Below are 52,584 nucleotides of genomic sequence, written 5' to 3' on the forward strand. Positions count from 1 at the left end.
GGCAGTCTCACATGCACATGCAGCGGTATGCTTTGATGAGATAATGTCTACACACGACACCAACTTACTTCACCCTCCTTTCCCTTGCTCGAATCCCTTTCCTCTTCTCTAATATCTCCCTTGAATTTTCATGACTCATTTGCCTCATAGAGTCCAAGTACAGAAGTTCTATCTGATTCCTTTGAGTCTGTGCTTCTTTGCTTATTTTTACAGACTAACCTCAATTTTCACCACGCTATTAACACTTTTACTTCTCACACCAGAAAATCTCTTCCTGTTATTCATATGGAGGGGGCACAAAACCTCAGAAACCTCAACAAAGTGGAAAAGTAATCGCACAGCAGTACTCCCACTTCCTTATGTCGAAATTTACCACAAACTTGATCAGAAGAGTATGACAATATGCCTTTCCGAGGAATTAAAGATATATGCAATTAAACCCTTATTTATGTGGTGTTATGCACAGCACTGTTACCAACTTCACCCAGTAAGGAAGCAATCACCTTTCAGAAAGTGCTGCTGGGGAAACTTGACATCCACATGTTAAACAGGGAGCTTCAAATGTCTCACAGCTTACAAACAGGAAATATATTTAAATGGACCAAAGACCTAAGTATAAGAACAAAACTTTCAACACCCAGGAAAGAAAACATAAGGAAAAAAACTTCAGTAAAACTTGATTTGACTGTGATTTTCTTGGTAGGACGCTGAGAACAGGCAGCAAAAGCAAAAATTAGATTTTCTACGGTATTTATTTTATGTGTATGAGTGTTTGGTCTGCAAGCAGATCTGTGAACCTCATGCAAGCCTGGAGCCCATGAAATTCGGGAGATGGTGTCAGATACCACAGAACTGGAGGTGCAGGCAGTTGTGAGCTACCCTGCGGGTGCTCGGAAGAGAACTGCATATCTCTGCAGGAGCAGCAAATGCTGTCAGACACCAACCTCCCTCCTCAACCTTCCACCCAGGTAGGTTTAACTTCATCAAAGCTTAACGCTTATTACAACGAAGGGCGTATATATTCCTGTGAGTTGTTGTCAGCAAGGTTCCAGGAGCTCTCAAAACAATGCAGATGATTGCCGTTGCTCTTGCCTGCACTCATTAAGAGTTTATTATTCAAGGTGTTACACAATTAGGTCACAGAGTATAAAGAAATCAAGGTGGAGTTGAGCTAGAACCTTTTTCTGGGCTGGCTACCCTTCACATTTCCAGAAGGCGCTTTGCAGGTTACTGGTGGAGAAAAGTCATTGGAGTTTTACCCGGTTATGATTCTTGCCGTCTTCAATAATGATTTGATTGGCAAGATGTGATTTCCTGCTAACTAGTGGCATGACTGTTAGGCCATGACCAATTGTTTCCACAGGAAGAACACAGGCTGGTTTTATAAATCTGGTCAAGAAGACCCTGTGGTTGGGAAGGAATTTACTATTGGTGTTTAGGTAAATGTTCTTTTTTATAAATCTTTTTTCTTTTATTGGATATTTTCATTTACATTTTAAATGTTATCCCCTTTCTTGGTTTCCCCTCCAGAAACCTGCTCTCCCATCCCCTCTCCCCCTGCTTCTATGAGGGTGCTCCCTCACCCACCCACCTACTCCTTCCCACCTCCCGGCTCTGACATTCCCCTACACTGGGGCATTGAGCTTTCCTAGGGACAAGAGCCTCTCCTCCCATTGATGCCTGACAAGGCCTACATATGGGGCTGGAGATATAGGTCCATTTCTGTGTACTCTTGGGATGGTGGTTTAGCCCCTGGAAGCTCTGGGGAGTCCAGTTGGTTGATATTGTTTTTCTTATGGGGTGGCAAACCTTTTCAGCTCCTTCAGTTCTATCCCTAGCTTCTCCATTGAGGTTCCCATGCTCAGTCCAATGATTGTCTACAAACATCTGCCTCTGTCTTTGTCTGACTCTGGCAGATCCTCTCAGGAGACAGCTATATCAGGCTCCTGTCAGCAAACACTTCTTGGCATCAACAATAATGTCTTTTAGAAAGAGACTACAAGCACTTTGTTTTTAATATTGCAAAAGAATTCAGAGATCTGCCTGCCTTTGTTAAGCACAGACAATAAGATAGCTGAATGGGACCCTACCCTCAAATTGCCATTCCTACAGTGCCTGGTCCTGAACTCAGGAAACTGCTTGCATTTCTTTGTAAGCATAAATCAAAAAAATTAGTTGGGTTGTATCTCGCCTTGTGATCACCACTCCCTAAGCGTCCTTCCTTAGTATCTTTCTGACAAGGTGGCTCCTAAAACAGTTGCCTCTGTTTGTCTAAGTCCATGAAGCCCCTCATATAATTTACATTGCATCCTTATATTTTTATATTTTGCATAGTTGAGTATATATATATATATATATATATATTTGAACTTATGTTTTCAGTATTCTTTCCCACAGACTTAAAGGCTGTCTTGAAGTTCTCAGCCTTTACCACTTTTGCTGAGACACAGACACACCCTCAATCTTGGACTCATGCTGTTTGAATTGTTGTGGAGTCATTGATAACTTTGATAGAGAGGACATTCCCCAAAAGAGGAACATAAAATAATGTGTGTGTGTGTGTGTGTGTGTGTGTGTGTGTGTGTGTGTGTGTGTGGTGTGTGTGTGTGTGTGTGTGTGTGTTGTGTGTGTGTGTGTGTGTGTGTGTGTGTGTGTGTGTGTGTGTGTGTGTGGTGTGTGTGTGTGTGTGTGCTGTGTGTGTGTGTGCTGTGTGTGTTTGCTGTGCATGTGTGTGTGTGCGTGGGTGTGTATTGCTGTGTGTGTGTGGGTGTTGGTGTTGTGTGTGGGTGTGTTGTGTGTGGGGGTGTTATATGTGGGGTGTGTGCGAGTGATGTGTGTGTGTGTGTGTGTGTGCTTGTGTGTGTGTGTGTGTGTGGTGGTGTGTGCTGTGTGTGTGGTGTGTGTGCGTGTGTGTGGTGTGTGTGTGTGTGTGTGGTGTGTGTGCTTGTGTGTGTGTGTGTTGTGTGTGGTGTGTGTGCTTGTGTGTGCGTATGTGTGTGTGTGTCTGTAGGTTTGTGTGTATACAATCAAGGCTTATCTTACAGCATCCATCGGCACTCCTGGAGGCTCACGCTCTGCTGGTTCTGTTCCAGGGGCAGGAACCATGTTACACTGTCCCTGCCGTGGCTGAACAGGACTCAGCCATGACCAAGAGGGAACCATGAGATTCCAGGCCTCCCTGAGGCACTATTGACAACTCATGGCTCTTGAAGGAAGGACTGCCATGTTCTTCAGTGGTGTAGCTGTTGGAGACTTGTCCTTGCTCAGACAAACTTCCACCCGTGTTGAGGAAAGACATCATAAAAGTAGAAGGGGTAACTGTTGGGAAGAAAGATTTTATAGGATGAAGGAAGAAGAGGAGAAAAGAGAATAGGGATAAGACATTAAAATTAATTATATAAATATCTGAAACTATTAAATAATAAAAAAAGATGTTCGGAAATGTAGAAACAAACAGTCAAATGACTTTTTCACACCAAAGAAGACTATCCAGGGTGTCCAATGGCAATTCATAGCATAGATGAATATCCCCAAACATGTATATAATGAGGGATCAGTACAAAGAATATGAAAGATCTTTATTAATATAATTCCAAAAATGTCAACCTGCCAAGTTGTTTATTTGCAAAAACTTAAGATGTTTTTTTTAAGAGACAATGTTCAAGTTATTAATGTTCTATTAAAAAACTATGAAAAAGAACAACAAAATCACAATGAGATATAATTTTGCGATTATTATGAGGGTACTAAAAAAAAGGCTACTTAGAGAATGTTTCAAGTGAATAGAATTTATGTGGACAGATGTTGGAAATGAAAAGGGGTTCTGTTCTGTAATGAGAATCATTCCTGATACCCATACTTTGGGTTTTGATTGAGCTTATTCTTATATATCAAGAAGGAGAACAAGACTAAAACATTTTTAAAAAAAGATTTATTTATTTATTGTATATAAGTACACTGTTGCTGTCTTCAGACATGGCAGAAGAAGGCATCAGATTGCATTACAGATGGTTGCGAGCTACCATGTGGTTGCTGGGATTTGAACTCAGGACCTCTGGAAGAGCAGTCGGTGCTCTTAACCACCGAACCATCTCTCTAGCCAAAGAATAAAACTGTAATGGGAAGATGAATAGAGAATGCTAGATCAGACCCATCATGAATCAGGAACAAGTGGGCAAGTGACTTTTCTTTCTTCTTCCCCTATCACTGCGTAGAGGACACAACTCATTCCTAAACAAGCCATCTTGGAGAACTCTTAGAGACAAATGTGGTCAGGTCACAGATCCATGGGGTCAATACTGTCTCCAGACCCAGCTTCTCGTTGAGCTTAAGCACCACATGACAATTTAACAATATAATGAGTATTACAGATGTCACAGTGTGAGGTGATCGATCTAACATATACATGATCAGATTCTTCCCCTGGCCTCCTCAGTTTTGGTTACCAAGAATAATCTGTTGTTTAATTTCATTCAATAGAATTACTGAAATAAATAATCCTTGAGCCTTAACTTGAGAGGTGTCCTCCTTAGTCTGGTGAAATCGGTGCCAACCCTCTCTGTTCTGGGGGACTGAGGAATAGCCTCTTCTTCCATGTAAACAACTTGTGTCTAAGTCACTTACTGGCATGTTGCTTTCAGATGACCTCGGTGGTATTTCAATGGCTGCCTTGCAGTGACATTGGTTTATTAGCTTAAAACATTTCACCATTAAAGTGCTACCTTACTCACTTCACCGTGTTATCATGCAGGCATTGGCTTCTTCTCATGTCACAAAAACCAGTGCAGGGCAGGAAATTAGGTTTTAGAAAAAAAACCCCAAACTTACTTCACAATGTGCTTATACTCTATTTTGTGAGCTACCCTTGCTAATTTGTTTATTTATTTTTTGCTTAATTTTCAAATTAAACTTCATTAAAGGTTGTGGTATCTGCTCTAGAGATCTTATTATCCATTCCATAAGAATATTTGGCGAATATTATAACTAGATATACTATCATTTGCATATATGAAACCATTTCATGACTAAATTGTTTGTGTTTAAAAGATGATGTTCTTGTGAAGGGAAATGAACTTTGCTCAGAAGACGAAGTAGTAACTACTACACAAGACCATTGCTCACCTAGGTATATATTCCAAAAAGATTTCAAAATAGGGACTAAAAGAGATATTTGTATGACAAAGTTCAAGGCAGCCTTACTTAAAAACCCAAAATACATGGAAAATATGAACATAAAGAGAATTAGCAATATGGTAAATAGAGATGTTTCAATAGTAATCAATCTTACGAAGTGAAGAAATTCAGACACCGTTTGACAACATCAGGACATGCAGGTATTTTTCTGAATTGAATACTTTTTATTAGTGTGTAACAATTTTGCAGAACATAGATTATAGTTTCGCGAGTGAGGTTTCTGTTGAATACATACAGCACACACTCCTGTTATCCTAGATGAACTTTCCCTTCCTTCCTTTCATTTGGATTTCTTTCCTCTCATCCAATCAGCTTTTAACGCTTATGACATCTTCTCCCCTGACCTGTTGATTCTGTCAATTCAAAAGAACATTTGTTTCTTTTTGAGTCTGGCTAGCCTCACTCGTCTGAACAGATCAGCTTTTGTCCCATTGCAAATGATGTGCCACTGGGAAGGGGGCGATTCACTGGATCAGAGTAGATATGAAATCTAAAAGAGCAAGTGGAGTGGAGGAGGTTATCTGGTGGTACGCCATCTTCCTCATTTCACAATTTGCCCCGGACTGGCAGCATACATACATCAGATGCATCCATCTGTAGAGTTGAACAGAAAAGGGAGAGATAGACTGTCACACATGTGATATTCTGTTTCTTGACATTGGTGCTAACACCATTCAACAGGGAGGGAACAACTGCTTTGAAAACATCACAGGAGAAACCCTTATATCTACAAATAAAGTAGTGAAATTGAAACTTTCCCTCACAGCAAAAACACAAGTTATCTCTCAGTGGATTAAAGACTTTAAAGAACAAAACTCTAACCTCCATAGGAGAAAATAAGAAAAGAAAACAGTATTATTTTCCATCTGTTTTCATGAAAATGATATAACGGTATTCTTCTTTATGGTTGACTAACTCTATTGTATATGCATTGCACAATTTTTCGCCCACTTATTTTTGGTGAACATTTTTTTTTCTAAACTTGGTTCTTGTGCATAGCACCCAAATAAATACCAATATATCTCTAGTGCAGGTGGATTTTGATTCATTGGAATATATACTAAGAAATTTCAGAACTTTTTAGTAGTAGGTCTTTTTATTTATAATTTTTAGATGTCATATGTCTATTTATATAGTTAAGAAGTTTGAATACATGACATAACTCCAACATAACTCCCTACAAAATAGTCCTTAATGTCAAGAAACACCTGATTCAAGTCCCAAGACAGGTAGAGCCCAGGACCCATTATAATGGTTGAGGATCTGAATCTCACATGGGTTTAAGAAGGCTGAAGAGAAGACTGTCCCAAAGGGGATATCCAATTAGAAAAACTGAAATCTACACAAATTTTTATTTTAACACTTAAAAGAACTACATAATTATTTGCAAAAGGTTTTTGCAGCCTGGTGACCCAATAAGCTATAAATACACTCAGGCAATTAAAGGCCAAAACAGAGGTCATCCATCACTAGGGAAGCAGGGAAAGTGGTAACAGTGAGACCCCAACAGTGACACCTTGGGGGCATAGGCCTTGGGGATAGTAGCAGTGGAAACTTCCCTCCAGTTTACTAAACCAAGAAAAGCAACATGGCTCCTGGGGGTTGGGCAATGTCTCATGTACTCAACTGTGTCTTCCTGGAAGTAAGGCCTGGATGTAAGGTCTCAGAGATTGATCTCATAGCAGCTCTAATTTTATGGTAAAATTCTGGGCTGATTTCCTTAGTGGCTGAACTAATGTAGATCCTTATGAATAGAATCAAGGGCTTCGTTTCCTTGCACCCTCTGAATTATTTCTTGTATATTAATGAAAATGTCAAATATAAAGAACATAAACAAAACTATAACAGAAAGTTCCACGTGACCATCATTGAAGTTCTAAGATCATCTACATTCATCAAAAAATTAAATTAAAAAAAATCCCATGTGCACACAGTGGTAAAATGTACGTATCAAATAATATTTTAAGAATTATTTAGTGTTGTTGGAAATGTTTTCAATGAGTATTGACTCATGGAAATATACTAAATGTGTTCAGGAGTGAATCATGTTTAATTCTTACTATATTGATGGTCAAGAGGATCAAAAAAAAATCAGAGACTAGTAAAGTATCTGCTTCACATGTCAGATTCTTCTGGAATGTAAAAATGGTTCTTGCTACTTTAATATACAGATGTGCAGAATTTGCATTTCTGTCATGATAGAGTTTAAACTAAAAAAAATGTTAACTTTCTATTCCCTTTCTGAAGCATGTGTCCTGCCTACATTCTGTCCTCTCCCATCTCATAACACTATCTTATCCTGGTCTCTTCTCTAAATTTTGAGATTTCACCCATATTTACATCTGATTATATATGTGCATGAATATATTATAGGCTACGGTCCCCCTGAATTTGCGTCACCTTGCTTTGTGTAACACTTTCCCAATCCGTCTATGTTCTGGTACATTTTGTCTTTTGTTCAGCTGAAGAATATTCTATTGTTTGTATGTACACAATCTTGCTATCTGTTCATCTGTTGGAGGACTTCTAGGCTGGCTTTATTTCCTTGCTATATCGAATAGAGCAACAATATGTCTAGATGTGTAAACATTCTGTTTATCTAAACTTTTATCCTTATTGTCCATCCTTTTCAATCATTTTCAACTCAGTTTTTGTAAACGTTACTCTTCTAGAGTACATATATCTAGTCTTGATCAATTAGTATCCCATATAATCTACAATCGGACACAATCAAGACACATGGCATTTCTATCTACCCCGAACATTCTGTATTCTTACTGAGACAATGGCTACTCATCAGTGGCTGGCTACCCTTTGGATTGCTACTTAGCTTAGCTTAATATTTTTTTCAGAGGAGGGCACAGGAAGCTTCATTATGTTTTATTTAACAACTGTGCTAAATTCACATTCCGTAGAACAGTGTATTATCTATTTTTATTTAGTTTACAGTTTGAGAGGCGAAAGAGCATGGTGATGACATGATTCATCTCTGATTAGGACCACATGTTTGATAGCTCAGCGTGGAAAAATTCTTACGCAAAGATTCCAGCACTGACAAGAAGCTGAAGAACAGCTGTGGACCAGCGATGTAATTTATCTTAGAGTTCACTGCCAAAGGTCTTACCCTAACACTAGATCCCACCCGGACAACTACCTCCTTTCCCTTGGTCTGTCTGTCTTCATCTCTGTTTCTCTGTCTGTTTGTGTCTGTGTCTGTCTGTCTGCCTCTGTCTGTCTGCCTCTGTCTCTGTCTCTGTGTCTCTCTGTCTCTCTCTGTCTCTCTGTCTGTCTGTCTGTCTGTCTGTCTGTCTGTCTGTCTGTCTCTCTCTCTCTCTCTCTCTCTCTCTCTCTCTCTGTGTGTGTGTGTGTGCATGTCTTAAATCCCTAAGTGGGCCCAGAAATCAGAGTTTTCGTTTTTCTCGTGAAGAAAATAAAAATGGTGAAATGAAATGCCGGCTATGTTAATTAGTTTGACCAAATACTTCTAAAATGTATACAGAGTATACAGAATAGTATGCAGTTATTTTCTGACAAAACTATGTATTTCAAAATGATTTAATAGGTGGGTATGATGGAGCTGCTTTATGGTTTTATTTAGGAAATATCTTTGAGGACTTTTGACTAATTAGTGGGTTTTACTTTAAAACATCTAATAATACCTAGCAGACACCTTTATATGGCACAAACATTAGTGTGTAAGGAATTGCAGTTACCCGGCATAAACTATGTCTCTCTCTCCTGGTCTTGACTTAGCTGCCCCCTTACATTCTTAATTAGTTCTGAAACAGTATGAAAGGAAGATACTGGAGTGAGATCCAAGTCCAATTAATTTATGGTCATAGCACCGCACTGCTAGCTATAGAGCGTGAAGATATATTTGTTTCATTGGTGCATGGCTTGTCTCTCTAGTTTTGTAACAGATAAGAATAATTGCAGCAGTTTTCCTCTACAATACAACATTTAATCTTTGAAATCTGGGAAAGCAATTTATGAAAATTTATATTCATTGAAGTTAAAATCAGAAGATCTGCCACAACCCAGTACTTACACATCATTTCTTCTTTTCTTTCTTTCTTTCTTTCTTTCTTTCTTTCTTTCTTTCTTTCTTTCTTTCTTTCTTTCTTTCTTTCTTTCTTTCTTTCTTTCTTTTTACACTCCAGATTTTATTCCTTTCCTGGTCTACCCTCCTACTGTTCCACATCTTATACCTCCTCCCTACTCCCACTCCTCACCTCTCCATGAAGATGTCCCCACCCCACTCACCCCACCCGACCTCTAAACTTCCTGGGGCCTCCAGTCTCTTGAGGGCTAGGTGCATCTTCTCTGACTGAACCCAGACCTGGGAGTCCTCTGCTGTGTATGTGTTGGGGGCCTCATCTCAGCTGGTGTATGCTGCCTGGTTGGTGATCCAGTGTCTGAGAAATCTCGGGGATCTAGGTTAATTGAGACTGCTGGTCCTCCTACAGGGTCGCCCTCCTCCTCAGCTTCCTCCAGCTTTTCTCTAATTCAACCAGAGGGGTCAGCAGCTTCTGTTCATTGGTTGGGTGCACATATCTGCATCTGACTCTTTCAGAGACTTGTTGGGTTAGGAGGGCAGCCATCATAGGTCCTGTTTTGTGAGTGCCCCATAGCCTCAGTAATGATGTCAGGTCTTGGGACCTCCCCTTGAGCTGGATCCCACTTTGGGCCTGTCGCTGGACCTTCTTTTCCTCAGGCTCTTCTCCATTTCCATTCCTGCATTTCTTTCAGACAGGAAGAATTATGCATCAGAGCTTTGACTGTGAGATGGCAACTCCATCTCTCACTTAGTGCCCTGTCTTTCTGCTGGAGGTGGACTCAACAAGTTCCCTCTCCTATGTAGGGCATTTCATCTAGGGTTTGCCCTTAGAGTCTGGACAGTCTCTCACCTCTCAGGTCTGCTGGTACATTCTAGAGGGTCCTCTACCTCCTTCCTCCCGAGGTTGCCTATTTCCATTCTTTCTGCTGGCTCTCAGGGATTGAAATCCTTTACTCCCACCCAATACCAGATCGTGTTCCCCTCTCCGATCACCCCCATACTTTTTCCCTCCCTTCCTCCCTCCCTCCCTCCCTGCTTGTGGTTGCTTTCTTCTCCCTCCCAAGTGGGACTGAGGTGTCCTCATTTGGGCCCTTCAGCTGTTGACCTCTTTGAGTTCTGTGGACTGTACCTTGGATATTCTGTACTTTTTTGGGGGGTGGGGACTATATCCACTTATTAGTGAGAACATATCATGCATGTCCTTTTGGGTCTTAGTTACCTCACTCAGGATGATAATTTTCTAGTTCCATCCATTTGCCTGCAAAATTCATGATGTCCTCATTCTTAATAGCTGAGTAGTATTTCATTGTGTAAATGGCCCACATTTTCTCTATCCATTCTTCTGTTGTGGGACATCTGGGTTGCTTCCAGCTTCTGGCTATCACAAATAAGGCCGCTATGAACATAGTAAAACATGCGCCCCTGTGGCATGGTGGGACATCTTTCGGGTATATTCCCAAGAGTGGGAATTTCTGAGTCTTTAGGTAGGCCTATTTCTAAACAGGCCCATAAAAGAAGTTGTTAAAAACCTCCCAACTTAAAAAAGCCCAGGGTCAGATGGATTTAGTTCAGAATTCTACCAGACCTTCAAAGAAGACCTGATACCAATATTCCTCAAACTATTCCACAAAATAGACACAGAAGTCACAATTTACTCTGATGCTCATCATTTCTTAAATGTTCTCCATGTTAGGAAACCATTCATAACTAGGAGGCCCTAAGTTTGAACATTCTAGAAGTACATTCAACACTAAGCATGGGATGCCAATGGGAAAAGGTGACAAAGGAGTTGAGTGATCAGAAAGCAGAACAGATAAGCAAAACTGACAGGTGACATGTAAATGTGTCTACTCCCAGGTAGGGCAGAAGGAAGGGGAGTTGTGGAATGCCCTATATATTTTGATACTAAGCCAAGTTCTGACGCATATAATTGAAGACGCAGGACAAATTCAGAAGATTTAAGTGTTGTTACCAATACAGAAACAGCAAAGTTAGCAATGGGAGAGGGTGGTAGGAATCACCATCTAGTCCTACTACAAAATGAAAACTTCTCTGATTAAAGTTTAAAAATGGGAAATAGATTGCTTTGCAGATACTTGGTCAGGCCAATTTCATTAAAGTGTTTATAGAACAGGCTAAAATTCCAAACATCACTATAATTACAGTTTACCTTTCAGAACTGGCTTTTGTTTTAAATTTTCTATTAATTTTAAAATTGCAGGTAATTTCTTATGTGTCCCTGAAGCATACTTACTTCTTTGCATGCACAGTGACCTTGAGAAAAATATCATTACAAAATGTAAGAGTTCTTGTAGAATTGACACTGGGAATTGGAAAGATGACTCACCAGTTAAAAGCTCTTTCTTCTGTGGCTGAGTATTAGAGTTTTATTTCCGGTGTTGGCACAATGTGCCACCATTGGGAACCTTGCTTGGCTACTACAGCTGGCCAGTTCAGACTACCATCCCCCTTTTCTAGGAGTCCTCACTAGAATCACCCTCATGGATTCCAAGAAGTTTCCAGTGTACTAGGTTTCGACTCCCCTCCTAAATGTCCTGATTCTGTTTTTCCCTGAATTCATTCCGTCCATCCCACCCCACACTGGATCCCCACCACTTGATTCCCAACCTGCTCTTAGTCCACTCACAATATCTATTTTATGTCCCTTTCCCAGGGAGACCCAGGCATACCCCCTAGATCCTCTTTGCTTAACTTCTCTGGGTCTAAGGACTTTAGCTTATTTATTTAATTGCTAATAACCATTAATGAACAAATAATATCATATTCGACATTCTGGGTCTGGGTTACTTCACTCAGGATGATTTATTTTCTAGTTTCATCCACTTGGCTTGGAATTTCATGATGTCATTTTTTTGAACAGATGAGTAAAACTATATTGTGTAAATTTAAAGAATTTTCTTTATTCATTATTTGGTTACCGGACATCTAAGTTGTTTCCCATGTAAAGCCACGATGAACATAGTCAGTTGAGTAAGTGTCCTTGTGGTAGGATAAAGTGTCTTTTCAGTATATGCCCAATAATGGCACAGCTGGGTCTTGAGGTAGATACATTCATATTTTTCAGAGGAACTGCCAGATTGATTTCTAGAGTGCCTGTCCACCAGCAATGGAGGAGTTACTCCGCGTCCTTTGATTTCATCTCTGAATTTTCTGAGGCAGTGATGGCTGTGTGTTGCCTGTTTTGTCTCCATGCTCAGCTGGTATGTTCACAGGGAATACATGCCTGTGTTTGAGGCTGGGCTGTAGCTATAACAGGAGAAGGAGGTCAGGAGATGGATGGTCTATTGGATCAGAGAACACAGAGTAGCTGACAGACCACCTGATCTTCTGGAACACATGACCTGCGGTTGAGCCTGAGATGTTCACATGAATGGTCAGTGATGGGTGGGGGTTGGGAAGGGCTCATCTGCAGGATCCATAGGAGATGTAGGCAGGGGAAGAGAGGATGCAGCTGGTGTTCTGTTACAGTGCCAGAGATGAGCTTTGAGCTTTAGGGATTGGGTCTATTGGGGAAACAAAGAGTGTCTAGCAACCATTTATTTGTTCAGTTCCAAGGGATCTTGCATCCGAGGTCTCCTCATTAACCTGCACACATCACACACACACACACACACACACACACACACACACACACACACACACCCCATACATACATATGTATGGAGTGCTTTTTGTGGTCCTGTCAACTAAGATTGGGAGCAGTCTTAGCACTCCACAGTTTTTCACTATTTAACTTTTTATTGATTCCACGTGGTTTTCGTATTATGCACCTGAACCCACTTATGTTCTCATTCCTTAATACCTGCCCTTTGCCCTTGCAACCTCCTCCCTAAAAGTAAAAAACAATTCTTGGGGAAGGTGTATTGTGTCATGGTATGTTCCATAGTGTACATTCTCTCGTACCTATTGTTGGGGGATTGGAAGGGATTCAGGTGGTATGACAGTTTGAAGGGTGATAGAGGTGTAAGAATCCAGGAAATAAAACAAGACTCCAACAACAACCCCTTCCCCACCCTTCTTTACCTGAAAATGTGCTTGGGGTCCTGTGTTAGTTGTGCTTTTCCATATTTCTCCCTTTACTCCGAGGTCCCATCCCCCACCATGTATTCTTCCTATTCTACTTTTCCTCTTATTTTTTCATAACACTATATCCTTTCCCCCTTTCTTTGGAGATCCTCTTCTCTCCCAAGTTTGTTACTAGCTAGCTAATTTCTGTAGTTGTTTGGGTTGAGACATATTTTAAGCTTAAAGGCTGACATCCATGTATAAGGGAAACATAACCATCTATGTCTTTTGGGGTCTGTGTTAATTCATACAGGAGAGGCGTTTTTATTTCCATCCATTTATCTGAAAATGTCATTTTTGTTTAGAGCTGAATAATATTTCATTGTGCAAATATACCACATTCTTGTTATTCATCTGTTAGTTGATTGACTGCTAGACTGCTTTTTAATTTCCAGCTACTATGAGTAGAGAAGCACTGAACACGGATGAGCTAGGATCTATGTAGTAACGTGTAGAGTCCTTTAGGTATATATCCAAGATGGATATAGGTGTATCATGAGGCATATCAACTTTCAGTCTATTGAGGACCTGTCAAACTGATTTCCATAGAGGCTATACTATATAAGTTTAAAGTCCTACCCACAATGAAGAAGAGGACTCTCTGTTTAGAGTTATATCCCACTTTTAATTGAGTTATTTGTTTTCCTGATGTTCAGCATTTTTGTTGTGGCTATTCTTTATATATTCTAGGTATTAACCCTCTATTAGATGTATAATTATTACACATGTTTTTCATTCTATAGGTTCCCAACTTTGCTTGGTTGATAGTATCATTTGCTGTATAGAATATTTTAGTTTCATGAGGTCCCATATATTAATTGTTCTTTTTAATTAATTAATTTTTACTTATTGACATTACATCCTTCTTACTGCTTCCCTCTCAGTCACCTCCTCCCACAATTCTTCCCCTATACACTCTCTGCTTTCTCTCTGAGCAGGTAGGGTTCCTCCTTGGTATCCTGCCACCCAGGTACTTCAAGTCTCTATGAGGCTAGGGTGCATACTCTTTCACTGTGGCCGAAAAGGCAACCCAGGTAGAAGAACATATTCCACATACAGCTTTTGGGATAGCCTGTGATCCAACTGTTTGGGACCCACATGGACCATGCTGCACATCTGCTACATTTGTGCATGGAGGTCAAGGTTCAGCCTGTGTATATACTTTGGATGGTGTTTAGTTTCTGAGAGCCACAAGAGTCCAGATTAGTTGATTTTGTTGGCCTTCCTGTGGAGTTTCTATCCTTTAAGGGGCTGCAATATTCTTCTCACTCTTATGTTCCAATTATGTCATTTAGAAAGTCCTTTCTTGTGCCTGAGAGTTCAAGCTTATGTCTTACTTCATCTCATATCTGGTAAAAGAAATCCGGTCTTATGTTGAAGCCATTGGTTCATGATATACAGAGAGTGAGGGACCTTGTAAGAGTCAGAGAGGAGCATGACTTTAGGGAATCTATCTTCCAGACACAAGACTGGTACACATGTGAACTCACAGAGACTGACTGCATATAGAAGACTTGAATAGGCTCAAACATTAAAAAATTCCAGCACTGAGGAAAGAAATGGACACAAAGTCCTACCCAGAACCAAAACCCTATCTGCAATTGTTACTTGCTGGGAAAGGGGAAATAAGTTTTCTCCAGTTGAATATCACCTGACTAACCACACTCCAAAATAGTTCCCATGCCTAGGTGGCCCAAGCAAAATGGACACCATATTGGATGCCATGTGATTTTGGGTTTCCACACAGGCGTGTGTGTGTGTGTGTGTGTGTGTGTGTGTGTGTGTGTGTGTGTGAAGATGCACACATGTATACATTTTGTTGTTTTGATATTTTTGTATTGTTTTTTTAAAGTTTGTTGGTCTGTTTTGTTTACACCCCTCTCTGGATTTTTCTTTAATTTTTAATTTTGGTTAGAGAGAGATAGAAAATGAAAGAACCTTAAGTTGGGTAGGTGGGCAGTAGAGGTGATCAGTCAATAATTGAAGGACAGGAAATACTGCATGAAAACATTAAAAACATTTTTTTAAAAAATATAAAAGACACAGTATACTTGCTTTCCCCATGGAGTCTGGAATTTTGGTAGAAGTTAGGCACACAGTGCTCACATGCCTAATTTTGAACAAAAGACTGAACCCCGAGACCCTACTGACTTTTCTCTGTGGACATTTAGCATTCTCAAATGCTGACTGCAGAGGTTAAAGCAGATTGTTTTGATGTCCTCAGAAAAGAACTGAGTGTTTGTGTCTCACCTATTCAGTGTTTATGACCACATACCTTTGTTTTTCTTTGACCTCATAGTGTTCTTTCAGTGCAAAATCACCATTTCAATACTTTTGAGCCTTGGTAACAGATACTTATAGTAAGTAATTGAATATACGTCTATGTGGATATCTTAAGGTTGATCATCAACTAGTGGTCCTTTGAGACTGAAGGAATTTCTAGAAGGGAAAACTTATGGTTAACTCTCCCAAATTTCCTTCTGAACTGGGATAGGAACCTTTCACCAGTATAGAAATACTCAAAGAAAGGATGCTGGGAAGATCATTGCATATGACATGAATCACCGAGTTCAGTGGGTAAAAAACCATTTTGATTCCATCTACAATTGGATTCCAAGAGTAGCCAAGAAGTTAATAAGGTAGTTACTCATATTGACTTCTGCTACAATAATTCTTCCTGTGCATATAATGCAGAATATATTGGTTGGGCCCTTAGCACAAAATGACAGATGATGTGAGAAAAAGTGAAGACATATTCCATACTTCAAATGCCTCTTTACGGAGTATGTTTGTGTACACATGTGTAAAACATGATTTTGCCAACCTAACAACTATATTACTAGATCAGTAGTTCTTTGTCCAGTTGTGGTTGTTATGTAAATTTAATTCACATACACTCATCTATTTTAAACTTAGAGTTTTATAAAGAGAGATGATGTCTTCCTAATTGTTTGTGTTCAAATACAACTCATTTAAGTTCTCTCTTATTTTAAACTTTATTTCCTAGAAGGCAATTTATTTGAAGCCTTTCTACTTTAAAATTTGTTAGCAAATGTTATCAGTGAGTCTTCTGTCTTGCAGACACAGAGGCAGTCCCCAAAGTTATCCTTATATGCATTCTTTGTTTCCAGCTAGGAATTTATTGTCAAAATGCTTTAGTATATTCCTAACCAGTAAGTGAGTAGGACCCAGCATCATTTTCTACAAGTGCATTAGGGATGTATCCAAGAATAACTGTTAGAAGGAAAGGGGCTGCCATATGAGATCTCCTTTCTCAGTCTTCATTGCATGGGAACTTTCCCCATATATAGTACTGAAAATTTCACATCATGAACAACTACTTTGTTCTTCACAGAAGTAAATTAAGGTTTATTGCTTACATGTACTGAAAGTTGTCCTGTTTGTGACATGTTAAATTATGCCTCACAACAGTTTACTATATCTAGCTTAAATACTTTAATTTTTCTGCCAAGAAAACAACCAAAACCTAATCAAACCAAAACTGTTGATGAATTGTATGACTTGACACTCTCTTCTTTCGGGTTTAGTATTTTATTTTACTTTGTGTTATTGGAAATCAAATTACTATTATGTTGTAGAGTCTCTTTAGTCACATATCATCAGAGTTATAAATATCTCTTGCTTATGTTTATGTCTTTTTCAGGATTTGAGAGATTTTCTTCTATTTCTTTGTAGAATATATTTTGTATGACCACAGCTTCTTATTTGTATCCCTCACATATAGTGATGGACTAGACATAAGACCGTGTGTGTGTGTGTGTGTGTGTGTGTGTGTGTGTGTGTGTGTGTGTGTGTATGTGAGAGAGAGAGAGAGAGAGAGAGAAAGACAGAGAGACAGAGACAGAGAGGAATAGAGACAGAGACATATACGACAGTAGAAGCAAGATGTCAAGTTGTTTGTCATTCTTTAAGCTCTATCCACTTTTCTTTGATCCTCTCTCATTGGCCTGTAGCCTCCAAATGAGGCCAGGCTGACTGGACAACCAGCTCCAGGTATCCTCCTATCTCTGCCTCTAGAGTACTGAGATTACAGGCAGGTGCCTAGACCTAACTTTTTTTTTGCACAATCATTACTCAAAACAGAGTAGCACTGTGCAATCTGTCTTAACTCTGAGGGGAAGAATGTCAATGAAGATATACAAACATATCTTCTTGTTATTCAGTAAGGAACTACAAATACATGCCTCACAGTGGCCAGGTCACAGGGCAGAACAAAGACTAAACTGTGGTCTGCAAGTTTTCCTCTAGATTCCAGTTGTTCTCACTCTTCCCAAAGACTTTTCACATTAGCCTGCTGTTGTGGGGTGCCCTGGCTATCTTTGTATTTTGATGCTAATTCTGCTTCCTCAAGATAGGCTGCCCAGAAGAGTTGTGGATCACATACTCAGTTGATTCCATGTGAACCTTCTTCCCGTTAAGTTAAATAAAGGCTAGAGCCTGTGATTGGGCAGTGGAAGGAAAGGATGGGACTGGAAGTTTTAGAGAGGGGAGAGAGGAAGGGGAAAGGAGAGACAAGGATATAGAGAGGACAAAGGAAGACAGAGGAAGAGGAGGTGGAAGGACTCTATTTTCCATCAATAGATTTATTCCCTTTGCTCACACCCATCTTCCATTTCTTGCTTTCTATTTTCTCTAGGGTTCTTGAGAAAGAGTTGTCCAAAACATAAGCCACATGGCTCCTACCAACCTCATAGTTGTAAGGGGGGAATTTGGCACATGACCAATTCATGTTACACTTGTCACTAGAGGATTTTGTCTGAGTAACTTGGAAGAACAAGTCCAAAGAAGTTAAAAAATTCCAAGTACAAATAGGTTCTAAGAAGAATTCAAACAGTGAACTGTAGGTTAGAGAGGCCAACATCTTTGATCATGTGAAAGAGTATGCAGAACAGGGCTCAGAGCATGGTCTGGTGGGGACAAGAAGAGTGCCAATTGTGCCCCAGCCCAGCATGAGTGCTGCACCTTATTGTGTCTCTCAGCAGTTGTCAACCATAGCAATGTCCAAAATTTCTACACTGGGACTGAGGAGGTAGAATCATTCCTAGTACCAAAAATACTGTGGAGAATACAGGAAAGATCCCTCAGAAAAATACCCCTGTTTATTACATCAACAGGAGGTAGTGGGTGTTGGGAACAAGCAAAAAGCAAGGTCAATAAAAACAACTTGTTCTAAATACTGCCATTTTGTTTTCAGACTTCATTTATTCACAGGGTGAAACTAAGTTCAAGGTCCCAGGCCCTAGGAGAGTTGTGAACTTTCCAATAGCTGAAAAGGCTTCTGTTGTAAGAAGACAGTTATCTGAGTCCAGCCTTTTCAGGGTCAATTTGTAAGGAAACAGTTGCCTAAGTCCAGCCATCTCAAGGAAAACTTCCCTATCTTCCTGTCAGGGTTAAATAAGTTCATCTTCCCAGGCCCAGGAACCAACTCCTATGCTGATTGGTGGAGAAATGTAACAATGACTTGGCATGGGTGTTTATGATTTGCAAGCTTAATATTCTGTGATATGTTGGCTCCTTGTAGCAGTTCATCTTCTGAGTCTGTTCTGCAGCCCTAATCAATCTGTGGTGTCTTGATTACCACATTTTTGTCATCTGCATTGACCTTGTGTTTGAGTTATGTAGGTTTTAAGGAGATCTCATAATAGTGTGTGTGGGGGGCAGGAAAGCTTGGCGCAGGCATAGGAGTCACCAAACAGACTCAGGGGTACTGGTTGAGAATATCTAGGACAGCTCAGAAAGCTGGGAAACCTGGGTCACACTGCACACTGCACACTGCACACTTCACAGAAAACTCTAGAGAGCATCCTTTCCAAATGACTCTGGTCTTAATCTCTTCCAGGTAGCTCAACTAGTTTCTGCTTAGCTGATCTGGTCTCGGGTCTTTTGTTTGCAGCTTTTCCTCTCTGAGAGCCTTCTTGGCAGTTCTATTTCTCTAGTTTGTGAGAGAGACTATCAGCTCTTATTGCTTACTATGTGTTGGGGGATAGTGAATCCAATCAGTTTAGGTGACTTCCTGATTCTATTTTAGTTTGTTTGCCTTCCTGCTTAAAGAGTGTCCCAGCAGGGTGGAATACTGAAGTCTTGGAGGAAACAGTTACACAACAGAGACTGTACCTCAAACTGTTACACAACAACTGTACCTCAACAAAGACCCAGGCAGGCTAAGGAGCTAGATGACCACTTCTATTAAGGAAGACATAATAATGATGATAGCCTCCTGGATCTGCCGGATGTGAAGATATCACATATCCATGTGGAATAGCTCTGTGGTTCCACTGGCAACTGGAGAGGCATTAGATTTCCACTCATCTAAAGGCAAGATAGCCCAAGTATGGTCCCCAGATGCAAAAGCTCTGGACTGAAACAGGCATAACCTGCATCCAAATGTCCCCAGCCTTGTATACATTACTAAACAGAAGAAAATGAGCCCAAGGAGTTGGCTTGTAGTCCACTGCTCATATCCTAGACACATAGCATCGTCCAACAGAAAGGGTCCCACAGTCATGCTGCTGAACCATGAGGTTACAGTACTGCAACCTCAGAAATATGCATAAGTACCTGGGAGAATCATCTATGGTTAGATCATATCTGACTTCTAGGCCTCCAGACTCCCAGTGTTATCCAGGGTCTCTAGAAGAGAGTGCTTCTGTACAACACTATTCTCCACGGTGTCGATTGCCTTGAACTCAGTGTCTAGTTGTCTTGCTCACCTCTGGATAAGGTCACAGAACAGATCACCACTAGGAGAATAAAGAAATTAGGATGTTTTGGACACAGAAGGAACACCCATTCAGAGCCTGCCCCACATGTGGCCCATACATATACAGCCATCCAATTAGACAAGATGGATGAAGCAAAAGAAGTGCAGGCCGACAGGAGCCGGATGTAGATCGCTCCTGAGACACACAGCAAGAATACAGCAAATACAGAGGCGAATGCCAGCAGCAAACCACTGAACTGAGAATAGGACCCTGTTGAAGGAATCAGAGAAAAAATTGGAAGAGCTAGAAGGGGCTTGAGACCCTTATGAACAACAATGCCAAGCAACCAGAGCTTCCAGGGACTAAGCCACTACCCAAAGACTATACATGGACTGACCCTGGACTCTGACCTCATAGGTAGCAATGAATATCCTAGTAAGAGCACCAGTGGAAGGGAAGCCCTGGGTCCTGCTAAGACTGAACCCCAGTGAACGTGATTGTTGGGGGGGGCGGCAATGGGGGTAGGATGGGGGGGAACACCCATAAAGAATGGGAGGGGGAGGGATTAGGAGGATGTTTGCCCGGAAACCGGGAAAGGGAATAACATTCGAAGTGTAAATAAAAAAAAATCAAGTTAAAAAAAAAAAAAGAAATTAGGATGTTTTGGCTTCTTCATATGTGCCTTCTGAGCAATCTGCAGAATCCACAAAATTGGATGTGGTGTTCTTGTTGATATCCAAGAAATCTAAACAACCATTTATCTGGAGTGGCTGTGGTAAAGGTTTGTACAAGTCAGGAGCTCAGGAGCTGAGACAGCTCTTTTAGTAACTGGAACACTGGATTCTTAGAGATTAGCTTCATAAACCTCATCTCTTATTACTCAATGATGGCGTCAGAATATCTGATGATGGTCTACAAGCTGCTGAATCAGGAAAGTTGGTGGTGTAACTCGACCTGAGTCTGAGTTCCTGGGAAAGTGAACCTTTGTTGTTTGAAGGCAGCAGAAGAGGGCTGCCCTCGCTCTAGAAGGCAGAGACTGCATCCACCTTTTTAATCTGAGTACTAGAAATTAAATTTAGGTTCTCTTGCTTTCAAGCAAGTGCTTTACCAAATAAGCTACTTCACCAGTCTATGCACAGTCTTTTAATAATGTCCTAGAGATCTTTTATGTTCTCTTTATTCATTCTGAGAGAGATATCTAACTAACCATAACACACACACACACACACACACACACACACACACACACACACACACTACTGAAGTTTTTTTGAAAGTAATTTTTTGAAGAATTACCTCCAGTATCTAATATTCATTGTTCCATTGTTGTTGACTTAAACTGGAATTTTTTATTGCACTAATGAATTCCATTATTTCTAAAATTTCTTTTGTTTGTCCTTCAATATCTCTCTCTCATAAATTAATAATTTATATATTGACTGATGTTGGTGTTAGAGAGAGAAGCTCACCAAGATGCTAAGCCTTCATTTTTCTGAATGAACAGAGGAGTATAGCCTCTCAGGGAAGACTGACACCAAGGTGGCTCACTCCAGTTACTCTATGTGAACACTATACAACGTTAATTGGGGCGGGGAAAAGTTCCAGCTACTAAAGTTATCTTGCCCTTTGATGCTCATGAGAGCCAAGAACTTACATGAATCTTAGCCCCTTTTAAAACCATAGCTAGCTATAATAAAACGTAAGGTTTCCCAGGAGTGTCTTAGGACCAAGAGTAGTACAGCTGCAAGCTCTTGTGCAGCACCAATGTAGACGTTCAAGAGAGACAACATTTCTTCAAGGTTTAAACAGTCTCTTAACAATTTCTCAGCCTCTACTGATTGACCCAGACATAGAAAAGACATTGCTGGAACATTTTATTCAAGGCCAGACACAAAGGCTTTACTCTGCAGTTCACTTAAAGGCAGAAATAAAGGCTTACTATAAATATTACTGTATCTTCTTTCTTTTTGTTTCAAACATATTTGTTGTGATAGCCATTACTGTTGGAGAAGCATAGAGTTGTATATTAAATACAGTCTTTTGCCTATCTCGTTGTATAAGAGTTTTATGCAAATATAGCAACATACATTTTAAAGCCAGTAAAATTATCACTACAAAGAGAACTATAAAAAAATCACAAGAGCAAGAAACTTATTAAAATGATTCATGGGACAAAAAGAAGTTACAACATCTAGAAGACATTTTTTAATGTTCTTCCCTGTTATTTTAGGCAGTTCTTTGAAAATGGCTTTGTATATTTTTTGAAGCAAATCATAAATCATTTAAGAAGAGTTAGGATGATCCAACAAATGCATTTTAACCTTTTCCCAATCTTGTTTGCTGTCATTGAATCTTAAAGGCATTATTCAATAAGAAGTAACATTTCAGTCACATTTGAATTTCATTTGTTCCTTTAATAGTTCTAATCGATATTCAATGAACGTGACTGCTTGTCTCAGTTTAGCTATTTAATCAACTATTTTTCTGTCTGTCTTATTTTATTGAGTCCAAAGTTCATGAGACTGCATGTACCAGTCTTTAACAAATTCAGCAGTTTTGAACTTTTTTATAAAAAGCATCTCCAGTTTTGGTAGCCAATGTGATGATTCCTGGAACCATAGCAATTATCATTCCCACCATCCAAAGAGGTATTTTTTTAATTGGATTTTTTTATTTACATTTCAAATGTTATACCTTTTCCCAGTTTCCCATCCATAAGCCCCTTTCCTTTTCTTCTATAAGGGTGTTCTCCCTCCCCAACTACACCCTTCTTGCCTTCCCATACCAACTTTCCTCTACACTGAGGGGGGGTGAGGTCCAGCCTTTGCAGGATCAAGGGCTTCTTCTCCCATTGGTACCCAACAAGGCCATCTTCTGTTACATATGCAGCTGGATTCATGGGTCTGTCCGTGTGTACTCTTTGGGTAGTAGTTTAGTCCCTGGGAGCTCTGGTTGGTTGGTATTGCTGTTCTTATGAGGTTTCAAGACCCTTTCAGCCCCTTCAATCCTTTCTCTAACTCCTCCAATGGGGACCCTGTTCTCAGTTCAATGGTTTGCCACTAGCATTCCCCTCTGTATTTGATACCCTCTGGATGAGCCTCTCAAGAGACAGCTATATCAGGCTCCTGTCAGTATACACTTCTTGGCTTCATTAATACTGGTATCTGTATATAAGGGCTGGATCTCCAGGTGGAGCAGGCTCTGAATGACCATTCCTTAAGTCTCTGTTCCAAAGTTTGTCTCCATATCTCCTCCTATGAATATTTTTATTCCCCCTTTTAAGAAGGACTGAAGCACCTGCACTTTGGTAGTCCTTCTTCTTGAGCTTCATGTGGTCTGTGGATTGTATCTTGGGTAATTCGAGCTTTTGGGCTGATATCCACTTATCAGTGAGTGCATACCATGTGCTTTCTTTTTTTATGATTGGTTTACCGCAGTCAGGATGATATTTTCTAGTTCCATCTATTTGCCTATGAATTTCATGAAGTTGTTGTTTTTGATAGCTGATAGCTCCATTGTGTAGATGTACCACATTTTCTGTATTCATTCCTCTATTGAAGGGTATCTGGATTCTTTTCAGCTTCTGGCTATAATATCACTATTTGCAGATGATATGATAGTATACTGAAGTGACCCCAAAAGTTCCACCAGAGAATTACTAAGCCTGATAAACAACTTCAGCAAAGTGGTTGGGTATAAAATAAATTCAAAGAAATCAGTAGCCTTCCTTTACTCAAAAGATAAACAGGCTAAGAAAGAAATTAGAAGATCTCAGAAGATGGAAAGACCTTCCACGCTCACGAATGGCAGGATTAATATAGTAAAAGTGGCCATTTTGCCAAAAGCAATCTACAGATTGAATCCCATCAAAATTCCAACTCAATTCTTCATAGAATTAGAAAGAGCAATTTGCAAATCCATTTGAAATAACAAAAAACCCAGGATAGTGAAAACTATACTCAACAATAAAAGAACTTCTGGGGGAATCACGGTCCCTGACCTCAAGCTGTATTAGAAAGCAATAGTCATAAAAACTGTATGGTATTGGTACAGAGATGGGCAAGTAAATGAATGGAATAGAATTGAAGACCGAGAAATGAACCCACACACCTATGGTCACTTGATCTTTGACAAAGGAGCTAAAACCATTCAGTAGAAAAAAGAAAGCATTTTCAACAAATGGTGCTGGTTCAACTGGAAGTCAGCATGTAGAAGAATGCAAATTGATCCATTCTTACCACACTGTACAAAGCTTAAGTCCAAGTGGATCAAGGACCTCCACATCAAACCAGATACACTCAAACTAATAGAAGAAAAAGTGGGGAAGAGCTTTGAACATATGGGCACTGGGGAAAGTTTCCTGAACAAAACACCAATGGCTTGTGCTCTAAGATCAAGAATTGACCAATAGGATCTCATAAAACTGCAAAGCTTTTATAAGGCAAAGGGCACTGTCATTAGGATATAACGGCAACCAACAGATTGGGAAAAGATCTTTACCAATCCTACATCTGATAGGGGGCTAATATCCAAAATATACAAAGAACTCAAGAAGTTAGACTCCAGAGAGCCAAATAACCCTATTAAAAATGGGGTTCAGAGCTAAATAAAGAAGTCCCAAGTGAGGAATAATGAATAGCTGAGAAGTACCTAAAGAAATGTTCAACATTCTTAGTCATCAGGGCAATGGAAATCAAAACAACCCTGAGATTCCAGCTCACACCAGTCAGAATGACTAAGATCAAATACTCAGGTGACAACAGATGCTGGCAAGGATGTGAAGAAAGAGGAACACTCCTCCACTGGAATTGCAAGCTGGTACAATCACTCTGGCAATCAGTCTGGAGGTTCCTCATTGTAATATCAAAGTGGTCTTCTTAATATTCTTGCAGCAGGCTTCTGTGCTAGTATCATAACAAGTGAGTGGGTCCATGGTCTCCGCAACCTTACTGACCTTTTCTGAAGATGATTATCCATCTAAGTTTGGGATTGGCTTATGGCTGCAACTTCTGGACATTTCTTTCTGGTAGCCGACAGTGTTGTTAAGTGGAGGAGCATCCACCCAAGTGCTGCGAAGTTGAGAGATTGATGCCCAGTGCGACAAAACAAATAAACAAACTCCAATGGGGAAAAAAATTAACAATAACAGAAAAGACGCATACAGATTCCAGGCCTAATATTTGATTTAAAAGGAGTACAAGCAAGTTCTATGGTGGGGAGCTTACTGGGGCCCTCTTCTTGCACACTTCTCTAAATGGGTGTACTCCCTTTCTGCCATCTCTAGTAGTGTTTCTCTGCCTCAAGTGCTGGGGTACTCTATGAATCTTGAGGTTTCCCTGTTTTACGTATGTGTTTCACTTCTCTTTTTCTTTTTTTCTTTCTTTTTTTTTTTTAAAGATTTCTTTATTTACCTTATGTATGTGAGTACACTGTAGCTGTCTGCAGAACAAGGAAAGGAATCCCATTTCCCATATAGTTGTGATCCACCATGTGGCTGCTAGGAATTGAACTCAGTTCCCCAGGAAGAGCAGTCAGTGCTCTTAACCACTGAGCCACCCCTCCAGCCCCATGTTTCCTGTCTCATTCACAGCTTCCCACTTCTGCATTCGGCTGTGTGTCTGTTGTTTGGTTCTAGGTCAGGGAGAAATGCTTTAAGTTTGCTTACTAAATTTAAAGGGTATAATTGTACATTTTAATGGAATGCACACTTCCAATCTATGAGGAATATGGTTTTGATTTCTAGACCAGTTGTTGGGATTCAAAGAGAAACAGTGGAGGAGGTGACCTTAGTTGCTGTGGTATTTTTAAACCTTGTGGCTTTTTTGTTTCTCTATTGGCTTATGGGGGTAGAAGTAAGACTCATTGCCACATGATGAGAAGCTTGCTCAGCCTCCATCATTAGTCTGAGGAAATGTCAAATAAGCCAGATCTGGGACCGAAGCTATAACCTGTATTTTGCCCCCAAGTTATAAAATACTGTTGGAAGTTTATGATTGTTACCACCCTCTCATTATTCTGGTGCCAGCTTAAACCTCACAATAAAGAACAACCACAAACAACTAGGACTTTGTCTGAGTATGTGGGTTATGTTACGAAAAGGCACACTGCTGCTCATTGCAAACGTGGGGGGAAATAAGGAACAGACACCCTCATACATGTGCTTGCATCCCAGTACCTGTATTTCTCAGGTTCTACTCCTGTCTCTGCTCCTTTTAAATTGCCCTTCATTAACTCACTCACGGAGTGTCTCAGGTCTCACTTCATCAATGTCCATACTAACCTGCTTATTTTACAATCTTTAGTTTCAGGATGTCTAAACTAGAAATTATGCTCCAACCGACTCTAAATAGGTGTCATTGGCATAGCTGTAGCCTTACCCGACACACTGTCCTCTTATGTACTCAGGTGGCCTCCTGGAAACTAAAATGTAGTGTGTGTGAAATTCAACTCATCATCGTCCTGGGAAAATGTGCTCTGTTCTCATCCTCTCATCCTTCCTTTTCTGGTCTCACTAAATTTTGGGAGTTAGCCTGGAGTCCACTGCTTCCATCCTTGGTATGCATGGGTTATATTAGAAAGCTCTGTTGACTCTATTCTTGAAAAACAGCCATTTTACTAAAACTGTTGGCTACCTTCCCTGTTGGTGTTCTGCTCCAAGTCTGTGTCATTTAAATATGAATTGTGAGAAACCTGAGAGAACTTTACTAACTGTGTGGAGCTTGAGAGAACTTGTTTTCCTCTGCATCTGCAACATCTTCTTTAAGAGGCAAAGGGCCCTGAGAAATCACACCTCTCAACTTGTTAACCTTCTTGAGTTCTGTGGATTGTATGGTGGGTATTCTGTACGTTTTTGGTTACTATCTAATTATTAGTGAGTACATTCCATGCATGTCCTTTTGGGTATGAGTTGCCTTACTGAGGATGATATTTTCTAGTTCCAATCATTTGCCTGTAAAACTCATCATGTCCTCGTTCTTAATACCTGAGTATTATTTGATTATGTAGATGAGTCACATTTTCTATAGCCATTCTTCCATTGTGGGACATCTATCACAAATAAGGCTGCTAGGAACATAGTGAAACACATGTCCACGTGGCATGGTGGGGCATCTTTTGGGAACATGCTCAGGAGTGGTATAACTGGATGTTTGGGTAGATCTATTTTCAGTTTCCAGAGATTTTCCAGATTGATTTCCAGAGTAGTTGTATTAGTTTGCAATCCCACCAGCAATAAGGAATAGCGAATGGCTGAGAAGTCCGTAAAGAAATGTTCAACATCCTTAGTCATCAGGGCAATGGAAATCAAAACAACCCCGAGCGAGAGTCCACCTCACACCGGTCAGCAATGGACGAGTGTTCCTCTTTGTTCACGTCCTCCTCAACATGCGCTTTCACCTGAGTTTTTGATCTTAGCCATCCTGATTGGTGTAAGGTGGAGTCTCAGGGTTGTTTTGATTTGCAATTCTCTGATCACTAAGGACTTTGAACAATTTTTTAAGTCAGCCATTCAAGATTCTTCTGTTGTGAATTCTTTTTTTTAGTGCTATACCCCATTTTCCTTTGAAGTGGGGATGCCTCAATCACACTTGGGAGGGAGAAGAAAGTCATCACAGGAGGCTCTGGGAGGGAGGGACTTAGGTGGGAGAGGGGACAGGGAGTGGAAAAGAGGAACATGATCAGGCATTTGGTGGGGGGCAGAAATCACTGAGGGCCAGCAGAAAGAATAGCAACCTTGGGAGGTAGAAAGTTGGTGGGGGGCCCTCTAGAATGTACCAGAGACCTGGGAGGTGAGAGACTCTCAGGACTCAAATGGAGGGACCTTAGATGAACTGCCTTACAGTGGGAAGAGAGTACTGGTAGAGTCCACCTCCAGTAGAAAGACAGGGCATCAAGAGGAGAGATGGGGTTGCCATTCCACAGTCAAAACCTCTGACCTAAAATTGTTACTACCTGAAGGAAATGCAGGGACAAAAATGGAGAAGAGACTGAGGAAAAGGAGGTCCAGTGACAGCCCCAAATTGTGATCTGTCTCAAGGGGAGGCTCTAAGTCCTGACACTCTTACTGACGCTATGTTGTGCTTATACACAGGAGCCTAGCATGGCTGCCCTCTAAGAGACCCAACAAACAGCTGAAATAGTCAGATGCAGATACTAACACTCAACCAATGGACAGAAGCCAGAGACCCCTGTGGTTAAATTAGAAAAAGATTGGAAGACGTCTTGGAGGAGAGTGACCCCATAGGAATACCAGCAGTCTTAACTAACCTGGACCTTTGAGATCTCTTAGACACTGAGCCACCAACCAAGCAGCATATACTAGTTGATATGAAGCCCCTGACAGATATACAGCAGAGGACTGGCTCATCTGGCCTCAGCGAGAGAAGCACCTAACCCTAGAGAGACTTGAGGCTCCAGGAATAGGAGAGGTCAGGTGAAGTTGGGCTGGGTGGGGACATCCTCTTGGAGATGGCAGGGAGTAGGTGTGGGATGAGGAACTGTCAGAAGGTGGACCAGGAGGGGGGAAACATCTGGATTACAAAATAAAAATAGATTAAGGAATAATTTTTAAAAAAGTAAGAAAACACACCTCTCACATATCAACTATGTTGATAAGTTATGTTTATTCTCCTTTTCTTCTGGTGTAAGAAAACACACAAGTATTCATTGAGAAGGTTCATATAGGGAAGAGTCAGAATCCTTAATATTCTTAGCTAAGTAAAGGAATCACCCAACCCCAAAAGGGTTGGGATTATCTGGGAGTCACCAAGCAGTGTAAGTATAAAAGCCAGCTCCCGCAGGGTCTTCAACATAGATCCTAACTGTAGTACTCTCCTTTCTCACATGGAGGAGAGGCTGTGAATCGGACATGATACATGCTCCCACATGAGAAAATTGAAGTCTTGTCTCACCTGGACAAATCTGTTCCAGTTTTCACTATCTGATTCTTTATTTATTGAAGCTCTTCACATTCACCATATTGTAATTAGTAGCACAGAACCATGTGGTCTGGAGTGTGTGGCCTTTGGTAATAACATTTAAGATTGACTTCTCTAGGAGATAATGAATATTCACATCAACTTCTACTAAAACCATACCCTACCTACCTACCTACCTACCTACCTACCTACCTGTCATCTCTCTCTCTCTCTCTCTCTCTCTCTCTCTCTCTCTCTCTCATCTATCATCTATTTCTATCATATCTCCTAGTATCTACCTATTATGCTATCATTTATATATCTATTCATCTGTCCAAAGACAATCAAAAGATATATCATTATACCATTAAAGAGGATTTTCATGTATGTTGCAAGTGGAATAGCTTAAATTTCCACCAGCAAGGGAAGGTCCAAATAATATGTGGCATTCATGTAAACAAATGCAACATTGCTAAGCAATTGATAGAATGAACTGCAAGTACATTAAGTCACATTAATGGATCTCACAGATATGTTGCACAAAAGAAGCTAGGAACAAATGAAATATAACTGATACTTTTTTATATTTCTTTTAAAATACTATAATTTATTTATTTTCATTAATTTATTTATTCACTTTACAACCTGATCACAACCTGCCTCCTCCTCCCAGTCCCCCTTCATAGAACCCCTCCCTCTATTCTTCATCACTTTCTCTCCTGAGAAAGTAGGACCCAACCCACCCTATCACATAAAGTCACTGCAAGACTAAACACATCCTCTCCCAAGGAAGCCAGACAAGGCAGCCCAATTAGGGGAATGGGATCCATGGCAAGAGAGTTAGGATCAGCCCTGGCTCCAGTTGTTGGGAAGCTGCATGAAGACCAAGCTGCACCTCTGCTACATATGTGCAAGGGTATAGGTCTGAGCCAGGCTCACTCTTTGGTTGGTGGTTCAGTCTCTGGGAATGCCCAAGGGTTTAGGTTATTTGACTCTGTTGGTCTTCTTGTGGAGTCCTGATCCCCTCTAGGTCTCTTAATCCTTTCCCCAACTCTTCCACTAGAAACCCTGAGCTCCAAGCTGGGTGAAGTCTCTCAGAAGACATTTATGCTAGGCTTCTGTCTGAAAGGATAACAGAGTATTATCAATAGTCAGGGATTGATTCTTGTCCAATTGAGTCTCAAGCTGGGCTGTTTTAGCTTGGCTATTCCCTCAGTCTCTGCTCCATCTCTGTCCCTACACTTCTTGTAGGCACAACAAATTGAGGGTTGATGGTTTTGTGGGTGGGTTTTTGTGTTTTTACGTACACAGATATTTTGCCTGCTTGGTCTGTCAACCACATGCAGGTAGTGCTCATGGAGGTCAGAAGAGGGCATTAGATCCATGTATAACAGAACTTTGTGACCCACCAAGAAGTTTCTGGAATCAAAGCTTGGTCCACTGGAAAAGGAGATGATTCTCTTAGGAGTCAAGCAATCTCTTCTGTCCTCTTATATACTTCTTAGTTAACTCATTCTTCAGACTCCAAAATGATAAACATTAATTTTAGAATATTGGAAAGCATACAGAAAAATTATAAATCACAGTAACTGTTTCTTTGAAATCAATATGACATTAAAAATTATCATGTATTCTAGACTCATGTTCTGCTTTAGTGGAAGTCCATATATTCTAGGTTTACTTGAATAAAAGAATCTATCTCATTAATATGTTAAATTTATTCTCCCACTCTAAATCTGATCATTGAAAATTTGATCATTTTCACATTAGACCTTTTATGAATGTTGAACAAGGACATAAACTATTGATCTGCATTTTAACATCTTATTTATAGTTATCTAAAATTAGGGACTGGAGAAATGGCCCAGTGGTTGAGTGATTGCTTGAAGTCATGGGACCAGTGTCTGTATCCCAGCAACCATATACATATAAAAAGCTAGGTTTCACATGAATGTGGGTTACTACATCCTCAAGTGGTTGTACACATTCTTCTGGTACACCCAGCATATATACAAAAGTATTTAAAATTTGGAACAAATATTGTAAACTGACCTAAGAAATAAATGTGTTAGTAATGTTTAAGTCATGTTGCATGTTGCAAAATAAATAAATCCAGTAGCTGCTAATCCTTTATCAACCACTAAGCACTAGTCTGTGCTATCCCCTTTACATATGTATTTCAGGATTACAATTGTGACAATGACAATAGAAAAAATTTACAGTGAGAAATTTAAAAAAGATCAACCATTTCAATTTTAATTGTTGGCCTCTTTTTGTTAAATAAAATTCTGAGAACACTAAATTCAGTTCATGAGATATTTTTCCCATTAATTAATTAATTTATTCACTTTATACCCTGATCGCCACTGTTCCTTGTCTCCCCTTACACTGTTTCCTCCACTCCCATTCTCTTCTGGGGGAGGTATCCTGGTTATTCCCTTACCCTGGCACATCAAGTTTCTTCAGTGTTAGGTACATCCTCTCCCATGAGGCTAGACAAGGTAGCAGAGTTAGCAGAACAGACTCTACAGACAGGCAACAGTTTTAAGGAAAGCCCTCCACTTCAGTTATTGGGGAACCCACATGAAACCCAAGCTGTGCTTCTACTACGTGTGTGTGTGTGTGTGTGTGTGTGTGTGTGTGTGTGTGTGTGTGTGTGTGTGTGTGTGTGTGTGAGGGGCTGTGCAAGGTAGAGCCTGAGTATGCTCTTTGGTTGATAGTTCAGTCTCTGAGAGCCCCCAAAGGTCCACTTTAGTTGACTCTATTGGTCTTCCTATAGGGTTTCTACCCTCTTCAGGGCTCTCAATCCTTCCCTCAACTCTTCCATAAGATTCCCTGAGCTCTATTCAATGTTTGGCTATGGGTCTCTGCGCCTGTTTTAGTCAGATGCTGGATGGAGCCTCTCAGAGGACAGCTACGCTAGCCCTCTGTCTGCAACCATAACAAAACATCATAAATAGTGTCAAGGATTGATGCTTGTCCATGGGATGGGACTCAAGTTGGGCTGGGTATTGGTTGGCCAGCCCCTCAGGTTTTGCTCCATCTTTATCCCTGCATTTCTTGTAAACAGGACAAATTTTGGGTCGAAATATGTGTGGGTGGTTTGTGTCCTTGTCACTTTAAGTTCTCAGTTGTGGCTTTCTATGTTCTTCATGTTTATATAGCATGCAGTACCTCATTATTTTCAGTGATGCATGATCAAGTAGAGGCTTCATCATGGCCAAATGAAAATGAGTGTCTTCAGTTTAAAATTATTCAACCAATCTCTTCTCTAATAATATATAATATATGAAATAAAGAGGAGAAAAACCACAGAAAGCAAATGCTTTATCATTATATAGTACATTATTTGAAGTTCATCCTTCATATGAGAATAAGTGACTTCTTACATGTGGAATACTGCTTTAAATTTCTGACTCCTCTCTTCTGTTGGCTATTAGACAGACAATCGCAGTATTCAAACAGTAGGCATACAACAGTACTGTTAACCATTAGCCAGACAGTAGCACTGATTAATCATTAGCTATGGAATAAAGATGGTTAAACATTAGCCAGTGAGCAGGCATGGCTAACTTCCAGAAAGGTCGTGTCACTTGTTAAGCATTAGACAGGAAGTTGATATATGACGTTTATCCACTTCCCCTTCAGGGCACCAGAAGATTCAGGACACGCTTAGCCAGGGGAGGGAGAGACAATGAGCTCCAAACAGCACTGTGTCAAACTAAATGATGGCCACTTCATTCCTGCCCTGGGCTTTGGCACCTATAAACCCAAGGAGGTAAGAATACAGGACTCTCAGTATCTCCAGGTTAAAGCTAAGCCATTTACAAGAGAGGAGATACTTAGGTTTGCTCTGCATCATGTCTGATTGTGTCCCGACTTGTTGATTATTCTTGTTAAATAGAGCTTACAGCAAGAGCTGCGATTGGTGGCTGTGGGTAGGAGACTGAGCTGGCTCCCTAGGTAGGGAGCATCAGGATTTAGGCAGAAGAACAGGATCTATATTCATGCCTGCTCTTCTCTAAGGAAAGATCCCTGCTCCTGGTGAGTCAGCTTAATGGGGAACAAAGGGAAGGCCAAACTCTTTTTTTTTTTGTTGTTGTTGTTGTTGTTTTTTTTTCTTTTTTTCGGAGCTGGGGACCGAACCCAGGGCCTTGCGCTTGCTAGGCAAGCACTCTACCACTGAGCTAAATCCCCAACCCCAAGGCCAAACTCTTAAAACATTTTCTCTGATGGTGCGTTCTAGTTCAGCATATAATGGAGGTACAGGGTACATGCCTCAGTGGCATTGGGACATTAGTTATAATTCAGTCAGTGACCTCAAGGACAGGAAGAAAGTTTGTTTTTCTTCCATGTTATTTTGGCTGTGAGCTAGGGAATTTGGGTTTGGCAGGATGTGGCTGTGTTTTTTTCCTTGGATTTACTTTTCTATCCTTGGCCTGCCTGTGAGTTTACTGTTCTCATTTGGGGCCTGCCTGCTCTAAGAGTGAACTTGGCTGTGAGCTCTGGGCTTAAAGGGACAGACCCATGACCTAACAATTCCAGACACTATGATTTTCCTATGCCCATGTTTCACAGCTTCATAGAAAGTCACCAGATTGCCTATCAGCATTCTTGGCTACAGTATCACAGGGGAGTCTCTGTTTTGTCCACAATTTATGACACCATTTTTCATTGCAAAAAGGCAAGAGGCTGGAAATGAACATGTATCTCAGGGTGGCTTCCTGTAGATCAGTGGTTCTCAAGTGTGGGTTGCAAACCCTTTGGACTTTCACAGAGGTTGCATATAAGATATCCTCATTATCAGATATTTACCTTATACTACATAATAGTAGCATAATTACAGTCATGAAGTAGAAACAAAATCATTGTGTGACTGGGAATCACCATGACATGGGGAAGTGTTTTAGAGGGTCGCAGCATTGGAAGGTTGGGAACTGCTGCTTTAGACGAATGCATGAAGCAAATGTTTGAGAAATACTTTGGTTTGTTTTGGTGTAAATATCAGCATCTCACAGTTCAGGTTCTGCCAGGGCTAAGTAGGTCTCCAATGTCTAACTCTCAACTGTGGAAGCTTACTGGTATTTATAGTGCATCATTATGATGGAGAGAATGAGGACCTAGTAAAGATAATTGTGAATTATTTGTATTCTTTAGTGTATGGTGGATATAGAGCATGGTTGTCCTCAGTACGAAAAACATCATGGTGGAATGTTTGCTAACCTGAAAGGACTTTTTTATTTTCTAGTCCTCCTTAGACGTTTTAACTGTATGCTAGAGGACTTTCCCCTTGACTTCAAATTTGTCCATCTCCTTCCTGTTAGTCTCCAGAATAATCTGGAGATATAAACAGGATTTGTGAATTTTGCAAAGTTGCACAAAAAAAAAAACAAACAAAAAACAAAAAAAAACCCCCAACCAACCAACCAACCAACCAACCAAACAAACAAACAAACAAAAAAACAGGAACAGGTCAAGGCCACTACTGAAGCCTCAGGCTGATCATTTACAGAATGGCCTTATTCTTGGATACATCAGGGCTGGGTCCAGTAATAGGGGTAGAAACCAAAACTTTAATCACTGTCTTTTATCGTGAAAAGATAACTGTAGAGATTCTTAAAATTATCACAAAAGCTACTCTGATTGACTTTTTAAACCCCTTGTAAGTTTTGTATGATTGTATATGTGTTCATATGCTTGTGAACAATGTATGAGGATGTTAGATATCAAAGCCATCCTCCATTGCTCTCACCTTATATGTGTGAGGCAGGGTCACTCACTGAGTCTGTAAATCACTGAGTTAGCTATGCTGGCAGGCCAGTGAACTCCAGGGCTCACCCTGTTGCTGCCTCCTCAAGCACAGGACTGCAGGCCTTACTCTGATTTTCAAGAGTACTAGGGGTCTCAACTAAGATTCCCATAGTTGTTTGCAAGGGTGTGGCTGACTGAGACATTTCACTTTTATAGAATAGGAAGTAGGAATGAAAGATCAGGGTGCTAGGCTCTTTCTAGTCATCTTAGGATGAGTTTGGAAGACAAAATTCTTTCTAGTATAGTTAACTCCCATCTAGGCTTCCTTTGAGGTGGCTCTCAGAACATGCATCTCTAAATACCTTCTTTGATTCCTCCCCTAGGTTCCCAAGAGTAAGTCGCTTGAGGCGGCACACCTAGCTATAGATGTTGGGTACCGCCACATTGATACGGCCTCTGCATACCAAGTAGAAGAGGAGATAGGACAGGCCATTCAAAGCAAGATTAAAGCTGGGGTTGTAAAGAGAGAAGACATGTTCATCACTACAAAGGTATAGTATGCAAGCATGCAAATTATTGAAATATTGTAAGGCAGCAAAAATTATTTTACTGTATCAGACATTGGTTAAAAATGTCAATTGCATAAATGGGTAAAGGAAAGTAAAGGCAGATTTAATTCTATATGACAATAATTTAGTTATTGGGCATTACTTTATTAGTATTATATTGTTTCTTGAGTAATTTTGTCATTGTTTAATAAATGAGCTAACATTAAGCCCCAAACTATAGCTGAGTTCTCATTGTTAAGGAAGAGTAGAGTAAACACCGAGTTTAAAGGAATGCTTATAACTTTCCTTCAAGTACAAAAAAATTCAGCATTAGGATAAATAACTATGATTATTTGGGTAGTATATTAATCCAGCATAACTTCTCTTCTTCAATATGTGTAGCTTTGGTGGGGTTGCCTTCGAACAGAGATGGTCAGACCTGCTTTGGAAAAATCACTGAAAAACCTTCAACTGGATTATGTTGATCTTTTCCTTATACATAACCCAGTGCCAATAAAGGTAGGGGATTTGTATTGTCAAATGTACATGTCCTTGGATAGGAACAGGGATATCATTTTTATGGGTGGTTGAGATGGGTTTCTACTATAACTTCATAAAAGTTAACTTATATGTTACTCAATTTCTGAGAAGGTTCCCCAAAGGTTTTATTGGATTACAAATTGACATGACAAAGCAATGTCAGAATCACAGATTAAAATGAACTTCCAGGAAAACTTGTATTTACATGTATTTTCCATTTGTATTACTAGGTGTTTGTTTAGCGTTTTCCCCCATTTTTCTCTCTTAGTGGTAAAAGTGGCCTCAATACAGTTTCAGCTTCAAGATCACAGACATTTCATAGCTTCTTAGCATCTTTTCTTACTTAAATCAAATTTGTGTACAGTTCCGATTGACCATTCTTGGCTCACATATCTGTACCTGGGCCCACATTTGTTCATATTCATTACTTATTCTGGGACAGGATTGATATAAATTCTTGTCGTAGGTCAAGGCCGTAGAATGATTGGGTTTCCCAGGTAATATGAAGCCTTTTTTCCCAAAAGAAACAATATAAGTCAACTACAAGGTCAACTTTCATTGCTTGGAAATATTTAGATATAGGGAATACATATCCACATACACACTTACTCAGAAGCTTAGTAACATATAAGTGAGTGTACTTGTATGTGTATGTGTAACAATTAAAGAAATAGAGACTGTGAATATGAGGGATTCAAGGACATATGTAGGCAAATAAAATATGTAGGGTGGGATTGAGAAAGGGAAAGGGAAAGGGGGAATGATTTAACTGTATTACAGTTTCAAAATTAAAATTATTACAAGAAAGAAAATATTTAGTTATTCATCCAGATAATTTAAGTGAATGCAGCAGACCAGGCTTCCAAAGATAATGCAACTCTACGTGCATATCAGTTTTTAACACAGTATACAGACTGATGCCTCACTCACTTATGGCTGCTTATTGTCTTATTTCCAAGACATTCTTTAAAATTTTTAATAAGCATATTTTAGTTTACTGTGAATGGGTGTTTTACCTGTGTGTATTTCTGTTCACTATGTGCATGCCTGGGGCATGTGAAAGCCAGAAGAGGGCACTGGGTCCCATGAGACTGGAATGACAGAGAATTGTGACCAACTATGTAGGTTCTGGAAATTGAACCCAGGTCCTCTGAAAGAGCAGCCAGTGGTCACTGAATGATCTTGCCAGCTGCTCCAAGATAGTCTTCAACACATTACTGTAGACAAGATACATGTTTCGCGAGACTGTTTTAAGTTGCTTCTCTTTCAGTCAAGTGTTGATGAATCTCCATTAGATGAAAAAGGGACATTTATATTGGATACTGTGGATTTCTGTGACACATGGGAGGTGAGTACTTTTCAAAACAACAGTAAAGAAAACAGAGGAAGAGAGAAGCAGATCATCTTTCTTGGTGTGTAGAAGCTCATTTTTACTCATAGATATTTGCTGGAGTGGGAGGGGAAGAATGCATTACTAAAATGTAATTAGGTGACATGGATAAAGGACATGAGGCATAAGGGTATTTTGTCACGTTATGTAGGAATATCCTTGATTTTCTAGTGAAGTTACAGAAATTCTCATCAGTCAATCTTCTGCTTCATTATCATCCTTATCTTGACTTCTTTGGATTTAAATCCACTGATCAACTGGGCAATACACTCCTCCCAGCTTTAGTGCCTGTGATCAACTTAGGGTCTTGTATGCACTGGCAAACTGTTCTGCCACTGAATAATATGTGTAGGTCTGGCTAATTTTTCCTGTAACTGGTCAATATTCTCTTTATATCCATGTAGTCAATCATAGGGATGACCATTTATGCCCCTTCTCCTCACCAGATGTTGGAGAAGTGTAAGGATGCAGGGTTGGTCAAGTCCATTGGGGTGTCCAACTTTAACCACAAGCAGCTGGAGCGACTCCTAAACAAGCCAGGACTGAAGTACAAACCTGTCTGCAACCAGGTGAGGATTTGCTTTCCCTCTCCATCCTGCAGGCTTTTCCTCACTTCTGTACTACTGATGCCCATTTAGTTCCCCTATGTCCAAGTGTCCATCTTGTAGAAAAGAGTTTCTAAGAGCAGCCTCATTGTTTTGAAGCCATGGGAAATTCTGAATTTAACCTTGGACTCTTAGAGTATTGGTGAAAATGGAGATATACTATGGTACCCAACTGATAGACAATTTTAGCATTGGTCCATCAGGCAGAAGTTGAGGGTGGGGAAAGTGAAATTCTCCTTGAAATAAATAGAGTGAGTAGATATGGGATAGTTTATTGAAAAAAAGGGGTGAAGACAAAAATTAGTCAGTGGCCAGGACTCGCATAGAATTTATGCTTCTTGCCATCTTATTGTGGTCCATCCTCAGGATTTTAATAGGCTAAGGAGCTGGCATCTTTACTCAACGATCCTTCTTGCTATCTACTAATCATTTTTTTTTGACACAAAAACTTGCCCAGTCAAATGTTATCAGAAGAATATTCCCAAATTAGTTCTTTCGTATTCAGGAAAAAATTACAACAGTTTGATATTCTTAATTCATTTGTGAAATCACATATAATTTTCTTATTCTACTTTATTGACTTAAGCATTTATATTCATCATTGGACAAGCATTTGATCAAATCTGATATGATATATCCTATTTGTTCTATGGTAGGTTGAATGTCATCTTTATTTGAACCAGAGTAAGCTACTGGATTACTGCAAATCAAAAGACATTGTTCTCGTTGCCTACGGCGCTCTGGGAACCCAGCGATATAAAGAATGGTAATCAGTTACAAACAGTAAATCTGAAGGAGGACTGTTAATTAGTACCTCAGCACTCAGTTCCCAGGGAGATGGGGATCTTTCTTTAGAATAACCTTGTGAAGCAGTATCTTAGTTTCTTTTCCTGTTGCTCTGATAAAATACTCTGACAAAAGCTACTTAAGGGAGAAAGGACTTATGGTTCACAATTCAAGGGCACAGACCATAAAGCCAGGAAGTCAAGGTATCAGGAGCTTGAAACAGGTGACCACTTCTCCTTAGCATCAAGAAGCAAAGAATGATGAACACCAAGACTCACATCACTTTCTCCCTTTATACAGTCTGGGATCCCCTGCTCAGGGGAATGATCCAAGGCAAAATTAATATGTCTTCCCATATCAGTTTTTCATAAGTTTCACCAGAGGCTCATCTTCTAGATGATTCTAGATTTTCTCCAGTTGACGAAGATAGACATAACCATATGTATAACCATCATTCCCAGGCTAGAATGGGCCTCTACTGTGCTTTGAAGTATTGTAATATAACCAAACGCTTGACCTCGTGAGCTAATTCCTCTTTTCCTTCTAGGGTGGACCAGAACTCCCCCGTTCTCTTGGATGATCCAATTCTCTGTGATGTGGCTAAAAAGAACAAGCGAAGCCCTGCCTTGATTGCCCTTCGGTACCTGTTTCAGCGTGGGGTGGTGCCCCTTGCCCAGAGTTTCAAAGAGAATGAGATGAGAGAGAATTTGCAGGTGATGAGCTCTGCTCCTTAGTGTTCTTATACAGTATCTTCCATATTCTTGCTTCCTCCAAATCTATCAAGACATTTCTGATATCAAGCTCATATTTCTACCCTTTCCTAGGCATGTGAGTTTTCAAATGCATTGAGAAATGTTTTGTCTATGACATAAATCCAACATGACTAATCTCCATATATTGAACCATCCCTGCATCCCTAGGATGAAACCTACTTAATCATGGTGAATGATCATTTTGATGTGTTCCTGAATTTGGAATGCAAGAAATTTATTGAGTATTTTTGCACTGATAATCATAAGGGTAATGAGTCTGAAGTTCTCTTTCTTTGTAGGGTTTTTGATATAGATGTAGGCACAATTGTGGCTTCTCAGAAAGAATAGGGTAGTGTTCCTTCTGTTTATGTTTTGTGGAATAATTTGAAGAGCATTGATATTAGGTCTTCTTTGAAAGTCTTTTTTTTTTTTTTTTTTGATGTAAAAGCACGAGGTAGCTTTATTAACGAGATCCCAGGTCTTAGCGGGATCCCGGGTCGACACATATCTCACACAGGAGACAGAGGAATCGACCCCGAGCCTCCAAACTCGGGGGTTTATATAGGGGAGGTTAGGGGGTTTGGCGCGGTTACACACAATTGGCTAATTTCTGGCGCGGCTATAGGTGATTGGCTCATTTAAACATGGCAGTGAGCTTACAGCACAGCAGGAGAGTACGTATTGACTGGAGCGTACAGGATTTTAGAAGCTAGGGGCGTATCAGGGTTTGAAGGACATCTGGTTAAGGTGTGACTCTGAGTAAGCTGGGGGAGGTGCCCTCCTGCCAGATGGTTTGAGTCAGTCCTGATAACTCGGGCTGGTTCCCGCAATCCTTTTCTTTATCTTTATGGTGTGTTAGTCCTAGCGGCAGGGCGGGGCTGCCTGGACTTGCTTTTCACAGTGTTTAGTCCTGAGTCTGAATTTTCTTTTAACTTCATATTTTTAAACCTTAAATCTGTATAATTTTCCTTTCATTTCCCTCTTCTTCTACTAAGTAATTCTAATCTTAGAATTTTGATATCAAGTCTCGTATTTGGTCTCACCAGTTGTCCTAACTGACTGGTACTGTTGTCTCAGAACCATCAACCGCACAGCACCCACTCAATTTTTAACAAAAGCAATTAACCTGTTTGTCACGCAGGGTCCAAAAACTAAAACCAAGAAAATTATTAGTAATGGCCCAGCCATATAGCAGAGAGTAGGGTAGTCATCCAGGGAGACCGTGTGAACCAAGACTCAAACCAACCTTGTTGAGCGTCTCTATCTTTTTGTAGGAGTCAAACCTGTTAATTAGTTTCTCTAACACACATGGACCTATAGTCAGAAGCAGAAGCAAAACTAAGAAGGGTCCCATAAGGGAAAATACCAGAGTAGTCATCCAAGGAGATCTACCAAACCAGCTCTCGAACCATCCCTGATGCGCTTCTCTGTCTGCCTTTTGTCTAACCTTTCTCTAAGTTTATTCATGGAGTCTTTAATTACTCCTGAATGGCAGTTCTGAATTCTCTATAAGCCTTGCATTGCAACAGCAGATGTCCTTGTGCTGCTCTTGCAGCTAGATAGCCTTAGCCCTAAGTAATTCTCAACTCCTTTTTTGTGTCTTACTAAGTCTTTAGCATCAGGATTCCAATCTGGACACTATCTAAACCTACACACCAAGGTCATGACTAGCTTTTAGAACTTCTAAACTTATACAGATTGTGATCCCTGAGGCACATTCCCAAGAAGTGTTAGGAGTACTAATATATTCAATGTTACATCATTTGTAATGGAAATCAAGCCTATCCCCACACCTATCTTGATAGAACCCAGGATAAACATGACTGAATTTCCCTCTAGGTCCCAGCTCTCAGCCCCAACAGCTAGTACACGGCTGGTGAGGGCTGAGAATTGACAGCTGTCAGGGTGGTCAGCAGCACCAGGTACAGTCCTTTCCAGCGAGGCTCGAATGTCTGGGCTCAGTGTAGCTGCAGTCTCCGACCTGGAACTGATGGGATGTCTCAGGGGTCTCCGGGGCATAGGCTGCTGTCAGCTGTGAGCAGATTTCTTTCTGTATCACCTGTAGATCTTTTAGCCTGATATACAAATCATTATGACTATGACATGTTGGTTCAGTAACATCATCTAATACAGTCAGGGGAGCTGAGGTCCCATATAAGATCTCAAAGGGGATAAGGCTGAATCGGTAAGGGATATTTCTTGCTCTGAAGAGAGCAAGAGGGAAGGAGTGTCACCCAGTCTGCGCCAGTCTCCATGGTCAATTTAATTTGGTCAGGGTCTCTCTTAGAGTTTTATTTATTTACTCTACCTGTCCTGAACTTTGAGGTCTGTAAATACAATGTAATTTCCAATCGACCTCTAAATACTTGGCCACACCCTGGCTTACCTTGGCAACAAAAGTAGGGCCGTTGTCTGACCAGATTACCTTGGGCATTCCAGACCTGGGGAAGATTTCTTCCAGTATCTTCTTGATGATTGCAGAGGCCGTCTCTCGTTTGGTGAGGAAAGCCTCTATCTATTCCTGAAAAAGTATCTACAAGCACTAGGAGATACTTGTGATTATATTTTTCTGGTTTTATCTCAGTGAAGTTCACTTCGACTTTTTACTAAACTCTCTAGGTCTCTTTGCCCTGTTTGCTTGCTAAGCATTCACTTATTGACATACCTTATATTTTCTACTGTCTCTCTGGCAAAAATCTTAAAGTCTATTACATACACCTTAACTACTTGGACAAACTTTTTATCTCCTAAATGAGTCCATTTCTGTATTTGGCAAAGTGAGTCTTTTCTTTGTTCTCTGGGGAGTATAGCTTTCCCCTCAAGTGTGCCACTGTCCTTTATCTTTTAAGCAATTTGGGCCTTTTCTTCTGTTGTACATTCTAAGTGAGGCCATCCCTTAGTCCAATCCCAGTTCCCAGTGGCTGTCTCTTGTAGGCCTGTAACCAGGATAGGCTCCTGCATAGCCATTTCCTGAGCCACTTTATCTGCTTTGTTACTGCCCAATGCCACTGAATCTCTTCCCTCCTGATATCCTGAGCAATGAATAGTACTCACAGTTGTTGACTTCACCAGGGCATTCAAGAGATGGCAAAGGCATCTGCGGCACTGATGTACTGGGGGGTTGAGGTTCAGCCATCCCAGATGACATTGTGTTGTCCACCATGGCAGCACTCACTTGTCTCTGACCTTCATTCATGAAGAGGACTGTTCCCGTCTGTAGACAAGGTCCTCGGCTTTCAGCAGGGGTCAATCAGCCAGTCACAGAGGTCCTTCCTCCACCCATGGGCTTCTGACAGTGCTTGACACTCGTGTTGCAGTGGCTCCAGGTCAGGATTGGGCAGCAAGGTGACCAGATTGTCCCCAACCAGTGGAGAATCTAGTCCATGGCAGCTGACTAGTGGTCCCATCTTTTGGGACGTTCTATTCAAAGGCAAAACATCAGCCACTCTATCACAGTTTAAGTCCTGGATTGGGTGATAATTGTTAGTGCCCGGCTGGCAGGAGTGATATGTTCCAGGCAGAACAGGACTAAGCCACACATCTCCCAGCATCAGGTACTGGTGCACTGAGACAGGTCTTAAGCTCCACATTCACAGTCTGCAGATATGCATACACATGGCCTCACCCAGCCATTTCAGCCCACGCAAGCCATTTTGGAGAGCAATTTTCTCATGAGCAAGGGATAGGGGCAGTCAGGGATGACCATGAACTAGGTGGGTGGGTTACCCGGCCCACGCCAAGGTCCACTGTTCTTCGGGCAGTCCATAAGTATTGTTCGTTGCCAGTAGGCCCTTGTACCCAAGGTCTTTGGATACTGGCCCACTGGAGCATAGGAGCACAGAGCATTGGGTCCCTGTATCCATAAAACAACTGGGCAGGCTTCCCTCCTATCTCTGCACATAGCCAGCACTCCAGGACCGAGAGGCTATCCAGTGTCCCCTCTTGTTCTTTCTGGGGCAGTCCCTGACCCTGTGTCTTTTTTTCTTTGCATTAGGCACACTGATCTTTAGCCAGGAATTCTCTTCTGTTGCCAGGTACTGTCTTCCTAGGTTCCCTAACTACTGTGGCCAGTATATGTTCCTCTCTTGTCTTTTATCTCTCTTTAGCTCTCTAGCTTCCTCTTCTTTTTGTCTCCTTTCTTCCCTAGCTTTCTGCTCTTTTTACCTTCTTTTCTCTTTCCAACTTATACTAACTCTCAGCAACTTAGCTTAACCCTTCAAGTTTCTGTAACTTTCTCTTCATATCTTTTCCTTATCTTAGCCAGATTGGTGGGGCATTTTCCAGCCCCTCAGAGACCCACCCTTGGAGCCTGGCGGCAGACCTGGCACTCCCTACCTTCAGGCGTCTGAAGAGAGCAGGCAGAAGTGAGGGCCTTCTATCCGTGTTGGAACCTTCTTTCTGGTCTCCAGTAGGATTCCGTCTTTCCTCAGTGGTAAAGAAGACCTCTAACAGTTACTAACAAGCATCTCAAATGGGATGGTGAGAAAACAAGAGAATCTCGTGAAGAGGGCAAACAGCATTTAGTCACAGAGCTAAACCAGGAGGCCTTCTTGGACCAAAGAGGCCATTGTACAAATAAGCACAAGCTTAGATTTTCCCTCAAGGAGTATCTCTCTTCAGTGTCAGCTCCGTGGCTTTGCCTCTCAAGAGAACCAGCTTCCAAATGACACTAGGCTTTTAGTAACAACTAATAACAAAAGGATGGAGAGATGGTTAGAACCTGGGTGCTAGATACTAAGCAGCTGACAAAAGAATTGTAACCAATTCACCTGGGGGTTATCAGGACCTCAGTAGCAGCCCTTTACCAAACTGTCTCACTGGGTTTAAAAGGGCCCATGGAAAAGAAAACATTAATCCTGACCTTGGCCACCGCCAAAGCCTGAATTCTAAATTTTTTGAAAATGTTTTGACTGGCAAAAACAAAACAAAATTCTTTACAGCTTGTTGTAGGTTCTTTGAAACTATTTTAGGGTCTTCTCTGCCCCCCCAACCTGGGGCATCTCTCCTTGGGGAGGAGGCTCAAGAGAGAAAGATAAAACTCCTGGCAGAAAACAATCTCTCTCAAGCAAATTATTTTCAACTTTTAACTTAAGCACCAACAGGACCAAGTAAAACTCTTTGACGAACAAAGCAAACAGTTTCATGATTTCAAACACAGTCGTCGGTCCAAGATTTTAAACACGGTCGTCAGTCCAAATTCAAACACGAAACAAAAGTCCAAAAGACACTGGACATACCACAGAAAACAATCCAGACAAACAAGACCAAGACAAAGCATCCTATCCACAGATGCCTGGTACCTTCAGTACCTGGCCCAAACTGCAGTTTAACCTTAGCTGCTTCTGGGATACCAAACACAGAAACAGAATACAGACAACAGACACTAACGCATCTAAGCACACTTGTCCGTGCCTATACTTAAATAGGCAGCCGAACGCGACCTCCAAAGTCAAGTCACAGTCAGATCTTTTCGACTGTCCGTTGCCGGGTCCTCCCGACAAAATACGGCTCCTGGAACGTCTCTCACGCGTCCCAGAGCCAGGACCCGACAAAGGCTGGCTCGCGGAACGTCTCTCACGCGTCCCAGAGCCTGCGCAATTGGGGCGTCCCCCTGTGCGCTTTCTAAAAAGGAAAAAAAGAAAGAAAAAAGACTATTCGGAGTAGGAATCCTTCATCTACTCACAGGTGCCTGTTCTACGGGGTGGGAATCCTTCTTCCACCCGTGCACAGGGCAGGAATCCTTCTTCTGCCCAGACAGTGCACTAAGACTCTGGTGCACAGGGCAGGAATCCTTCATCTGCCCAGACAGTGCACTAAGACCTTAAACCGGTACCGAAAAACACAGACTACAGGATTTAATTCACACACACTCACACACAGCGGCCCCTTTCCAGCACTCACACTAACGTACCTCCAAGTGGCATTCAGGGTTCCGGGGGTCACGCTCCGATCCCGGACGAGCCCCCAAATGAAAGAGCGTACCCCAAAATGGGGACTGCGTCTCTCGCTCCGATCGCGGGGTGGGGTGCCCCCAGGAATCACGAGTAGCCATTCTTGATGTAAAAGCACGAGGTAGCTTTATTAACGAGATCCCGGGTCTTAGCGGGATCCCGGGTCGACACGTATCTCACACAGGAGACAGAGGAATCGACTGAAAGTCTTTGATAGAATTCTGCATTAAACCTATCTGGTCCTGGGATTTTTTTGGACACAGTACTACTCGAGGACCTAATATGCCACTCCTCAACATTTACCCAAAAGATGATCCAACATATAACAAGGACACATGCTGTTCATAGCAGCCTTATTTATAATAGCTAGAAGCTGGAAAGAACCCAGATATCTTTCAGCAGAGGAAGGGATACAGAAAATATGGTATAATGTACACAATGGAGCTATTAAAAACAATGACTACATGAAATTCTTAGAAAAATGAATAGAACTAGAAAATATCTTGAGTGAGTTAACTCAGCACAAAAGAATACACATGGTATTCATTCAGTGATAAGTGGATAGGAGCCCAAAAGCTTAGAATACCCAAGAAACAATTCACAGACCATATGAAGCTCAAGAAAAAGGAAGACCAAAATGTGGATGGTTCAGTCCTTCTTAGAAGAGAGCATATAACAGCAACTTGATGGCACACCTAAAAGCTCTAGAACAAATAGAAGCAAATACACCCAGGAGGAGTAGAAGGCAGGAAATAATCAAACTCAGAGCTGAAATCAACCAAGTAGAAACAAAAAGGACTATACAAAGAATCAACAGAATCAAAAGCTGGTTCTTTGAGAAAATCACCAGGAAACATGAACCCTTAGCCAGACTAACGAGAGGACACAGAAAGTGTGTCCAAATTAACAAAATCAGAAATGAAAAGGGAGACAACAACAGAATCAGAGGAAATTCAAAAACTCATCAGATCCTACTACAAAAGCCTGTATTCAACAAAACTTGAAAATCTGGAGGAATGGACAATTTCCTAGACAGATACCAGTTACCGAAGTTAAATCAGGAGCAGATAAACCATTTAAGTAACCCCATAACTCCTAATGAAATAGAAGCTGTCATTAAAAGTCTCCCAACCAAAAAGAGCCCAGGTCCAGATGGGTTCAGTGCAGAATTCTATCAGACATTAACAGAAGATCTCATACCAATACTATCCAAACTATTCCACAAAATTGAAAGAGATGGAGCGCTACCAAATTCCTTGTATGAAGCCACAATTACTCTTAAACCTAAACCACACAATGACCCAACGAAGAAAGAGAACTTCAGACCAATTTCCCTTATGAATATCAACGCAAAAATACTCAATAAAATTCTGGCAAACTGAGTTCAAGAGCACATCAAAACAATCATCCACCATGATCAAGTAGGCTTCATCCAGAGACTGCCCCATCTGGGGATCTCCTATGTAGCCATGAAACCCAGTCACTATTGCTGATGCCAAGAAGTGCTTGCTGTCAGGAGCCTGATATGGCTGTCTCCTGAGAGTCTCTGCCAGAGCCTTAATGATACAGATGAGGATTATTGCAGCTAAGCATTGGACTGAGCACAGGGAGCCCAATGGAGGACTTAGAGAAAGGACTGAAGGAGCTGAAGGGGTTTGCAGCCCCATAGGAATTTCAACTGACCAGAGCCCCCAGAGCTCTCAGGGACTAAACCACCACCCAAAGAGTACACATGTAGGGACCCATGGCTCTAGCCGCATGTGTAGCTGAAGATTGCATTATCTGGCATCAATAGGAGAAGAAGTCCTTGATCCTTTGAAGGTTCATTTACCCAGTGTGGCAGAATGCCAGGGTGTTGTGATAGGTGTGGGAGCATCTTCATAGAAGCGGGGGGGGGGGAGGAAGGGGTATTGGAGGGGGATGAAAAGGGATAACATTTGAAATGTAAATACTAAAATATCCAATAAAACTCCAGCATGACTTGACAGATTCAGTGTTGGCGATGATGTAGAAAGGGGTTTGCATTGTCAACCAAGTACCGTCTAGCCCTTTCCATGAACTTCTTTATTTTCTGAAATGAGGGATCTGGACTCATTAATTTTGATTCTAGAAATTTCTTTTTGTTTACTCTTATTTCCATGCTTGCTCAAATAATCTAATATTCATATACATACATGTATAACACATATGCACACATACATATATACACATGCATATTCATACATGCACACACACATATACCAGTTAATTGCATGTTACTGTCATACTCACTTACCTAGTTTTACTTTTTTAAAAAATGTTAAGGAAGTATCTTTTTTACAGTATAACATATTAGCAGTTACTAAAGGAAGGTTTTTTTTATCTTTATTAACTTGAGTATTTCTTATTTACATTTCGATTATTATTCCCCTTTCTGGTTTCTGGGACAACATCCCCCTAACTCCTCCCTCTCCCCTTCTATATTTGCTTCCCCTCCCCATCCTCCCCCCATTACCGCCCTCCCCCCAACAATCACGTTCACTGGGGGTTCAGTCTTGGCAGGACCAAGGGCTTCCCCTTCCACTGGTGCTCTTACTAGGCTATTCATTGCTACCTATTTGGTTGGAGCCCAGGGTCAGTCCATGTATAGTCCTAAAGGAAGTTTCTCTGGAGAAGTTTAACATATAGAACTCTTATTTACCTTAGTGTCTATTGATTTAAAAACTTGCCTTACTTTAGCCTGAACTTAATGAAACTTATCTGTCTACACTGAGTCCCTTCACATAGCTTCGAGGAACTATTGTGCATATTTTCAGGATGATGAAGCCTCTCAAACTCAGATGACTGACTGAGCTCTTCCGTGGTTTCATATAGACTTCATACAACTGACATGTTTCCCAGAGTTTACTCCAGCACTTACCTCTAAACCAAGGCAATGAGAAACCGTTTATGACAAACACAGAGTTGATCCATCATGAGGTCTGTAAAGTTCAAATGTCCAGTGCAAGTTACACAGCAGCCAGGTTTCAAGGGGTAGGAATAGACACCACATCCGTGGGTGAAGGAGATAGAATACTTCAATGGCGTGCAGACCAAGAACTGTGGATTATAATCAGTCTGCTGCATTTGTAGTCTCAATGGCATGTATTATGTAATTCAGAAGTGGTTGCTGAATTATCTTCTTCCAAGTTTATTTTTGATTTCTTCTCATGAACAAAGAGGACTTACTACAGCCTTCATACTTTTACTTCCTGTTTGAGATCACATCCTTTTGCTTGTTAGACAAATGAGTCTACTTCAGTATTTTACCAAGGGTTTGTTAATTCCCCCTAAACGGTTCTCTAGAATGCAGTTGTGATGAGTTGTGAAATATAAACCAATATATAAATGTAAATTTTAAATAACTCATGTAGAGTAATTACATGAGTGAGTTCTTTTCTCTATTCAATTATTTTATTTACTCTCACCCAGTACCCACATTGTGCTATGTAGTAGATTTATTAGTTTTTAAACTGTTGACAAATTTCCTTGTCCCGATCTCCATCTTTCTCTGTCTCCATATTTTTAAAATACTAAAGGACTTAACAACGTGTATGTTTTAAGATGTGAGCATATATTGAAAATCATTTTAACGATAAAAATGTTTCAAATTTAAATAACATCTTTAAAAGCCAGCTCTCTTGTTCTATATGATTTTGGATAAGTCTTAACTTGCAGAACATCAAAAAAGCATTGTTTACATTTTAATAATTTACAGATGGATTACAGAAATCTAACTCCCCATTCCAGACACTGATTTTTGTGAAGTATTTCCTAAATTTGTTCTTGATTTCTCGGTAACTATGTACCATAGCCTATTTATGATATCGGCTTTTTTTTCCTTCATAAACTACCCTTTAGATTTCCTCTTGTCTGTGATGTTATGAAACTTTAAATTATCTCAAAAGCAATTTCTTTCATTTTTACTTGGTATTGTTTAACCATGAGTGTTTTGGTAAACAACGTTCTTCTTTTTCTGGAACATATTAATTACATTGCCCTTGAGACATAATATGTGAGTCATTCAAATGCTAAAACCTTTGTACTTTTCTGGCAGGTTTTTGAATTTCAGTTGTCTCCTGTGGACATGAAAACACTAGATGGCCTAAACAGAAATTTTCGATACCTTCCACTGGAGTTGTAAGTAATGTTGATGAACACCTCAGCTCAATGTGTTTCAACTCAAAGTTTCTTCCCTCTTCCATTCATGTCGGTTCAGAAACTAAATGACTATTTTTTCTGCAGCATGTTTCTCATGGAGTTAGTTAATATAATATTTGTTTCAAAGTTTCTGAAATGTGGAAATGTCAGCACAAAACACAAAGAAGGTTTTGAAAGTCAGATTTAAAAATAGGAAGCGAACCTTCTGGAAAAAGTTTAAGAGCTTTAATAGCTACCCAAAGATCTTTAGTTTCCCTTCTATGATTATATGATTTGATACTGGATGCAGGTTTATTGCAGAAAATTTGATCAGGCTGTGAATTCCAAGGTTGTGTTGTTTACTGGAAAACACTTACCTTTAATTAAAGAGCTTTCTGCTGATTGTAAACAGGAATTAATAAAGTCAACCATAGGTCAAGAGGCAGAGTAAGCAACCAGTTGAGAGGGAGTTAATCTGAGGGTACTGGGTTCAATTCCTACATTAGGCACCAGATTTTTTTAAACAATATCCCAATCATTCAATTTTACCAGTGAAGACTCAGGAGGCAGAAATGAAGCCTCCTTCTGAGGTGAGGTGAAATTCTGCTAGCTCAAAGAGTCAGAGGAAGCATCCAGCTGACCTTCCTCCTCAGCTGTTGTCTCAAAAGGAAGCGCTCCTCCATGTTGTCTCAGAAAACCCCCTTCAATCTGAATGTCCTTCTCTTCCCTTCTACTTCCTGTGTGTGTTACTCTTTGTTCTTCAGATTCACTCTTAATGTTTTTTTTTTCATGTTCACTCCCTGTCAACTGGTTGCTTGCTCTGTCTCTTAATGTATGGTTGATTTCATCTAATCCTGGTTTCAATAAGCAGAAAGCTCTTGGATTAAAGGTGTGTTTTAGGGCTGTGCTAGAAATAGTTTTTCCCAGGTACATAACGTGATCCAATAGCCTGCAATATAGGTTATAAATGATGATCAGCAAGGAATGCACATATGTATGTATATGTGAATATGTAAATATTTACCCTATCTATCTATCTATCTATCTATCTATCTATCTATCTATCTATCTATCTATCTATCTATCTACCTACCTACCTACCTATCTATCTATCTATCTATCTATCTATCTATCTATCTATCTATCTATCTATCTATCTATCTACTATCTATGTTCTATCTATCTATCTATCATCTACCTACCAATCTATCATCTGTCTGTCTGTCTGTCTGTCTATGTATCATCTATCTACTGCCTACCTACCTGTCTTCTATCTAATGGTTTTGAAAATTTTCATTCTCAGCAGCAAAACATGTGATAATGTTTGAAGGAGAATTAGAAGATCTACAGTATAAAATTGGTGTATATATTATCACCATTATTATTTTTGTTAGTATAGAGCAGAATGAAGGCATAGGAAGAGATATATCTGTTATTGAGTCACTTATAAGTGTTTCTTGCCAAATTTTATTAATTACAAATATTCGTCTCTGCATATTTTGGATTGTTATTCATATAGAGAGGTTTACAAATTTTACTGTTTGTCCCTTGGACATGGGAACCATTTTTTTCCTGACATTCTTTTTCTAACTCAATCTAATACAATACATTGTAGGTGATGGAAGTGAGTGAGTCGTTCATGGATTGCTGAGAGTTGAATGGAAGTGAAAGTGGTGGACATCAATGTATGTGTTAGGATGCTTTAGTGTTGAACTAAATAAAGGAATTAATAAAGTGAACCATAGGTCAAGAGGCAGAGTAAGCAACCAGTAAGATGACATAATTCTTTTCTCCTAAAGTTAGAAAGATTTTCTGGCATTTCTTTCTTTGATTGATACATAAAGGAAACTAAGGGAGATGAATATTTATGAACACTGGTCTTTGTATTTTCTGTTCTAGGTGAAGGGATATATATATATATATATATATATATATATATATATATATGTTATTTGAAAACATTTTTGGTGAAACATTGTAAATGACTTGAGACTCTCTCATCTACACCTAATCAGAGAATGAAATAATTAGCTTTCACCTTGATTGCAGCTGCCTGGGTGTCACATTGTTACATTGCAGATACAAACCATGGGGCTCATGTTTGTCTTCTTCCCTATTTAGTCTTGCTGACCACCCAGAATATCCATTTTCAGAGGAATATTAACATGGGGACTGAATCATGACTTCTGCCTGACATCCCTGTGTGTTGACCATGATGCTGGTGATGTGACTCAGATGCTGGTGGATGGAAATGTCATTTCTGATCAATCTGGGTTGCTTAGTAACTCATATTCAACTGAAGCTTTAGTTAATGAGCTCAAAGAACAGGAACATCATTTTCACGATTCTTTGAAATAAATATAAAATTTTCCTTTAAAATACATTTCTCTGGTTTTGTTGTTTTGTTATTGTTTTGTTTTTCTGAGTTATTATGGTACAAGACTTGTTTTGTTGGTATACTCTGGGTGGTGTTTTCAGATAATGATTCCCATGTTATAGACATTTCAGATTTGGAGTAGGTGGCATTTTCTGTCCAGGTAATGGCTGATAGTGATTATATATCAGTCATTGATCTTTAACAATTCAATAAGAATACACAGCATCTAAGTCTGGAAGGTCAGGCATACTTGACAAGGTTCTCCAACAGTGTAAGGACTCTCTGTAGCTGCTTAGGATTATAGTCTTGGAACTGAAGAGTCAGGAATTCCTGAGATAGGTTAGGCTAAAGAAGGGACATGAGAACTAGCTTAGTAGGATCATTAAAAGTCAGGATGGGGGACTTCAGGGGGAGAGAGTTGATCACACGTATACTTATGATGCCAAGGTTGTAGTTATATAATATAAATATTATAATTATGTAATGTATTTACATTTTACCATACAAGATCAATGTTACATATATAATCCAATTGCATGGTAGAGTTATTCTCAGCATTTTTTTTTAAAAAGAACAGAACCAACATTAATTATAAAATTTTAAAAATACTTACAAAAATTGTGATGGAATGGTATTTAAGAGTTCCTGAGATTTGATGTGTAAAGATGTTAATACAATGTTAGACTAGGAAGCTTCAAGATTTTCCCTATGGAAACATCAGAAAACCATGTGGCCCTGGCTAACTGACATCAT

General features: G+C 40.3%; 1 protein-coding gene, 1 long non-coding RNA gene and 1 pseudogene across 2 annotated transcripts; 1 reads left to right on the forward strand and 2 right to left on the reverse strand.

The window, feature by feature from the left end:
• Positions 1-17,921: 17,921 nt before the first annotated feature.
• LOC116883951 lies at positions 17,922-26,332 on the reverse strand (annotated as a pseudogene).
• A 6,261-nt stretch (positions 26,333-32,593) lies between these two features.
• LOC116883953 (aldo-keto reductase family 1 member C13-like) lies at positions 32,594-49,458 on the forward strand. The gene is made up of 8 exons (XM_032885199.1): positions 32,594-32,751; positions 35,108-35,275; positions 35,675-35,791; positions 37,083-37,160; positions 37,649-37,771; positions 38,464-38,573; positions 39,141-39,306; positions 49,372-49,458. Exons 1-8 carry the CDS (start codon positions 32,668-32,670, stop codon positions 49,456-49,458), a joined length of 933 nt encoding a protein of 310 aa, XP_032741090.1. The 5' UTR covers positions 32,594-32,667.
• On the reverse strand, positions 40,835-43,821 carry LOC116883840. Its single transcript, XR_004385796.1, has 3 exons — positions 43,681-43,821; positions 42,400-42,809; positions 40,835-41,878 (listed from the first exon to the last, which is right to left on the reverse strand). It is a non-coding gene; the product is annotated as an uncharacterized LOC116883840 (long non-coding RNA).
• Positions 49,459-52,584: the final 3,126 nt, after the last annotated feature.

Source organism: Rattus rattus, chromosome 14 (genome assembly GCF_011064425.1).
Source record: "Rattus rattus isolate New Zealand chromosome 14, Rrattus_CSIRO_v1, whole genome shotgun sequence".
Classification (NCBI taxonomy): domain Eukaryota; kingdom Metazoa; phylum Chordata; class Mammalia; order Rodentia; family Muridae; genus Rattus; species Rattus rattus.

Bases quoted from the DNA above. Each gene is read 5' to 3' on its own strand.
- LOC116883953 (XM_032885199.1), top strand. From the start codon at position 32,668: ATGAGCTCCAAACAGCACTGTGTCAAACTAAATGATGGCCACTTCATT. The intron at 35,792-37,082 runs GTAGGGGATTTG...CTTCTCTTTCAG, and splicing joins ATAACCCAGTGCCAATAAAG to TCAAGTGTTGATGAATCTCC. The intron at 39,307-49,371 runs GTGATGAGCTCT...CTTTTCTGGCAG, and splicing joins AGATGAGAGAGAATTTGCAG to GTTTTTGAATTTCAGTTGTC.